Source organism: Diadema setosum, chromosome 16 (assembly GCF_964275005.1).
Source record: "Diadema setosum chromosome 16, eeDiaSeto1, whole genome shotgun sequence".
NCBI classification, from domain to species: domain Eukaryota; kingdom Metazoa; phylum Echinodermata; class Echinoidea; order Diadematoida; family Diadematidae; genus Diadema; species Diadema setosum.
In genome coordinates, this window is record NC_092700.1 from 18,145,846 (window position 1) to 18,212,618 (window position 66,773).

Consider the following 66,773-nt stretch of genomic DNA (forward strand, 5'->3'; position numbering starts at 1 on the left):
GTGGCATGCGGAAAGCAACTCTTCAGTTAGATGCTTTTAGAGCAAATGCAAATTAAACAAAAAGTCTTTCATGACACTATTCAAAACATGGATCATTCTTCAAAGTGATATCAAACAAAGTGTTTCTTAGCTTCATTCAAATCTACAGAAGATAGTTTTATCTTATGTTTTATTACATTCTGTTTTACGCTTTAAAAATGCACGTGTATCATCATTTCAATCTATTTTTTAATCTATTAAAATTGAATGTGATAATTTCAACTCTAGCCATTGTTTGATATTGATATATTTCTGATTTTGCATTTAGCACTATACAGTATATGTTTTTATGTATATTGTCTCTATGTATATTTCGTATGAAAAGAAAATTGCATTTTAAAAAAAAAAAAATCTATAATGCCAATTCAGGGATTAATCAAAAAGCAGTCTTCAAACTGAGTGAATGTGTTCACATAACAAATCGAAAAAATTGAAAATTTGATATACATTAATGGTGGAGGGCTTTGAATGAATGAAGGTCTTTAAAAAAATACACACAAAAAAGAATGTTAGATATTTGAATTAATCATTTATTTGTTTTAGCTGTCAGATTCAAATTATACTGTGCTCAATTAGGTCGTTCAAAAAATGAAAAAGATATTCAGAAATCAAATCAAATCAAATCAAAATATATGTGCTTCTATACACGAGGAAGGAAAAAAAAGTGCCTAGATACTACATACACGCAGTGTACAAACTTTGATAAGGCTAAGGGATATACTGAACATTAATATTTCGGGCGGGTCTTCGGGTTTCCTAATAGTTGAATCTTTCAAAATTGTATGCTCCCTTGAGGGCGAAGTATACATTACGGTTGCCATTCCGGACAATTTGTTTTATGGACTTTGATCTTGGAATGATTAAACACATGTTATTATTGTAGCTGATTCACACCTTTTCCTAACATGGTGACTTTAAGTAGTTAGGACATTTTTTAAGTCACTGCTCCCAAAGGTAAACAGGACCTTTAACCAGCACCTCCAAGTTTATGATAACGAATAGGGCTTACATACAGTGGCGTATCTAGGGAAAACGGCGCCCGGGGCAAGCGCGAAAATTGCGCCCTAATTTCTGAAAAAGATTTCAACCCCAACCCCATCCCGGTAGGGTCTTTTAAAAAAATCCACATCATATGCTTTTTCAAGCACTTAAAAAGGAGTCTTTTGAGGGTGATTTAAAAATAATAAATTTTGATAAATTTTGGCGAGCGAGAGCAGCTAGCGAGCCGAAAATTTTTGTATTTCAGCTTACAAAAAAAAATAGAATTCTTGTCATTCTTTGGTTATTAAATCTTACAAATCTAATCAAGATATATAGTGACGGCCTTATAGACAGCGATTTATACCAACAAACTGAGGACTTGAAAAAATACTCTAAATTAGTACGAGCAAGTGAGCCGAAATTTGTATATTTCCGCGTCATCATTACGTTTTGTTCTTATCTTGTTTGACTTGGGGTTTTTTTGCCCCCCCCCCCCCCGCACGTTTGAAACCGTTGGCGTCCTCTTTTGATCCATTCGGCGATCGCTTCAGAACGAAAGAAATTGCAGCCGCTGCTCTGTGTAACATTTTGCCTACTAAATATAAAACGACGTGTTTTATCATTTTGTCCGCGTCATCATCATGTTTTGTTCTTATCTTCTTTTTCTTTTATATAAATTTTGGCGAGCGAGCGCAGCGAGCGAGCCGAAAAGTTTTGTATTTTAGCCAACAAAACATGGAATTCTTGTCATTTTTTGGTTATTCAATCTTACAATTCTAATCAAGATAAAGTGACGGCCTTATAGATAACAGTTTATACCAACAAACTGAGGACTTAAAAAATACTCTAAATTAGTACGCGCGAGTGAGCCCAAATTTGTATATTTCCACGTCATCATCATGTTTTGTTCTTAACTTTTTTTGACAAATTTTGGCGAGCGAGCGCAGCGAGCGAGCCGAAAATTTTTGTATTTCACCTTACAAAAACATGGAATTCTTGTCATTTCTTCAAATCAAGACATAGTGAGGAACCTACTAAAAAGCAAAGCTTGTAGGATGTAGGTTCCAAAGATATAATATAGGCTTTTAGTACAGTATGTCAATGTCAAAAATAACGAAACATGCAAAAAGGCGACATGTCGAAAATATCATAACGTTTACAGAATGTACAAGGTATTGTATGATGTTCATGATTAAATTTAAGGTATCAACGCTAAGTTAAGTAACAAATTGATCAAACAAATGAAGTCATCCGAGCGAGGCACCATTTTGAGTATGCAGAAATATTTCAAGTGATCACGGCAAAATGATTAATAGAAGGATTCTAGAAAATTGGCTTTAAGATTTTGCTTAAAGGAACTTGCAAACGAACATAGTTCACCTTTTGACTCATGATTAATGGTATCTTCATTTTATCCAAAGAATCATTCATTACGCTAAATGAGAAATGATTTCACAGGATTATGTAAATGCAGAGTATGTATACTGTGGAAATATATACACTGTGGAAATTCATTAGCACTGTCATCCCTGAGGAAGGGGGAGGCCCCCGAAAATTCGGATTTTGTATTAAAATCAAGGCAATTGGCATTTAATGCATTCCTCTATTGTGACATTATTATTGCTGTATATATATATATATATATATATATATATATATATGTGTGTGTGTGTGTGTGTGTGTTGATTAGGTAGTCCACGTGTTGGCAAGATAAAAAGATAAGTAACAAAACTGGAACAAAGTTCATGCTGTATCACCAACGGTTTATTTCTGCACACAAATTTTCGAGCGTCTCGCCGCCCTTTCTCAAGTGTTGATATACATATATAATTATTAATTATATATATGTATATATATATATATATATATATATATATATACATATACATATATATTTTTTTAAAGTATATATATATATATATATATATACTTAAAAATGGTAAAATGACGTTAAATACTGACAAAAAACTTTTGAATCAAAACAAGGACAATTTGATATTGAGTGAAAACTCTGTTTTAATTTAACTTTGCAATGTGGACGAGGTGAAAGGTAAAAGACCCCAACGCTGCACGCCACCAGCCGACGCTCAGCCCACTTCGGCCGACAATTTCCACCCAGATCCGTATCCTCCATTTAACGTACATCACGTGTATATAGCTGGCCTCACTTCTGACGAAGGACAGTCAATCTGCCCTAAGCGTCAAGTTCTTCGAGTATCTTCGATATTCTGATAACTATCCAGCAACCATTGTAATGTCATGTATCCCTAATGTACGTTTTCAATTATTGTTTTCTTTGTACAAATTTACATGCAATATTTTTGTCACTGAACAAAGTGAGATTTATGTTTATATATTATTCTATTGTGGAAAAAAAAAACAAACTAATTTGAACTGAAATGAATTAGATCTCTTGCTCTTCTCCTAACTAAAGCTCTCTCTCAGTTGTTTTCACTCTGTTTCTTTCTTTCTCTTATACTATAGTCTGATTCTTCTCCACTCATCTCTTTCTTTCTTCTTTTATTCTTGCTTTCATTTTAACCCATCGGTCCTTTTCAGGACCCCCTCAGTATTTTATAGTTTCTTTACAGGGTTATTTCTCAGTGCCTTCTCCCCCAGGACTACACCACATGTGCATAACTTTATATTCTTTCCCATTCTTCCACAGGAACATTTTCCAACCTTCAACCTTCCTCTCCCTCGTCCTCTCTGTTTCATCTTTCTCCTCCCTAACGATTTCAGAACCTTTTACTCGATTGTAACTCTATTAACCCTCTCCGTCTCCTTCTATATATATATATATATATATATATATATATATATATATATATATATATGTATATATATATATATATATATATATATATATATATATATGTATGTATATATATATATATATGTATGTATATATATATATATATATATATATATATATATATATTTATATATGTGTATATATATGTATATATACATGTATATGTACTCATATAATAACACACAGAGAAAATAACACACGGCATCATATCGTTAGATATTGTGTGAATGTGAATATGTCGTGTGTTGCATGGATTTGGAGGTGAATTATTCTGTTTGAGCTTGTGTGTGTGTGTGTGGGGGGGGGGGGGTGGGTGCAAGACCTGACCACCTTGTCACCCTATTCTTCATTTTTTTTTTTTGGGGGGGGGGAGAGTAGGATCTTTTACGCTGCGCTATACTCGCATTGCTAAGTGTTTTCTGTTTGTTTGGCTTCTTTATGTAGTGCGCGATGCGCATGTGTCAGAATGCCAAAAAGAATGAATAGAAGCAAAGATATTATTCGTGAGTTTTTTTATAAGTATATTGATCTTTGGTACTGTATAACATAATGACAAATACTCTGAATTATTTGTCTTTGATATTTGTCAAATCTACAACCGCGTAATTAGAACTACCAAGTGTATATTATTTACACATAAAACAAGACTGACACTCCTAAATAAAAAAATCAGGATCGAACCTAATCATTTTTAAAGTTTAAGCCTGTATTGCTGCACATCGTAAGAACGATTAATTCAATCATAAACTTAAAAAAATATGAAGTTCGGGTTGCCTTTAAATCTACAAGTGAAATCATATTTCAAAATTGTAACTGAAAACATGGCAATAACTTATTCACGTACAGACAATATTCATAATAATGGTCTGCAGAAAACGACTATCCAAATTAAAAACACTAGCCTTTCATATAATATGAAAATATGGACTAGTTTACCAAAGAAAATGATAATTTGGCTGCGATAAAATGTGCAAAATATAATTTTGATACATGAATCTTATCTTTTGTTTTGCATTCAAATCATTCCAGTTTGTATTTTCATTTTATTATATATGTATATATATATATATATATATATATATATACACATATATATATATATACATTTTATTTACATTCAATATTTCTAAATTTGAATAATCAAAGTTTGTGCAACCATTTAAGCATAGAGTCTTGTATGTTGTTTTTTTGTTCATCAAAATTGAATTTGATGATTTCTATTCGTACCATAGTTTGCTACTGATGGACTAATAGATATTGTTGATTTTAAAATACACGATTATGATTTTTGTGTCTTTCCTCTTTTTGTTACGAATACTCTGAATGTTTGAAAATTTATTTTTCTTTTTACTTCATCTTATCTTTACGAGTTCAGGGATTCATTGAAGAACAGTCTTTAACTAAAGTGGGGGACCGTGTTAACATTAAATAATCTCAGTTATACATTGTTACCTTTGTTGCGATACCTATATATTTTCATACAATCCTAGGTCTATATATAATCAAATGAGTCTATCGGCCTTCCAGAATTACTTTAAATCACCATTTTGTTTTTGTGACTACCATTACCTCCAGTGATATAAAAAAATCCAATCGTCACGTAAATCGAAAACTTAAAACATTATGATATTGGAATAGTATCTTGTGCTTATACAAAATACACTGTAATGTCTTTCTAGAAAATAGTCAATACACCAGGGAGAACATCTCAAAATGCTCGGATATAAAGCAAACAAACTTTGATAAAGAAAGGGGTATAAAGGAGGTAAACAGAACACTAATATATCAGGCATGTCTTCGCGTTTCCTGAAATCTAAATTTTACAAAATCATAACATTGCAATATTCTCCTTCTAAGCTTTAAATTCGAAAGCTACTACGTTGGTTGCCATTCCGGACAATTTGTATGATATGAACTTGGATATTGGAATAATCAAAAACGCTTCATTATTGTAGCTGATCTAGAACATTTGCTGAGATGACGACTTACCAGTACTTTGCAGTCAGACAGATGCTGTTACTATAGATACATATAGGACGATGGCTAAAGAATCAAAACCTTTCTAAAAATAGCCATTCAAATACTAAATATAATTCTAATAGCGGATATACATCTCATCTGTTTCTACTCCGTCAGCAAAGCGGGGAAAAACCCGATTAATGAGCAATTAATGTGTAAGTCATTTGAAAAGACTACTGTCGTATGTGGACCTATTTCTACTTGGCGTAAATACTCAATTCTGAGTGATACACGCCATTAAAACCAAACAACAACAACAACAACAACAACAACCTATTCAAGTCAGCCTTGTCTTGTACATTTCATCGTAGTAGGGCATGCAGATGTCTACATTCTTTTGGACATCGGGTGGAAGGGAGTCTAGCGCGGGTGCCGGGGTTGGAGGTAGGAAGTAACTGGTATGAAAGGCATTGTGACAGAAGAGTCGTATAAACTCGAAATCTTTGACGGGCATGAAGGCACACTTCCAGGAATCGGTCACCGCTGGACTGGGCTCCCACTTGAGCAGCAAGTCCGAGTAAGGGATTCCTAAGGCGTTGCAGTACTTGGCCAGCATGCGGGGCGTGTCGGCGAGGATGTCGTCGCTTTCCACGACCACGGGGTTGGGGTCCAGGTTTTCCTTGACGTGCACCCAGAGAGCGTGCAGCTCCTTGTAGAGGAGCCCCGAGAGTTGGTACTTCGGAGGGGCATCCGTGTTCATGTCGAAGTTCTCTATCTTGGTCGAAGCCGGCAACTTTTTCCCGCTGCCGTCGCCGACTTCTTGCAAGACTTTGAAGATGATTTTCTTGAAGGAGAGGAAGACTTTGGCAGGGTGACGCAGCAGGAACGAGTAGCGGTAGTTACTGGACTTGTCCGGCAGGAACCGGAAGTGACTGGAGTCCATACACTGAGAAACGCCCTTGTATAAGATGACCTTCTTGTTCGGGTCTGGGTTGTCCAGCATCTTTTTTATGTAAGGATACCTATATCGACAGTACAAAATTGAGAAATTAGATAATGGAATGGGATTATGTAGGTACAAACAAGTACTATACAAAAATAAGACACGGACACAGGAATCGGCGAATCAACGAATTGGTGTATTCCATTCTATACCTCTGAAGGGCATGACTTTCATACACAATAACAATACATATGAAAACGTGTTAGATATAATCTTTATACGTATATATATATATATATATATATATATATAGTGTGAGTCGTGTGTCTTCAGCTAATGATGAACCCCTGGGTCGTCGCATCTTTTTGGAGTGTGTATGTAAACGAGAGTAAAGAGGCGGTAGACGTTGCTTAATCCTCACAACTTGTGAGGAAATTATAGTTCTGAGCAAATTTCTTACAAGTGAAGGATGGAGTGATGGTGATTGGGTGTTAACTTTTTACTCTTATTCGTCCTCTGTAAATTGACATTAAATCCAGTTTAACCTCATTTGCATGACAATAAAAATGATGAGATATAACACCCAATCACTGTCACTCCATCCCTTACTTGTAAGAAATCTGCTCAAAACTAAAAAATTTACCAGGGGTATGAATAATTTTGTTGGTAACTGTATATATATATATATATATATATATATATATATATATGAAATTATATATATATATATATATATATATATATATATATATAATATATATATAGATAATATATATATATATATATATATATATATATATATATGTATATTATATATGTACTATGTTATTTCAATAATCTCTTTTAAGTGCACCAGATTAAATTCAATCATATCAGGTATGACGATAATAACTGGAACGGGAGCTAAAGACACCGAGTGACAGTGCATCAATCATAATGCTGCTTTCATTTCCATCTTCAGAGTAAACTGCACACACACACAAATAATAGCATGAAATCTAATTAAATGGCAATAAACAAATCAATGATTACGGCAGTAATTGAGGTAATCAGAGGAAGAAAAAATAAAAGAAGGGCATTTAGCAAAACTCAAACAAATTCATTCAAACACACAGTGAAATTTAAGATGTTGCCAGATTTTGTAAAAAACAAAAATAAATGATAGTCCGTTACAAACAGCGAAAACATATGTTAAAAATAAAAGACGAAAATAGACAATATGAATCATATATTTTCCATAGTGAAATGCAGCATTTGAGTAAGACCATTCTTCACTTTTGAGAAGTAGAAAGATTGAGAGAACCACAGCATGAAAAATACTAGTAATCATTTCATGATATGGTATAGATATAGAAATATAAAAATCCAAAATCTGATCATCAATGACACGTTCATTCACGAATTCATTTGGATCACTTGAGGGAGGGGGGGGGGGGTTGTGTTCTGAATGTACGAGAATGTTGACCAAGATACCCTTAAGGCAAATTCAATTATTATGATTGTACGAAAAGTGGTTTAGCAGACCTGTTAGTTTTCCGGTGGTATGGCACGGAATGTTATATACATTGCATAGATACAGAACAATTCACATGGCTACACCATGTTGGTCATAATATGACGATGCACATATTTATCTGTGTGGTAAATGATGATTAACAGATAAGACATTTGTATCAATACGTTGTTAGCCGGCTTGCATTGTTCATAAATGTTTTATCTATCAGTCGTATTGACACTGTTTGCTGGGGAAACACGGACTCAAAGTTGAATACTGAAAATGAAGTGCACTAATTGCTAATTGAATTATTCCCGTGTTTAGCACTCGATGGTAGGTTTATGTCAATAATCATATCTGTGTCAGCACAAGTCTGTTCAGAGATAATGTTTCCTTTGTTACCAGCCTCTCCAAGACTATAGTAACGAATACATAAACTAGTCTAGGTCTACTAGGTCGTGACTTCACTATCAAGCTTGTTTCAGTATTATGACAATTTTTATATCGTCATGGCGTTTATTGTGACAACAGTGAGATGACAGCTAGTGTCTCATACAATACTAACTTTAATTCAATTAATGACTATTGTACAATCATCGATAAAGATAATTGTAAAAACAAATGCTGAGAAACAGGGAAAATAGACTAATGACATCAATACAACCCTGTATCAACTGATGATCGGCGTATGTGTTCCATGAAAATGAAATCATTGTCCAGCCTGTATCACGGCTGATTACTATGAACGACTGCAGTCGCGTCAGCGGCAGTCATATGCAACATGATGAACAGGGACAAATTCATCCAGTCCAAATAAGAATGACGTTTTGAGAGCGGTGACCATCTCCATTACATATGTATATATACAGGTATATACATGTACATGTTGGCCTATATATCAAATCAATCCCCTCTTGAACCTTACATCTGAATGTTTGGGGGCTTTTTTTTTTAACTTTTCTTTAAAGAAACCTACGCAAAACAAATAAACATGAGATGAAGAGTGAGATCGAAATTGATTCGAGATTATCGACCAAGAAAGCCATGCTAGAAAGCCCGAAAATTAACACATTCATGCTGCAAGAAAGGGAAGGTGATTTCGCTCCTCTGCTGAGAGAAGACCAAAAAGAGAGTCCGTGTGTGTGTGTGACAGAGAGCGAGAGAAATACGACTTTTATATAGAGAAAATAAGGGAGAGGAACAGAGAGGTTGGTAAGACAAAATACTATGCAGTCTTTTTTTCTGTGACCTCTCGACATTGATCCTCTACGAACTGTTTTTTTTTTTTTTTTTTTTTGGGGGGGGGGGGGCAAACAACGTGCATCTGGAGACTGTAGGTGACCTTGACGTGTGCAACTCATCGGCTTCCCAGTATATTCTACAACTTTGGGTATTTCATTATAGAAAATTGTTGTAGCAAGACAGATTGGCATTCCTATACAATGTACTTTGTAAGTTTGGTAATATTGATAACAGACGCAGGAATGCCTTCTCGTTGTTGGTTTGAAATGGGATTCGTCCACGCAGGCATTACAGCGGGGAGCTCGAGAAAAACTACGCACATCAGGGTGCTACAAACCCACTGTGTACAGATGGCTTGCTTGCTATAACGAGGGAGGTGGTCGGTGAATCGCGAAGTTGGCCCTTGCTCAAATTACTCATTCGGGCAGTGAGATGAAGACATGTATCAGTGAATTACAGTTTCCTGGATTTTCATGTGTACGTATGTAAAGAGGCCTAAGATACATACCCGTGCATCGTCGTATGGTGAATGTGTGTGTACGCGTGAATGCATGGAGCTTGTACGTACAATAGGTAGCGGGAAAATTAAATCATGACATTTCAAATGGCGGCATTTACCTACAGAATTTTCCGCAGTGCTGTGTCAGAACAGGTATAGGGCTTGCTGGATCTACCATAATATATCTGCTCTTCCATTAGGTCCGCCACTATCCTCTGGCAAGGTGTAGGGTCCTATACGCCCTCCAATGCAAAGGGATACAGTATGTGTTTTACAGTGATGCTCTATTTCTAAGGACTCCCGTTTGAAGAGCCTAGAATGTCATCCCTGGGATACCTGAAAGTGTGTGACGTGTGTTTGACGTGTGTGTGGGTGTGTGTGTGTGTGTGTGTGCGCGCATGCATGCATGAGTGAACAATTAGATATATAAAAAAGGAAATATATTTACTTTATAGAATAATACAGAAAGAAAGCGAGGGAAGGAGGGGGAGGGAGACTACAGAAGGGGAGGAGAGCTTAGCATCTCCCCCCCCCCCCCCCCGCGTATTAATGATAGAGCATTTGAAACATATACTAGTAGCCTATTTGTACACAGGATCGACTCACTTGAGCATGTCCAGTCGAACTCTGTCGCCACTGCAATCCTCCTCACATATCATCTCAGCCGCCTTTCGCCAGACGTCCTCCCCGAAATTATCGGCATCGTGATCGACCACCTTGCCAATGGTGGCCAGGTTGACTTCGGCCTCGTAGGCGAAGTAGAAGGTGTCGAAGAAGATGTCGATGTTGGGCACGAAGCTCAGACACTTGCAGAACACCGAGGAGGTCGAACGTGGCGTGCACCACGTCATAACACGCACCTGTTCCGAGTTGGAGTTGTTTCCCGCCATTTTTCTTACAGCCGATTCCAAAGGAGGGAAGGACTAGTCCGCGCGCAGAGGGCCACGGAAAGCTAAAGGAGGTCAACGCGAAACGCGCATGAGGAGATTGATTTCGCCGTGGCAGTGAATAGGGGCTCACGAATTCGCAATACATGTACATGTAGACTCCGTTATGTACAGTGTAATACCGCGAACATGTTCACCTTTGGACTCCTGTCCGTCATTCATCGCCCCTCTCTTACCGGGGCACGACCTTCGATGTACATTTGTATTTCCGTTGTGTCTCTTTAAACCATCTCCCTGCTTTGGGCAATTGAGGATCGTACCTCATACTCAGTATGAATGACTTTATGTTTCGAGGATGAGCCGTAAGAAGCTTAGTGAATGCAAGGCCGCAAGGCCGTACAGTGTAGCTCCTTGGCGAATACATTAAACCCCAATACAATAGTACTATTGACAATAATGTCTGTTCTCAGTTACTGAATCTGCCTCGTCATTCAGAATTGACAACTTTGCCGTACTATGCGCAGTCAATGACGGATGACAATGAAATTTATCTCACAGCGTCTGGTTACAGCGCGCAATACCAGCAGAGAGCTATGTATCATCTTTATGCTGAGTTTGATCAAAATTAATGCTATATTACGAGGAACATCGCAAGGTATAGATTAGGTTGCATTATTCCTATAACACCGCCATTCAGACATATTTCGGAAGAAGGATGCAATGATACAAAGATTCAAGGTAATTTATTGTCTGTCAGAATGAATACAAAAATTCTGCCTCCACTGGCATAACAACAAAAAGAAACAACATAAATTATGCAAATGATTATGATATTTTACATAAAACATACTGACAAAAACATCGCACAGATTAATTCGTATGAATAAAAACTACAATTTATATGAACATCTACACACACACACGCACAAGCCGGCTGTTCTGTTTAAAACCCTAACTTCACATATCCATTCAGTTCCAGAATTTCAGAATACATATTTTTTTTTTTACCTCTTGCCCCGCCCATCTCCCCTGTAAAGTTGAGATGAGAAGTTGATGAAAGGTAGAATAATTATGTGAAATTAAGAGAAAAAATACAAAGGAAACAATAAAACATCGCCTTTTGTAGAGACAGACAAAGTGGCATGCCATTCAGGGCAGGGTTACCGGCAATTGTGTACATTCTCCCCATTGTCTGTTCATTGTATTGTATTTATTTCCCGTCATTAAAAAGATATACAAACAAATATTATATCACATAAAATATACACTTCAACTTAGGGATGAGATATTCAGCGCTGCTATCGTAACAGCGCTGTTTTACGAAGGGGTCCCTTATATGAGAAATATGGGATAAACAAAGAATACAGTTACACTACATGAGAAGAAAATACAAACATTCAGAATATTTCAGATGATATTTATATCATTAAATCATAAGCTTCGATGATAAAAATATACATAAAATATCTTTTAAAAAACATATACGTATGCTCAAGAGAGAAAGAAAATGAGTTAGGAATATGCATCTGCATGTCACATAAACAGTAATCACACAAAATCAGAAATTCTATTTTCTAATCCCTTTAAAAACACATCTGGACTTGAGTACAATTTCAAAGGAGGCAGTACATTGTGTCGCATTGATCCCCTATAATGTGTTGTTCTTTCACAATAATCAGTACGAGGCTTCGGGAGAACAATGTTACCTGCGCTACGAAGAGAATATAGGTCACAGGAAGGCTGGAATATATCATTCATGGGTGAGGATGACATATTACGAGTTTATTTAGATATATACAAACACGTAGGCTCAATATGCTTCCTACGTACGTCTAGACTCACGAAAAAATCAATTTAAAACAGAATTAATTTGCAAGTTAGACACATGTTCGTAAGGCTTTATTTTCATCATAATCCGCCCAGCGCGATTTTGAAGAATTGTTCAATATTTTTTTAATGACTTGAATCAAATATGATACCAGCATTAGCAAAGAGTGGCAAAAGTGTTCATGAATTTGATCCGTTCCGGGGAAGCACCAAAATCTGTCTTGCAAATGTCTTATCATATGCAAATAGAATATTATCAAGCATATATGTTTCTGGAAAATATATCAATTTTCCGTTTGATTTGCTTGACAAACAGATCAGAAATGTGATGACTGCACCCATGAAAGATGAAAAGAAAATGAAAATGTACTTTATTTTTGTTCGGAAGATCACATTTCGTGTCAAAGGTTACATGTTTGCCATAGCAATAGTCATGATAATCATTTTGTAACATTGTAAAGAACTTTCCTTCTGGGTGAGGTTATATAATTTTTGGGTTCCAAAACCAGACCTACATCGGAATTTATATGATTGAATGTTTATGAGGTGGCGTGGGCGTGTGCATGGATTCGATGAAATTGTTGTGTTTATAGTAACCTTAAATTCAGTTGGAGGATATACAACAAAATGAGGGAGTCACACAGACTTAAAATTCTAAGGTTATTGTTAACCTTTTGAACGCATTGACACAACCAAAGTTACTGCCGTGCTCTCTTTAAAAAACTCTGGTTTAAAAATCCGGAAGTCTTTCTCCTGCGACTAATCTCCCGATCAGGACTACCCACACGACTCTCCAAAACAGTGATAACAACAGCATGGACTCCATGACAACAGTATGTATAGCAGAAATTCACTCGATCGAGAGTCCTTTGTCGTACGTAACTCAGGGTCGCATGTGACAGTATGACAACAACAATGTCTCGAGCGATGTATGACGTATGTTGTTCCTACAGTCGGGACAGCTCGACGACAGATTAAGTACATGATACAACCAGATCAGTGTGAGGTCGGAATGCAAGGATTGAGCGCGGACTATGATGAGGCCGTAAGCACGTGTATATAGCCAGGACGAAAGAAAGGACAGAGTAGCGAGATCGAAGGCAAGGATAGACCAAGGAGGTACTAGGCGAGCACCTAGTAGTATACCTCCTTGGATAGACTACAGACATGATAGAGCGAGGACGAAAGCGAGTACGTAGACGAGGTCGAAAGCAAGGATGAAGTATAGCTTGGAAGAGAAGTACATCTAATAATTCATGATTAGATATCAGAACACAGAGAGCACAGCAGTTTACATGGAAGCAATCAACAAATCATTTTGGATAAAAATAGATGAAAAGCACTATGCTCTTCAAGCACCACCTTGCTAAAAAATCTACCAATTCAAATTTCGTTAAAATATTAAGAGTTTTATCCCAAATCGAGCTAACTCCATTCTTGTTAAGTTGAGATATTTGTGATTAAAGCTGCTAAAAAAAAAAAAAAACAACGAAAATAATAACAAACTAAAGTACAGGATCATAGCGTCTAGAATATTTCTTGTTCTGTCACATGTAAGGTATTACTGGAAAGGTTTAATTTTGCTCTATCTGATGGTGGACTTACTTTGAAATGTTTAGAAATGACGCTTATACAGTAGTCCATTTTGCAATAAAACTCGTCATATCTTAGTCAGTGTGATCAGGGAGGTGGGAGTTTCTTCCAACCCCTCTGGTTTGATGAACGACTATAGGACTTTTCACAAACCGAGGCGGGAGCATGGTTATGAAAACCACGACCTCAATGGCAATGAGGAGCCAGAATGTCCCTTGATATGATCCACGTTCCTCTGCAATCATTCCTAGGGGAAAAAAAAAGATGTAAAGATAATATGGAATTATCAAACGATTGTATAAAGACAAGATAACATGCAAGGTATACCCCAAGGGATGTCTCGCCCACCCGCATATCACAATTTGTCACTATATTTTTTTCAGTGAAAGTTCATTGACCTTCGACCTTGTCCGACTCAGCTAATAGGGAGCTTTAGATTTGCGGCGCGGGCGTTTGAGACGACGCTTGAGCTAGACATTCTCCTCTTCCCTGCGTCGTGTTGAATACTCAATAGTAGAGTTAGATTACGCTGAGACGCAACCTATAAAAATTTAAAATGGCGCCCAAATATGATCAGTGCATGAAGTATTTTAGCTCTCTACGTCGTGTATTGAACGGACGTAAAAATACCACAGAACGCGTAGTGAAAACTCAGACGACGCGAGCTGCTAATAAATCGACTTATACGCGATTCTGGGCATGCTCAGAAAGGCTTTTTCCCCTTTGAACGTCCCCGTCGCGAAAATCTAAAACTCCCTTATATCCGAACTTGACAGGCATCTCCAGATGATGAACCTGCGGGGAGAGCTTTGTGGTCATAGCTCAAAGCTATTGAGAGTACACCACAATACTATGCAGCTAGTATAGTGTTATCTGGTAACGTTCATTGACCTTTGACCTTATCGGACTGCACCTACATTCGAACTTGACCAGCATTTTAGGTTACGTAAGCCTGTTTACGTACCTGAGGTGTAAGTTTGGTGGTCACAGCTCAAAGCTAGAAAGAGTAAACAACGAATTGTTGACGACGCCGACGGCGACGCCGACGTCGACGACGACGACGACGAGGACGACAACGGAATAGTGACGCCTATGTCTCGCTAAAAATCTCTCTACTATTGTGGACAAAATACGCTCCTTATTTGGCAATGTTAGATTTTGGTAGATTTTGGGGTTATTTATACCTATAAGGACATAGTTATACCTATAAAGGGCTTACTAATAACTCACAATTTGAAGAATGGGCACGGTACTGTACTCAAAAGCACATAAACTTTTAGCCATTGCACACACACACAGAAATTATGATATTGTGCCGCCATATTTGCAGAATAGCGCGTATCGCTATCCCCCCCCCCCCCCACAACCTGTGTAGGCCCTACACTGGACTCTGATTGTCACACATACCCACGAATAGTGCTCCGAGGCTCGTTCCAATACCAAAAGAGACCTCAGACAGAGCAAAAAGTAGGGGAAAATCATCATGAGAAGCCCGGTCTTTACTTATGATGAATGTAAGAATGCTTCTCGCCGCCAAAGTCAGGGAGGAGAAGAAGGTTGACGTGACCATCACTGCAAAATGATTATAAAGTGTGTCGGCAAGGAGAGACGCCATATTCAAGACCGTCATCATCAGAAAGATGTCGGTGGGCGTACTGATTATAGAGCTAACTGGCCCGCTGAAAGCACGCCCGAAGAACGCGCACACCGCCGTAGCGAGGCCGAGGTACATTGCTTGATCCGACGAAATCCCGCGATCCAGAGCTCGCGGAATGACGAATGCGTGCCAACCCCCTCTTACCATGCTGAACAAAGTTCCAGACAAGATGACTAAATTCTGACATGGATCGCGGTAAAACAACGAGATTTTCCACCAGTCAACTGAACATAAAGCGTTGTTTGTGACTTCATCATGCGTCTCACCATCTGCCATATTTCCTCCATGTGATCTTCGTAGACGCTTACGATTTGGCAGTGGCGATGTCGTCGGAGCCTTTTCGTCAGTAATCGTACCAGACGGTGTTCGTTGATTACCAGTATCACACAGCCGGTCCTCCCCATCTCGAGACCCCGGAGCGGGCACCTGATGACATGTACATGTTTTGTTGTTCTTACAACCCATCTGACCACTACAGACCTCCCCTGCACCACTTCCGGCGACTCGGTCTTGGGTCAAGTTTAGCCCATTGTGGGAATTCCCCACTGAGGGATTTCTATCCGACGATGTGATCATGGTGTGGTTGACTTGATCATCAGCAACATGTTTTGATGACTTCTGTAGTTGATGACTCTCCTCATTTGTGAGGGTGTGGGGCTTCGCTTCTTCCTGCAGGCAATGTTTCGCTGCTGTGCTATCACTGTCTGTTTCTGGCGTGGACCGAACGTCTAGTAGCAAGACAAGTGGTACGATGTGTCCATGAATAGCGCCAATAATTCCCAGGGCAGCTTGCCATCCGTAGATTTTGCGAAAGCACTCGCCAAGAAAGGGCACGAGCACCATACCGAATGCATAGCCGGATTTACCCAAGCCGTAGAGGAGATTAAAGCGCGTCGAGTCAACCTCATTCAAGGTGATAATAACACAGGTGGCCGTTATGCTATTGCCAATCCCTGAAAAGATAACATACATGAAAATGAATTCATTCGGGATATAAATGGTGAAACATGATTCACTTAAATTCTTATCTGTTAGTTTCATATTTACATTATCAGCTATTTTAGGCCTTTAGTATGTGTGCTTGTATTAGATTCATATACTGTAGCACAAACACGGAATACAAGTGAATATTTCCACCCAAGTTAACATATAAGTGTAATCAAGGATTGTAATTATTTATCACTGGTTTTATATGCAGAGAAGAAGGTGTTTAAAAATGTTTCGCAAGTTTTCGTGGGATCTATAGGGCAAAAGAACAGCTAAAGCTATAATATGGACTCCTGATAAATCGTACCCTCATTTTGCCCTGCCTCGAGGTGCACGTAAATTAACAAAGATGATGACAGAACAAGAAAAAAAAATCCAGAATCATTTCGAATTAGAGTTACAGTTTCGAATCTAATCAATGACGAGTAAGATATAAGCTGAAATGGTTTGGAAGGTAGTAAATTTTTATCAGAAGCTACTGAAGGACCACAGGCATAGATTTACTTCTGCTGGGCACTATAATAGGAACGGCCACGGAGGAGCAAGTCGAAGAGCATATCGTTCATATACAGTAACTGAGGCAAACTACATGCAGGAACATCATCAAAACCCTGGACCGCAGTTAAGTAATAAACATAATAATATTCGTACAAAATATTGCATATTGCAAAGATTTAAAAGTCAAACATCATAAACGACTCGCACAAATCTGAAAAACTCAGCGTTTAGTCGAACGGAGTTTTTTTTTTCCAAAAAAGAATCAAAAAGTAAATTCTAACCCACTTACTCACTAAACGTAAATTTGACATCCACCAAGTTGCTTTTAATTATATCGCAGTGCGTATACCTAAAGAATCCATAACATACAGTCATGATTTCTAATAATACCTCCCGTCCCCGTCGTATGAAAGTATGATAAATTTCACTTGAACAGTAGCCAATGGGATTTCTTGACTTAGATTGGCTATAGAATACTTCTGGTATGGTAGTTACCATTGAATGCAAAATATTGGAAGACAGTAAACGTGTATCGTAAGCTACTGAAGACTACCTGGTTCAACTCACTTCACAAGGGCAATGAAAGGAGGACAACCTGTCACGGCAATGACAATTTTAAAATGGGCTTTAGAATCTCTGCAATCTGATTGGTCAATTATCATGCACTGATTTTTACACACTGAGCCATACGTCCGGTAAAATCCGAATGCATGGCTCAAGCCTTGTATTGCATTGTCGGTGTATCGGACGCAGATGGGGGAAAAAGATTTAATTTCATGAATTCACCTGCCCATTTTTATAAAACATAATATGATGCACAGGCCTATTTCGCGGATCAGTGAGAATTGCATGATCTGGTTTAACTTTGGAAAGCCTAAAACCCACTATAGCTGCGCTCATGGGTTTTAATAGTTCCAAAGTTAAACTCGCGCATCCCGTTCTAACCGATCCACTCTGTCCTGTGTATCATTGAATTTTGTATAATTAAACGGGTAACGTCAGTGTAAAGAATTGAATTGTGACCTTAAATACATACTCTACTGTACTGAGCCACAACAGATGATGATCCACCATAAGTTTTACGTTTGCTTATCTATGGATAAACTAAAAACTATATAATAGCGAGACTCGTCTCATTATATCATTCGATTTTCCATGCTCTCCATATTAAACCCTATAACTGTCCCTGACATGATATTCGGAGCTGTATACCTGTTGTATAAAAGAATTGAAATTCCATCGCGGTATTGTCAGGATGACTTTACATAATCAGGTAAAAATCCGAAGAAATTGTTGTTTCAATATTACCAATCAAATCTAACAACATTACCAATCAAATCCAACCACGGAAAAAAAATCATGTAATCGACATCATTCAGTTTTCATACAGTGTTATACTTTGTACTCTGTACATTGTATGGTAAAAAGGATATAGACAGTATGATTATTATGTTATTAAGAGATTATGGGAGTCGTAAGGCATTCGTTGTAATGTGCCATTCATAACCTTCTTGCAAAATATGACACACCAGTGGTATCAACTAGTGTTGTTGATATTGCCCCACCTGAAAGAGTCATCATGGTCATTAGAAATCGAGCATTCATCGACAAAGAGGCCAGAACGAAGCACCCCGATGATGAAAACGCTCCCCATATCAGCAGGACTCGTCGAATATTCTTGCGACTATACAGATATGCAACTACTGGACCTGTTTTAGTAACAAGCAGAACATTCAAATTCATTAAATTCTTCCGTCGAGATGTTTTTCATTGCAACTGACTGACAAATTGCCCCACATCGACGTAAATAATAGCACTGAATTGATCAGTGTTTTAGTAGCAGCCACGATCAGGAGGTCGTAGGCTCGAATCCTGCTCGAGTATGTACGCCCATCATTTTTTATCATAGCTACTACTTCAGTGCTTATTTACGTCAATGTGGGGCAATTTGTCAATCAGTTGCAAAGCAGAACATTGTCATATATCATTTTCTTTTGTATAATTGTAAATGATATATACTCTCTAAAAAAATCGAATGAAAATATTCACCCTTGAAGGAGTGAATACAGGAAAAAAGAGTGAATCCAAAATCTTCGAGTGATCCCTGAGGTCACTCCAAAACGAGTGAAAATGAAAATTTTCACTCGAATTTCACTTCAATTTCACTCTAAATTCACTCTTTCAAGAGTGAATATTTTCACTCGATTTTTTTTATAGAGTATATATATATATATATATATATATATATATATATATATATGCCTGGGAGTGTGAGGAGAGAGAGTGTTGGGAGGGGATATCCCCTCCCACAAGAGGGAGATTTTGCATTTTTGACCTGAAATTCATGGAAATGGTGTACTTGAAAGTTAGTGACCAAATTATTGGTGATAATAAAAAAGTGCTTATATATATATATATATATATATATATATATATATATATATATATATATATACATATATATATATGTATATATATATATATACGTATATATATATATATATATATATATATATATATATATATACATATAATATACATGATAATATACCTTAAGCAATCATTATTTCAAAGTAAGATATCTCTCTACAAATCTCTTTTTCCTGTGGTTCACAGTGCCCGTCGACTCTTCGACAGACTGATGTAATATGAGAAATCCCTGCATGTTCCTGAGACACATCACTTTTTTATAGACATAGATACCTAGTTGGTAACATGAATATGCTTAGAATGTGAATGTTGTAAAACTTCTCTTTGACTCTTTGAGAAAAGAAAATTGGAAATGTCATAGGAACTCGATTCAAATGGATTTATTGCGAGACTTAAAAAGTGCTTAAACTATATCAAAATGATTGTTGTCACCTGTGTTCTTATGTTTGTGTCTTTACTAAATGTATAAAGACAAAGGAATTACCAATCCAGAGCTATGACCCTCACTGGTGCATGCGACCGTAATTTTCCATTTTGTGACAAACAAATAAGTAATAGATTACCACATAGGGTACAGTAATGAACCAGTTATTCATGAATGCAAACAAAGTGCTATAATCAAGCTTCCTAAAGGCCGTGTCACACCTTTCCGGGCAAGATACGCGGGCTTGTTGCGAGTAGGGATTTTCCAGCACGCAGGAGAATTTTCTGCGGGCGGACAAGAATGTTTGCGAGTTTCGCACTTGTGTCTTACCTGCTAGACGCGTGCTACTTCTTCTTCTTCTGATTAAGTCTGCCTCCTTCAATAGGCTGAAGATTCTTGCAGACTGTGTTATTTACATTATAATACAGTTTGTTCACAGATATTTAAAAGCACATAACAAATTTGAAGAAAATAACTAGCTACTGTGATCAACCGTTAGTCGGTTTCGGAATGATCCCACAGATGGCGCTGAAACAATTTCCGACGACAGGGAATTCCAGCTCCTAACAGTTCTTCGAAAGAACAAATGGCGATGTGATTCAGTTCTCGAGTATGGTACCTGATAGAAATGTGGTTGATTCTGTGCTGAAAGATGAGTAAGATTATTGTGTATTTTGTACATCATGATTAGCCTGTCATTTTCTCTGCGCTGTTACAAGGTGGTCCAATCAAGTTCTTGCAGCATTTTGGTGACACCTGAGGTGTTATGGTAACGATTCAAAGTGAATCTCGCAGATCTTTTCGCAGCAACTTACTTTCTTCTTGCGCGTATTCCGTGTGACCTGCGTGAGAGCTTTGAAACCAGTCCGTTTTCTGTTACGAGTACCTGCGTTGGAGTTGGCTGCGAGGTGCTGCCGGTGAGGGTCTCCTACTGGTGTTCTGCGTGTACCTCTGCCGGCGTGCCCAAGGCCTTGTCATACCGTATCTGGGGGAGTTTTGCGGGTTGACTTATGGGGAAACAAATTTGCTATCCGGAGCTCTCCGCAGTTGGCCCCCACGTAACTGACAGTACCTAGCACGTATCTCAACCGTAGTTGCCGGAGGCGCGCACGCAAGTTCGACTTATCCGCAGCAAAGTTTTGAGCATGAACTTTTCCGAGTGAGTCGCGGGGATTGCCCGCAGTAGTCCACGCAGAACACCAGTAGGATGCCCGTAACTGCCGCAAGTCACAAGCAGTTAACCCGCTTGAAGTACGTGGTGCCCGTGGATCTATGCCTATGCGCCGGAAGCGCGTGTCATCTGCGGGCAATCTACAAGCATGATACGGGTGTTTTACTGGCAAAGAACGGTGTCGAAACTGCCAATATCTGTGTAGCTGGTAAGTTCTGCGTGCATGCTGAAGGTCAGTTACCGCCTTTCTGCTGGTTAGCTGAGAGTCGGCTGCGGCCAAAATACATTGTAATGGCATTCTGTGGGAGTTCTGCCATATCTAATTCCTTCAGAGAGATTCCTTCACCAAGTTGTCAGCCCTCACTCGCCACCCATGCGCCTGACACGTATATGTCACATGGAATGCACGTAAGTGACAAGGTCTTTTTTTTTTTTTTTTTTTTTTTTTTTTTTTGCTGCGGGTAAATAGGACCTGCGTGCGCAACTCCGGGTAACTACGGGTGAGAAACGTGCTAGGTACTGTCATGTGCGGGTCATCTGCGGGGACCTCCGGGTAGTAAAAATTGTTCTGTGCAAGTCACACACAAGGCAAAGCTAGCAAAACCCTTGGGCTGATAAGGAGAACCCTGTCATCATGTTCCAAAGCTGTAAAATCCAAAGCATACATGAGCCTTGTCCGACCACAGCTGGAGTACGCTTGCCTGGAATCTCTACTCTTCTAGTACTGCCGAAGGCTTAGAAAGAGTCCAGAAAGCAGCTGCTCGCTTTGTCACCTGCGACTACAAAAGATCCACCTCAGCTTCAGGGCTTGTTTCCAGTCTGGGATGGGATCAACTGCACACACGACGTCTCCATGCACAGAGCACCATGTTCTATAGAATACATCACCAGCTAGTCAACATCCATCTTCCTCACTTCATAACCCAAGCTCCATATGTCAACAGAAGAGATCATGTGCTCAAGCTCACCGTCCCCGTAGCATCAATTGATTCATATAAATTCTCATTTTATCCCCGAACCACTCGCATCTGGAACCAGTTACCAACCATGGCAGTTACTGCCCCAACAGTAGCTGCCTTCCAGGAGGCTGCCCTTCCTGCCATCAGAGGGCTGAAACCTCCTGTGGGTTCCTTGTTGCTGTAAATCTTACAGAATTTTTAGTGTGCACATCACTATTTTTATTGTAAATATACTACGACTGCACCATCACCCACTGTCACAGCACATCCCATCCCAGTTTAGTTCGGAAAGAGCTGCTTCAGGGATGATCTCATCAAGGTCAAGGTCAAGGCTTGACCGGAAAGGTGTGACACGGCCTTTACCGTTATACAATGATCACTGTTGGCACCGTCATCTTCGCGAGTGAGGGCGAAATAGAGTGATGCAGTACAGCTTGCAGTCGACGAAGATGTCTTCAGAACAAATCGCATAATGGAGCACAGGAAAATAATATGGTGTGAAAGGATCCTGAGGCTTTCTCTTCTCAAGCAACGAAATTTTGGTGGAAAATTATCTTATTCCATTTAAAGAGATTCAAATCTTCACTACTTTGATTTTTTTTTAGTTCGCAAGAGGAATCTGAGGCGAGCATCACATAGCAAGTGGAAGTTGTCTCCCTGTTACCTGCACGATATGTTCGGCCTTGCATAACATATTTATTATCCGAGATACGAGAAAAAAAAAGCAACAACATAAGATGTTAGCCTTTTCCCTTGATCCCATGACCTACAACTTTCTTTAGCAAATCTTTACCTGGTAATACATACATACATACACAAAGTTTCAAGAAAATATCATTAGTAATGGTAGCGATATGGGGGGTGAAATTTTACAACTTGACCTTGATTTAATGACCTTTGACCTTGAGCGAGTGTGCCCAAAAGTGTATGACCGCAGCTTTATCATCTCATACATACATAATTTATGCCATGTTTCATTTGCATTGGCTACCTCCAATGGTGCTACAGTTACGCTGTCCATGAAATTGATTAGAGACGAACGGACGGACAACCCGAAAACATATTGCCACCGGCTACACTTCGTGGCGGAGGCATTAAAAAAAAAACAAAAAAAAAACAATTTGACCACAAAAACTAAGAAGAACTATATACAAACCTGGACAGAACATGGCAGCAGTGTAAAGTCCAAACATGACTCCGTTGTCGATGGCGGTCATTCCAAGTGTGTTGTTGATGTCGGGCAGAAAGATCCCGACGCATTTCAGCATCCCGAGCACGAAACACATCTGCCAGAAGAGAGCGAGAACAAACTTCAGACTCCGAATGTTGGCTGAAGTAACACCAACTCCCATCTTGTTAAATCTCACTGCCTCGGTTATAGCTATAAGCTTTGTCGAGAAAGTCGTCAATGTGTCAAATTGCTCTCAGTAGCACATCATAGACAATGTACGTATTTTGCTAACCGTTTAGGCACATCAATAACACATTGACGAGAAAGCCGTCAATGTGTCAAATTGCTCTCAGTAGCACGTCATAGACAATGTACGTATTTTGCTAACCGTTTATGCACATCAATAAAGTGTAACTCAAACCAGCATAGTATCAACGGCAACCCATGCAATCAGGTCGAAAGTCAAATACTAGTAATACTAGTAATACTAGTACATCCAAAGTGAATCATTCGCATGATTGGTGTATCGTCACAGTACATACACAGTTCGCAGTTACAACGTTGGCACAGCCGAAGAGTAATACAATAAAAGGTACACACCGAGGGCCGTTAGGTATTGGAAGGCCTGTTAAGTACTATTTCTTTGTCCCGAAATTCACAATCCACTTATGCGTTGCACGTTTACACATACCAAGGAGGCTCACTAATACCTCCTTGCACATACATCATGACATAGCACAGGATCGTCTGCACAATACCAGAGATAAAAACAAATAATAAACGTGGAGCGTATGCAAGATGTACAGGCGACTCCCGTTATAACGAAGTCCTCCGGACCAGCAATTTTCTTTCATTAATGATAGAAATTTTGCTATATCCGAATTAAATGATGTGTATAAATACATTGTATAATTATTAAGATGATAATCTGGGCCCTGAATCTTCCTTCGTTAATGTATCCGGAATTTTGTTATAACTGTGTTTGTTATAGTAACGGGAGTGCACTGTAACTCATTTTGTTTGTGAGCCGCGAGCTCCTTTCGGTGACCTGTGGAAAAATTTTCCGTGCTCTGTAGGAGGCCCTATATTTGCCTATACGCATACCGGTAGGCATAATTTTTGCTCCACAAGGACCATGCCTGACACTTCACAAAATTGTTTGAATTGACTCACATACGTTTCTGGTTTTAATTCATAAAACGGTGTTATTGTTTTTTTTTTCTTTTAGGCAGATTTTGAAGCAAGACGAAGGGTTTTCTAAACAGCGTTAATTCCGTGACTCCCTATGTGAAAAATTTAGTTTGACCCCGTGACGCCATTGGGCGTACTCAGCTCACTAATTGTCAGAGGCCCCAATTCTCGAAGGTGGAATAACTTTATTACACCGCTTGGCCGCCGATTTATTACGCCTCTTATGCAAATCAGGCCCTCGTGACGTAAAATGACGCGATTTATTCCCCCGAATCTATTCTCAAAGGTGGAATAACTTATTCCCCGGAATAACTATTCCGCGGAATAGTTATTCCAGCTTTGAGAATTCGGGTCATACTGTGCACTGTGACTAGATACGCGAGCGCCGGTAGACCCATTTGGTATCTGCACCAATACGATTGTAACTCAATACATGCAGTATGACATTATAGACTTAAAGAGATGGTACAGTTTCGGTTTGGATGGGCCACTCTGCCGGTTTCCAACTTTTTTGTTTGTGTGTTTGTGTTTATGAGATAATAAGAAACCTCTTATGAAATATGAAAGAACATGTACTTCTTAGAGGAATTCACAATTTATTTGATGAAAATTGGTTTTCAAATCGCTGAGATATAAAAAAGCGATCTTAATAAAATGCGACAGGCCACGACTTTATTAGGATCTCTTTGTTTTACCTTGTTTTGTTTGTTTGTTTTTTTCTTAATATCTCAGTAATTTCACAACCGCTTTTCATCAACACTTAAACTTTCAATTCCCCTTGGAATTTTAAGCTCTTTAACATTTCATAGAGTGGCTTCTAAAATATCTGGCAAAAAAGGGTAATTCCAGGCAATTTTCATAATTTCGAATCATGTAGTACATAGAGAAACAGCTCCATGTATAAATTTGTGAAATCTATTGTGGTACTTGAGCAGAAAAAAAACCCGATAATCTGCCAATCTTAAACGAATTACACCGTACAGTGTTGTTGACATGGGAGCCTCACGTATTTTAGAAATGCAGCGGTGCAGTTCAATTACAATACCGCTTGCTTAACAAGTTCACCTGTGTAGAATCTATGCATGCCTTCTTCGTTTGTTCTGGTTCTTTGAGCCCCAACTCATGCATTCTTATGATGAGGCTGCCATGTTATCATCCTTGTTCATTGCAATTTGTTATGAATTTTTGAAAACATTATTATTCCTCATCCCCGGCAGTCACTATAAATCCTGAAACTCTGTACTCAGTATAAATATAACTTATTCATAGTTGTTCAAATGTAAAAGTCTGAAAATCTTCCGGAGGTCCCCTTTAAAAGCTGAATCCTCATCTCAACCAATACTATACTATCCCTTTAATAGAATTGGCATAGAAGTAAGAATGGCGGTATTTTACTCCTAGAATGTGTAGTTCAGGGGATATTATTTTGATTTGTTTGTGTTTGTAACCCCTATGCTGGTAATGTTTCTTCAAAAAAGGTATAGTATCAGCTGATACTTGAAATACATGAGCAATGCAGGAGAGAAAACAGTAGTAGAAGCAAAATCCGAACACATTGAGGATTAGCAGTGTTTAAATTTGGCCTATACAAACAGATTTTATAACAATGAAGATCCGAGCACACCCAGGTCTGGTACGTCTCATTTTTTTCCTCATCATGCGCATGCTTAAGTGGGTAAGTATATACAAAATCTTCCTTTTTGTTATGTCTTTCTAGAAACCTGCTACTTGGAGATTCAAGAAACTTTCGAGCATTAGATTTTACGGTTTTTAAAAAGGAAATTCTTCCTTTCTTTGAGAATAATAAGAAGAGGGGTTATTAGCTCCCCCAGTCCCCCCCCCAAAAAAAAAGCAGCTTGATTATCCAACTTTATTGCTTTGCATTAATCTCCATCGAATCAATCAACTTTGTATATATATATATATATATTTTTTTTTTTTTTTTTTTTTTTTTTTTTTTTACTCAGCTCTTTGATGAAAGTGTTGGGACATAGACACTGGGGATTAAGGAATCGATTAAGAAAATTTGGACATGTCTTGATTTTAAGGTAAAAGACTCGATCCAGGTTTTTAGGTCTTCTGCTAGGATGTTTTATCAGGCGGCCTTCGTGTAAAATCACCTTGTATTCCACTTTGCACAAACACCACAGAAAATGAGGGAGCTCGAGTTGGTGATGTAGCATTAGAAGTGGATTTGTCCCGTGAGGGCAGGAGGGGTAAGGGTCAAAGGGTAGAAGAAGAAGAAGAAGAAGAAGAAGAAGAAGAAGAAGAAGAGGGAGAAGAAGGACAACAACAACAACAGACAAACAAACAAATAAACCAAAAGTAATGACCACCTTTACTGCAGAATATATGCGTTTTCAAAGAACGACTAAAAAATCGACTTGTCCAGCTTTTTGTGATAATATATTGTATCATGAAACAGTACGTTATGAATGCTGTAAACGCCTATAAACCGTGCGGATATGATAGTACACGGACCATTTATGTATTATCATGTCGCTTTTGCCCTCGCAGCTAGACAGAGTATGTAAACCCAGACATGCATATGAATGGCCTGTATCAATATAGATATTACCTACCTTTTGTTTACGGATGGGAGAAGTCACATTTCAACCGACTTATCATGTATAGTATTACTCGTGCCGTGTGAGATTTCGCTCATCAAATACTAGTACTACAATCATGTACTACATCTTCAAACAAGAGTAGCCCGTATCAACGGCGTATATGATGTACAGTGTATATTGAACATCATTACTACTGTGACGCATGTGCTTTTGACGGAAATCGTTTTGCTATAATGAAAACTTTATAGAACAAGTCTACGCTTATGTTTTGTTTCGTCTTTTTTTTTTCTACCTGATTGAAGAGCTTTCAAATTCTTTGGAACGGTGCTTGTTTCTGAATGGGACTCGAACGTTATAGAATGTGAGTTCCTTTTGGACACGCATAACTGGTCTGTATCAACATAATAATATTACCTGCCTTATACGCATGGGAGAAGTCATCTTGGGCTTAAAGGGATTGTACAGTTTCGGTTGAGACCTAGCTTCAGATTTCTAAAACTTTTTGGTGAGTTAATGAGAAACTTTTTTTATGAAATATGAAAGAGCATGTAATTTCAAGAGTAATTCAGCGTTAGTTTGATGAAAATTGGTTTTGAAATGTCTGAGATATAAAAAAGAGCGATCCTAATAAAAGGATGGACTGGTGGGACCCAGCTTTTATTACGATCGCTTTGTTTTACTTTGTTTTTGGGTGCCTCAGCCATACCAAACCGATTATCATCAAAGAAAATTTTAATTCCTCCTATAATGGTATATCCTCTGTGCTCTTTCACAAGTGGTTTCCTGGTTTCTCGAAAAAAAGTTAAAGGCCAAATTCTCATCTCCACCAATACTAAACTATCCCTTTAAAGTAAAGCACTGCTATTCAACCAATTTATCATGAATAGTACACTCGCGCCGTGAGATTTATCTCAATAAATAATACTAGTAGTAATTTTCAAACAAGAGTATATAACCCATATGCCGTATGATGTATATTGAATATCATTCGTAATGTAAAATACGCACATTTTTATGCATTCGCTTTTGACGGAAATTTTGCTATGAATGAACAAATTTAGGACAACTTGTCTTTATGTTTTGTTTTGTCTTTTTTATTTTTCTACCAGATTGAAGAGCTTTCAAATTCTTTGGAATGGTGGTTATTTCTGACTGGAACTCGTATACGTTATAAAATGTGAGTTCCTTTTGGCAACGTGCATCTTCTTGTTCTTTTGTTTGTTTGTTTGTTTGTTTGTTTGTTTGTTTGTTTGCTTGCTTTGTTTGTTTGTTTGCGTAATAGAGTGAAGCTATAATGTCCGCCAATACCATGGTTGAATGGAATTGACTAGCAAAAGTGGTGAAGACCTTCGCATTTATCACCAATATGCTATGAAATCAATGCTATAAGTACAACAGAGTCGTGACAGTGAAAATGTTTTAAAGAAGTGATACATTAATCTTACATATTGCTGTTCGTGGATGCACCACAGTCAAAACAACTGTCGATCTAGTGTATTGATGTTTTTTTTTTAATCAAGTCATTTACTTTTAAGTCATTCTTCATGCTAATATTCAAAACATTCGGCACAATATCTAAATAATTATAGTTTAGTATTTTCTGTTATCGTTACAACTGACAGGGATAAGACAATACGGAAGGATCGTGTGAGGAATATGCCTATTCGGGACAATTTTTCTTCTTAAATAAGTACCAATACTGGTGTGATGTTAGAATGCTGTAACGGACATTCTTTTGCAAGGAGAGAATCGACACCTTGCTGGCACGTAAGGCCCATAAGGTCCGACACTGCTTAGTGTCGGTCGATCTCGTGGGCCTTCATGTTTGCCTAGTATCGGACTCAGGGACCTTATGTGCCTAATGTCGTGCTCATGGGCTGTATGACTCGTAGGCTGTATATGACTCGTATGATCTATGACTAGTGGGCTGTATGACTCGTGATGGGTGTCAAACTCGTGGCACGCACCCAGGACGACGTAAGGGTTTCAAAGATGCCATTGTACGAATAATCGAAACAGGGGAGCCTCGGTCAGGGGTCAGTGAAGACCCCTGAAGAGGTACAAAGACACTCTGAAGGCAAACCATACAGAGCTGCAATTTCAATGTGAACTCTTGGAAAACAACTATACTCAAGACAGAGCTCTTTGGAGGCACCAATTCTCTGCATTTTAGCAGCGCAGTTATCATCATTATTATTGCCACACTTTGGTGAAGTTATTGAATTGCCATTGCCGGGTCATCCGTGAAAGTCTGACAATGGCTTACCTCGTTGTAATTCAGATTCATGCCATTTAAAATGCTCTGTCGCACCACCCCCATATAGTGAAGACTGTGAGAGTTCCATTTAGCAGCTCACAAGTCTGCACTGCTGGATAAAACGCAACGAAATCATCATGGCCGATTCGCCGTCTCAGCCAAAGGGTGATATCCCACAGCAATCACGCGTCATGTTGTGGTGTCTCCCGCGATCGACCTCCTCGGTTTTCACCAAGTGCTTGAGCTTCGTGCCGGACTCGCAGGTCTTCTTCGAGCCGTACTACTTCTGCTACGAAGCCCTGGCCCAACTTCGATCTCTGGGAATCAGTGTCGATCTCTCATCGTCGTCGACGGATTACTACGATCACGTTGACCAGGAGACGTGGTCCAAGGTAGCGGAGCTAATCAGTGGAGAGAAATGTCCCGACACCAGAGTTGATTTTGATATGTTTAAGTGAGATTATTTTTCTCGATATTTTCTTTCGCACTTTGCCTTAGAAGACTATAAAATACATGTGCATTTGTTACACTTTTTAGTGTGTATGTGTAAGGGCGGGTGCAGGTCGATGGGTGTTTAAGCAGGGGTGGATCTAGGAATTCCTTAAAGGGGAGGCGCCCTTGCAAATTAAAGGGGAGCGCACGCGCCCCCATTTTTCTTTTTATTTCTTTTGTTTTAACCGAAAATGAAGAGGGGGCACGCACCCGGTGCGCCCCCCCCCCCCCCGGATCCGCCACTGGTTTAAGAGTCAATGGTTGCCCCTCCCTCTCACTTCCCTATCCCTGTTGGTTCCGACCCTCTACAGTTTTCATCGTCTACTTTACACCAAGTCGTTGAATTTCCTTGAGGGGATTAGTACCTCCTGCAACACTCCAAGCCCCTCGCAGGCCTACTCTAGCTCTTTGGACACCTACACACCCGCTTGATGGCGACCTCCTGTAGGCCTAATGTTTTCTCTCTCGTTCAAGTGTGAATGTAGAATTCAATGCCGTTACTTTCTAACATGCTATGTTGTTACGGACATGTAGGCCCTATTGTTGTTAAGGATTCATCCATTCCTATGCTAATTTGAATCTTTTTTTATTATTTTTTTTTGCAGGTCTATTTACTTATTACTGTAACTAGGAAAATAAAGAGAAACATAAACAAAACAAACCAAACAACGACTTTGTGGAGGAGTGGCGGATCAGTCTGAAATAAATATCTCCATGATTGCGTACCAAATAAATTGCGTACCGTGATGTATAGTGACGAAGGTCCTAAGTTCTAAACAGAGGGTCTTAAGTTCGGAACCTGCCAGTTGCGTTCACACTTGGACAAGGTGTTTTACCCACAACGTCCCCTTTAACACGTGTGTTTGGTACATGAAAAGGCACTGGTAGGCCTAATAATAGCAGGTCTCACTTGGAGAGAAGTGTAGCCACTGAAGGTAGTGGATTTCAACTGATGGTACAGGTGCAAGTTTGGTCCGTGATTGATAATTGTTGGCCTTATTAATTAGCCACCACCACCACCACCACCAACAACAACAACAACAAAAAACTCTTCAAAACGTTTATCAGTATTGATAGTATATTTTGATGCTACCAAAACTGTTATTGTAAAAGAGACTGTAAATGCTGGTTGAGGTGAGGATTCAGCATGTAACGTTTTGCGAGATATTTAGAGACCACTCTATGAAATGTTATAGAGCATACAATAGGGGAATTAAAAGTTAATTTGATGAAAATCGGTTTTGAAGATATCTAAAAACAAGGTAAAACAAGGAGATCCTAATAAAAGTCGTGGCCTGTCAATTTTATCAGGATCGCTTTTTTTTATATCTCAGCCATTTCAAGGCCAATTTTTATCAAATAAATGTTGAATTCTTCGTGAAATTACATTTTCTTTCATATTCTAAAGAGGTTTCTCATTCACTAAAAGAAAAATGTTAAAAACCTGAACCCTCACCTCAACCAGTACTGTACAGTCCCGTTAAGGCCATTCCTACAACTAACTACCTTATTGCAATTCTCTTACAGTTTTGATATTCGATAATCAACAGTTCTATAAACTGTGCCGCTCTGTTATTACTTTAATGCTCACTTATATGTCCAACACTATACGAAATATTACGAAGGGGTCACGGTACAATATCCAAGTGATTGTATTGGCAACACTGTCTAGTAACATGAAGCCGATAATACAGTGGTTCAGGCATTATCATTATATTACATCAGGCCTACATGAAAACTAAAGCACAAGCATGACAAGTGCAAATCATTTTCTCCCAGGTATTCGCACATTCGAAGACTCCTACAAAATCCTGATCCAAAGAACCAATTGGTATTGCTGAAGGACGTTGCCCATTCCATCGACGGGCGCTACGAGTTCCTTCCCGACAAGACTTCCAAGTTCCGTTTCGCCTTCCTTCTGCGACACCCAGCTAAAGTTTTCTCGTCCTGGAGAAAGGTGATGTACGGGCTGCGTCAGTCGCTAGAGGGCACTGCGCAAGACGGTAACACAGAAATCGCGGATAATTTCCACATGATTAAAGATATACCAGCTGTGTACAATCCTCCGGGGCTCTTCTACAAGGAGTTGTACGACCTATGGATTCACGTCAGGGAGAACTATGAGCCGAATCCCGTTGTCATAGACAGCGACGATCTGCTCGCCGACGCGGCCGTTATCTTGCCAAAATTCTGCCGGTGCTTGGATATTCCTTTCACCGACGACCGTCTTCACTGGGACGCCAGCCCTGCTACGACTGACCGCTGGATGTCGGCATTCACCCCTCCGAATGATTTCGAGTTTATCCGTATTTATTGCCACACGGCATTCCATACGTCGTATTTCAGGGCACCTACCCCGTGTCCTTCTTATGACGAGCTGACGCTAGACGTCAGAGAGTGTGTGGATGTCTCTATGCCTTACTACCAAAAAATGTATGAGCACAGAATCAGAGCTGACGTATTATAGCAACTGTCTGTCTTTAAAGGGCTGATATGATTTTAGATGAGATGGGGATTCAGGTTTCGACTTTTTACAAGATTATTAGAAGCCACTTATATGAAATATGAAAGAGCATACACTTCCAGGAGAAATCCAAACTTTATTTGACGAAATTTGATTTTAAAGTGGCTGAGATATCAAAAACAAACAAAATATAACAAAGTGACCCTGATAATAGGTGGGACCCACCATAGGCCTATGCGTATTGTGTAAATTTTGTGAGAGTGTGAAGCCAGTGGCCTAACAACGATCCTTGAATTGGATAGAGGCGTTGGAAAATGATGCATGAAATACATGTATATACCAGATAGTTTCCAATCGTCACAAAGAACAAAAGAAAAATGTGCATGGGGATTGTCTGCAAGAATGTATATAGGCCTAGTTTGAATTGATTGGATATGGGAATTGTCTGTAAGAGTGCATATCGTTTGAATTGATCCGATATTATCTGAATTTGTGTTCATGTTTGTACAGAGTTTATACAGTGTATATATGAGGTTGAAGGTTTTTTTTTTTTTTTTGGGGGGGGGGGGAGTGGCGAACGCGGGTGGGTAGTTAAGTAATCACATGGGAGCATGGAGTGTAGATGATCACTATGAAGGGATTGAAAGAGAGTAGAATTCAATTCTTTTTTGGACGGACATGACGTCGCCATCTTATAGGAAGCTTTAGATTTTTGCTACGCGGACGTTCAGAGAAAAAAGTGTTCTGCGCATGCGTAAAACTGCTTATAAAAATCGATCTACAGTGTATTCATAGCTAGCTCGCGTCGTCTGAGTTTTCACCACGCGTTCTGGGCCATTTTTACGTCTGCTCGACATTCACGACGCTGAGAACTACTTCATGCAGTGATCATAATATATGGGGCGCTATTTTCCTTTTTATAGAGTTGCGTCCTCGCGTAATCTAAAGCTACTTTGCAACGTACACGACGCAGGGAGAGAGGAGAACTGCCAATCACGTCCGCATCGCAGTTCTAAAGCTCCCTTTATTAGGGAACTTTAGATTTTCGAGACGGGGACATTCGGGGGGGGGGGGGGAACTGGTCTGAGCATGCGCAGAATCAGCTATCAGTTTTCACTACGCGTTCTGGGCTATTTTTACGTCCGCTCAGTTCACGACGTTTAGAGAGCAACTTGCATGACTTGATGGACGATCATATTATGGGGGCGCCATTTTATTTTTTATACGTTGCGGAGAGGAGAACGTCCAACCCACTTGTCGCCTCAAGCGTCCGCGCAGCAAATCTAAAGCTCCCTAATAATGGAAACTACGCCGGGATTAACGGCTTTACATCCCCTTAAAGGTCAAGGTAATGGGAAATAAAAGTGCTTCGTGAGACAATGGTCTCGCAGTAGAGAATTGATCCACAGTTTGATTCACTGAGCCACAAAACGCGGCTCCAATAACCATCTCAAGCACACGTTGGTATACACTTTGCCTACGATATTTGCAGTAAATGAGAAAGAGAGAAAAATAAAACAGTAATGTATCACGATTGATCAAAATCATTCATCTATTTATTTCTATTTTATTTATTTATTTTTTTTTTTTTTGGGGGGGGGGGTAATGTGAAAAAGCATGATGATTAACATTGCAATATATACATATATGTATGTATTTATATGTATATATATATATATATATGTTGTATATATGCATTTATATTATATATACTATATATATATATATAATCACTATATATACATGAGCTTTTTCGCAAAACTAGTGAAAATATATTTTTGTTGAGATATTTGTGATTAAAGCTGCTAAAAACAAAGAAAATGATTAAGAACATACAGGATTTAATCATGACTTCTAGAATATTCCTTGTTCCGCACAAGTGGTGTATTACCGGAAACGTTGAATTTTACTCCCACTATCTGATGATGGACTTACTCTGAAATGTTTAATGTTTAACGTTAAATGGCGCTTACCTCATTTTGCAATAACACTTCATATAATATATACGTATATATACATACATATTATATATATATATATATATATATATATATATATTTATATATTATATATATATATTTATATATTATATATATATATATATATATATATATATATATATATATATATATATATATATATATATATATATATATATTATATATATATATATATATATATATATATATATATATTCATATATTATATACATATATATATATATATATATATATATATATATATACACACACATTACATTATATTAGTATACATTATATAGGTATATAGGCCCCGTTCATTCCCCATTGTCCTCCCTTCTTTCCTCATAAAACCATATTGATTACTTGTATCATATGTGTTATGAAGCAACATTACATAGATGATGACTGGCGGGGGAGGAAACATACCGAATGTTTCACCCGAAGGGTTTGAAATGCTGTTTAGGGAGGATATAAGTCCCGAGACGAGACGAAGTCGAGGGACTTAGAGCCCCCCGAAATAGCATTTCAAACCCTGAGGGTGGAACGTTTGGTACATGTTCTCGACAACAAAAGTCATCATCTGTTATATTATATGGGTTAGTCAAATACCAAGCCATGTTCGCAACGTCAACTACCAGCACAATGCACTCGATCGCTCGCGCAGAGCCAAATTCACTGTGCGCGGGTCCTTCAAATCACTCTTTCGTATGCATTACAATAATCGGTCATCTGCTTTTTCACATTGCATGGAATAGGCAAATTCAGCCTACCAATTGCGTGAAAAATATGATCGTTCAATCGTTGGTATCGTTTGTCATTTGTTACGTGAAAATGTTTTCCCATGGGAGAACATTACAAAAATGTTCTGCCCATGGGCGAACATAACCAATGTGCTTCCATCACGTGACTGTGTTTAGCCAATCACTAACCGGTATTTGAATATCCCATTTAATATAATCATTCAATTTACAGCTGTAGATATGCATCCATACAACTACACACACACACACTCATAAAGAACATCATGATTTATGAATGTATATGCAGTGTGTAAATATGTATGATACACAGGGATACCACGAACATGAAATTCATGATCTCAATTTCATCTATACTGTAAGCACGCCACTGCTTGACTACAAGCGAAAACAGAGCACGAAATAAACTGTTTTTCAACGAAGTACACATAATATATACTCCTTTAATTGCCATTAGTAGTGTTGCATTTCCTTGTTGCATGCAAATCGTAGTTATCAGTCTACTTTCCCTTCTTACAATAAAAGGATATTTCACATGAAGGAACTGATAATTCACTAATAGCCGATACATTTTTTTTCATGCTTCCAAGTACCCCACATCTCAAGACATAGTCCAATACATATCTCCACAAAGAACTTAACATACACCTGAGGTTCATGAAAATTTACAATAGAGGGGAGGGCTGATCAATACGTGCGACCTTTTTTTTCTTTCTTTTTTTAATAACGGCGCAACCTCTTCCGCGCCACATCAAACGCTTATAGTTTTTCAATTCAACTCTAATCACTGAATATGCATCACTGCTGCTGGTTTCATATCAACATGTCAGTAGTTCATTTCTTATGCGTTTTTTTTTCTCTCTCTCTGAAGATAAAGTTGCAAAGCCAACAATCATTTCAATAACACCGACAACACTTCCTTTCTTAGTACCTTGATATGCTCTCCGTGAAAGTTTGAAAGTGTTGCTGAATGATGGCTGGATGCTTTTCTATACACAGTAGTGCCACTTTAAACTTATAATATAGCTAAATGTTCTTTACGGCATTGCATTCATTCGCAGGATTAAAGAGAAAAAGGTGGAGGAGGAGGAGAAAAAGACTGGCGTAATTTCTTTCCTTTTGGTGATCACTTTCATGGTGGTTGATGCTGATTAAGTGCGATTTCAGTGACACCAACATTAAGAGCAGATTTATAAAACATTTTGTTTCTATGTGTAAAAGAAAAAAAATAATAATGCGAGAAGTTTCTGTATTGTCACAATTGCACTAAACCCGAAATAATGCAAAGAGTTGTACTTTTCGTTGCTGGGAATATCAAACAATATCCTTACGTAAGTATATGACATGTTTGTGAGTACATGCATATTGTAAGGTGAATGATTCTTTTACACACGTATGACTCTCCCTCGAGCACATATAAATCTTTAACAATAATAAAAAAGACACCCACACACGCAACAAAACTCCTATACATTTTGACGCATGCATGCCGCAATCCCTAAAAAAACAATAGCCCGCCAGCATGTTGATCAGCAAGTTGATTCACATTGACATTGTGCGTATATGAATATATACATAATAATATTCAGCTGTCTATTGTGGGAAACTCGAAGCAGCATATGGGTAGTCAACAGAAGTAATGATGAACCTGGGATGAACTATGAATATAATGACCCAATCAACCAACCATGTGGTACCGCAAGGGGGGTATACAGGGGAGACAAATATGTAAGCAGGCGGGGCGAATCCAGGAATTCTGTAAAGGGAGGCGCCTTTACAAAATTAAAGGGGGGCACATGTGCCCCCCCTTTTTTTCATTTCTTTTGTTTTAACAAGAAATAAAGAGGGGGCGCGCGCCCGGTGCGCCCCCCTCTGGATCCACCACTGAGCAGGCATCTGGTACTCTGCGAGACTCGCATCTTTATCCCTATATACATATGCCTCAAACAACTTTCGTAGCAACAAAAATGTGCTTGCTCGATCTACTTCAGCAACAGAGGCAAAAAGCCCTTTATAATTCCTTTCAGCTCCTTTTCTATCTAGCTTTCTATCATTACAGAAAACTGAAATATCATATGGTATATTATTCACAATTGGTTCATGACAGTATCTTCAAGTTGACATTTCATAAATAGAATATACTTGCACCTGTCTTCACACTGTAAAAAGTACGTAAAGACATTCATCAAAGCTCACGGGCAGACTTTTGCTCAAAATAAAAATATATATATTTGAGGTGGGTGACCACGTAATAAGTAAGCATGCACAAGATCAATAAAAATTGTCCCTAAACTAATAAGAAACAAATGTAGAAAAAACAACAACCTCCAAACAACCAACCAAATAACTCCAAAGGCAAAACTTCTTTCAGGCTGACGTACCGGTAAGTGTGATACAGTAACCTGTATTACGTAATTTTCCTACCCGTGAAGACATTCTAATTACGGAAGATAGTCTTCTTATATGCCTCATCCCAAAAGTGACTCTCTCATCACAAATATTGCAGTCTGGGGGAATATCTACACAATGCATTAATATAAAGTTCACACATGTAAATGTGTATTAAAGGCAGTAACTTTTAAAAGTGTGTCTGTACCAATTAGCCATTCTTCTTTTGTTTTTCTCTTCATTTGTAGACTGACTATGGCATAAGAAAGGTGCCAAATTTTATTCAAAATTGGACCATTTTGCCACATATTTATGTTTAACAGCTTCTCTGAAATTTGTCCATTTTCTATATTTTGTTCGTGGCTCCCAGGTGGAAAATAAGGAACACTGAGAATACTGTATGTAATAGGCATAATCATAATTACAATTTTCATTTTCATGGCAGATTATAACTAATCATTCCCAATATCCAATGCAATACGAATACTGAATGCAGAAATGGACACTAACAAAAGAAATTTAAAGATCATAAACACACTGTGATGCTCCCGCCTATACTGGACTAACATCCAATGACAAGTGACTGGATAAGATGTCGATGGAGGTCATAACCACAAGAAAATGAGTCAATCACTGTACATGGAAACCAATGACATAAACGTCTTGTCTTACTGGCAAAGGGGTGCATGCACATGCATAAGGTGTAGAAGAATGAAAACCATTAACAGGTAATCTTGGTGACCTCTTTTATAGGCTCAAACACAGATTTCTATACTATATCATAGCGCATAGATCAATGGCTCTAAATGCAGTCAGAGCCGTGGGGTCAGAGGTCGTAGTGTATGAAAAGCTGTGTGAGAGAATTGTGGTACAGTATTGTGGATATGTAGCTGGACTAAAAAACTGGATATTCAGTTTTTAAATACTTCCCGGGGATGTTTCTCGAAGAATTATGGTCAAGATCAGCTTTGATATAAAATGGTAAAGTTTATCAGCATTTAAGATCGACTTCAATTCTTGTCAATCAACCCCTGGAAATATGCATTTGATATTTTCTTCTTTCATTTTTTTCAACAACAATGTCTCATTTCTGATGTCTACTGGCTATCTGGGTGCAACTGCTTCTTGCAATTGGACAGCATTGGTAAGGTTTACTTTCAAATTGTCTGGTAAAAAATCTATACACATGTACATAATCATTGTGACAGTAACACCGTTTTACAACTCCTCAAGTATTCTACCAACATATTATAGGCGATTCCCATTATAATGAAGTCTTCGGGACCAGCAGTTCTCTTGCATTATATCAAAATGTTTTTTTAAATAATTATATAGTATCTGAGCAAATAAAGTGTATAAAAATATCTACAAGATAATTTTGGGCCCTGAATTTTGACCTCATCGTATCCAAAATTTTGTTATAACTGCGGTCTTTATAACAGGAGTGCACTGTATCTGATGGAGATCATGTTATCAAATGCGCATATGCCAACTTTGGCTCTAAACTACTTCTTCAGAGATAAAAGCTATGTTTTGCTTTGTTTGTTTGTTTGTTTTTTTGATTCATTCATTTTTTGTTTACTCTTTACTCTCTGCAGTCAGGTTGCTCTTTGAATGCATAAGGCACTTCCTAGTTACTCAAAGGAAAGAGATACCCTATTTGATAAATACCAAAACATTAGTTTTAAATCATGAAAATGAAATGATACTGCATTACCAATCAAACAGCAGAAGATCATTTTAGTTTGATGCCCCTGTTATATATGGCAAGTAATGGTTACTCAAATACTTTATAGATCACAAAAAAAAAAAGCTTTCACACTGGCTCTTAACAACTGAAGTCCCACTGATCAATTTGCATGTTGACAGACCATGACAATTTCTAGGACAGAAATGAAGAATAATGTCATGCTACTGTATGTACACCCTACTGTTCGAAAAATACACTCCATAATCATGCATGGGTTAGCCAGTTTTTACGGCAAGTAAAAATCAATGTGAAGTAACACCCACGAGTCATACAACTAACAAGTTATGCAGCTCACGAGTTTGACACTAAGCAAAAAAGGGCCCACGAGACTGACACATTAAGCCTTGTGTTGTAATGTCAACCTTTTGGGCTGTTTTTACCTAGTGTCAACTCATGGGCCATACCAGTATCTTCCAAGTGTCAAAACTCCTGGGCTGCATGACTCGTGAACCTTTTGTTTTTTAATGTCGAACTTGTGGGCTGTATGACTCGTGGTTGTCGGTCTCAATGGATGACCCCATATCTTCATGAGCTACAGGAATACAGATGGCAAGTTATCTTTCAAGTAACATTTCATGTCTCAGCAGACCATCAAGCATAAGGCTACACAAATGTGACGCTCTGAGATGATTAGAGATACCACTCCCCCAAAAATAAAAAACAACAAACTTTGATACTTCATGTCAAGAATGGGCATCAAACATCAAGATGAATGGTTCAGATTTTCACAAATTTACATTTCTATGGTGAGAAGATTACTTCTCTAAATATCATGAAGTCAGAAAAGTACTGATATATGATACTCACTATAAGACCTTGCTCCTGAGCTAGCAGTATTCACTTATTCCATGTACTCATACTGAGTTCCTGGCCTTTATAGACCACATGGTCACAACAATTTTTCTTGTTGCTGCCTTTGTTGTGCCCTGCCATTACTGAAAACATTAGCTTTCAAATATAAATGATATTTAAATGGAAGAAGTCCTTAACGGGATTGGAACAGTTTTGGCAGAGATGGGGGTTTCGGATTTTAACTTTTTGTGAGATAATTAGACAACCCTTTTGAAATTATGAAAGAGCATACAACTCAGGAATTCAAAAGGATATTCAAAAAGGAATTCAAAGTTTATCTGATGAAATGTGGTTTTGAATGGCTGATATCCAAAAAGAAAGTAAAACAAAGTAGTCCTAATAAAAATGTAGCTCCAACTTTTCACTAGAATCTCATTGTTTAGGTTCTTTATGCATCCATATTCAACTTATTGTACACTACAGGCAGTGGGACTTACAAAAGTACATGCTGGTGATATACAACGTACATTTAATACACGATACCAATGATATTGATATCCACAATAACATGAATGAAAAAACTGTCATTGTAAGCCAATAAACAAACAAACCGTTACAAAAATCCATTAAGATTGATGAATATTACACTTCAAATTCAATCTCTAATACCCTTTAAACCCAGTATGCCCCTCTTTCTCATACATGTACCTTACTATAAAGAATATATTATATTCATTAAGATATACCCGGTAATACGTACTTTGTCATCAATTTGACTTGGTATCAAACAAATGCATACTTGAAAATCTCTCCAAGGCCTTACACTTTAATTCTCGGTATTGCTCTACTTTTGATTTTCTTTCCTGTTTTTTTTTCCCCCTTCTTTTGTAGAATGCAGACTGCATACATATATGTATGCAAGTATTCTGGAAATTTTTCTCTGGAGTAAGGCATAACCTTTGTGATTTTTAATTTTTTTTTTTTTTTGGTGGGGGGGTCACAATGCACCAAACTCTTTCTTGGAGTGAGGCGTGGCCCTGACAAGGACCAACTCAATCTTCAGGGCTGCCTTTCACTCCAAGAAAGAATTTGATGCATTGTGAGCTGAAAAATGACCAGTGTTAAGTATACAGTTCGACCTCCATTATCCGGCCATGTCGGGACTGGCGCTCATCCGGATTAGCGATATGGGAGACACAATGTTAATGTATATAGCTGCCGTCCAAGCTGCCGTCCCAGTGCACTGGCAGCTTGGCAGGTAGCTTACCCCGCAACGGTGGTGTAATCTATGCTAGCCTGCGCAAAATTGTAGTCCCTTCTTCACAAAAATAAAGTATAATCTTTATGTGAAAATCATACATGTTTTACCTCATTAGATATTGAGAAACCTATCATGCACATCTTATGAAATTAGATATTGAGAAACCTATCATGCACATCTTATGAAATTAGTGAAATAGATCCATGAAAAGATGTTAAAGTCACTGTTTTTTCTCAATTTTTGGATGAAAAAAAAAAAGTCCTTCACTGCGTGAACGCGTCCTGATAATAGAGATTTCCGGATAAAAGGAGGCCGGATAATCGAGGTCGAACTGTCCATGCAGCAATGATACAGTGGCACTGTTTACCAGACACAGGACCAAGACAAGAAAGTACACCAACAATGCTTTAAAGGGGAAGGCTAGTAACTGATCAGTGGGAATCAGTAGAAATACTGGGAGATGATTGTTCCAATCCTTATGGGATTCATTCAAGAGTTCATTGTATATCTATTGTTGTGTGAAAATGATTTGCTTCAGAATGGTCTCATATTCAAGTAATGTGCAGTTTAATGCTTCCAGGTTAGCGTCCCTGGTCAGTGACGGAGCATTAATATGCACATTACTTGAATATGAGACCGTTCTGAAGCAAATCATTTTCACACAACAATAGATATATAATGAACTCTTGAATGAATCCCATAAGGATTGGAACAATCATCTCCCAGCATTTCCACTGATTCCCACTGATCAGTTACTAGCCTTCCCCTTTAAATATGATGTGTCCACCTATTGGAATACACAATATACTGCATGCATCTGCGGTACGTCTCAGCAAGCTTGAGTGCGGGAAGAGCACAGTGATCCTAGAAAACTCAATTAAAATTTGGACACACTCTGTGTATCCCATTGTTCATCATCAAATGCTCTAATGCCCACAATCCTCCGCAACACAACAGTCACATGATGGTCAAAAGAGACCGATTGTCTAATTTCGTATGCATGAACGCACTTCTTGGAGCTCTTCTGGTTTTGGCACGAGGATGATGTTCTGCTGAAATACAATGCCATTATTCAGAAAGCATGTGGGTATACTATTCATGCAGCCAAAATAGCATTACATAATAACTCTTTTCTGAAATAGATTTACTCCTCTAAAGTATGGTAATTCATGACATACCTCATGACAATCTTTGTTATTGTTTGGCATGCAGTGAGTTTACCCTGGTATAAGTCATATGTAAGACCAAATGTAACAAATCGAAAATTGCAGCTTGTTCATCAAAATAATTATCATAGATATTTGTACTCTTCACAACACCACTGGAAAAAGGTCATTTGCAAAGATCATTACCAGTGTAAACCATCAAAGAAATTAAGTTAAAAATAACAGCTTCCTAATGGTACTAAAACCATAGACAGAGTTTTCTATGTATTCCTCTAGTACCTAAAAGTCAAAATGAAATGTGACACAAACACATTATCACATCAAGGAAGAAAAATTAAATTAAGATTTCACAATTTCATGCTTATGCAAAACGATTTCAGCATTTCATACGATGCATTGATGATGCCCCATGATATCAGGGCTCGGGTGAAGTTGAGGTGGACGCCATAGAACATGGCACGCCAGCGACAGCCGCGCTCAACGTATATTTCCCGGAAGGTGTGGACAAAGGAGTAGAACTTCCCACCGACCCTGGACTGCATGCGGGTCTTGACGACGTTGACGGGAAACCACACGGTGCTCAGCATGGCCCCCAGGATGGCCCCGCTGATGAAGTCGTTCATGACCGCTCCGGCGTCGTTGGTGGGCTCCGGGAGCGCTTCCCGGAGCCTCCCGCGGAGGCTGAAGAACACAACATTGCTGGGCCCGTTGCGGAGGAGGATGGCCGTCAGACCACGGTAGCACTCTCTGATACTGTAAGAGTAGACAGTTCGCAGAGCGTGAGGTGTGTTCTTAAATGTTCCAGAGTGTCTGTGGTCCTGCAGCAGAGTCTGAACGCGCTCAAAAGGAGCAAGAAGAGCTTCGCAAGATCCTGTGAAACACAAGATGGATGAACATTTCTCATTTGACCATTCACAAAGACACTTACAAAAATACACCATAAGTATTTATTTTCTCTTTGTAAGAAAAATCAGACAAACTAGCCTGTTATCAGAGTCCTGTGGTGCTTTCTGACATTCTTTGGTGATGATGAAGCACACTGAAGAATATGTGCATTAAGGATGTCACTAAAAAAACAGTATCAATTCTTTTCCGAGATTGGCATTTCCACTAACTAGGGGGTAGAGCTGATTTTATACTTTACTACTAGTAGTAAATAGTAAAGTGGCAAGATTTGCGTATTGTAGCTCATTATGAAATTCTGTTTTCTCTAACCAGCAGCACAACCTCATTTCAACTGTGAAAAATGTGTGACTTTCAAAAGGAACGCCCAATTTGCCTAAAAAACTCACTGATGCGTTCAAGTTATATTGTGCTGTTCACTCACTCCATGTAATATTAGGGTATCATTCCCATTTAACTGCGACAATGGGTCTGCAAAAAATTTGTAAAGTGGCAAGATATCAATGGCCCAGTGTACAAGTCATAAATATTTCCTGACAAGAGAGGGCAACACAAGCAGCTAACACTGGCCGGTGCGAGAAAAGCTGGGAAATAATTAACTTAACCCGTTGAGGACGAGTCCCGAGCATACTCGGGCAAGCGTCTATGGGAAATGCGTGTTGTAGCAAAATCAAACCGTCCTCAAGGGTTAAAGGACAAGTTCATCTTCATTAACATAAGGATTAAGAGAATGCAGCAATATTACTAGAACACATCAGTGAAAGTTTGAGGAAAATTGGACAATTGATGCAAAAGTTATGAACTTTTAAAACTTTTGTGTTGGAACCGTTGGATGAGGAGACTACTAAGGCTCGTGATGTCATATGAGTACAACAGTATAAAGAAAATGTAACGAAAATTCAACATATTATCACTTTTTTCGCATAATAAAAGAGCACTTGACTTGCCTCTCTCTAAAGGCAATGGGAATAATATTACCCATAACATATGTCAGTAACGAGTCAAGGGAATGTGTACTTTTTTCAAAAGATGAAATTTTGTGAAATTCTCTTTATATTTTCCTTATATTGTTGTACGCATGTGACATCATACACTGCAGTAGTCTTCTCATCCAGCGGTTACTGCACAAAAACTTCAAAAATTCATAACTTTTGAAAGAATTGTCCGATTTTCCTCATACTTTCAATGATGTGTTCTACTAATATTGCTACATTCTCTCCATCCTTATGTTAATGAAGGTGAACTTGTCTTTTAATTTCCCAGGCTGCAAGAGCCCTCCCCCCCCCCCCCCACACACACACAAACACTCCATTAATCTGTACACATACAATATTGTACATCACACATTTTTGAGTTGCTGAAAGTGTGTCTTGAGGAGAACTTGATAGAAACTCTTATTTACAGTGAAATGATATTGGGAATCAAGTAGTTGCTGCTTGTGTTTAAATAATATCAATACAGAACAATTGACAGATCCACATTTTTCAACTATTATGCATCCTGATGGAACATCCCAGGCATCATTGCATTATACACTTGCATGGGAGACCTCCCGCTGAAAGCCCATTTTTGCAAAATCTCCCGTTTCTCCTGCTTGGGATTTCATTTCTCCCGTCCTGGCTCTGTGTCTCCCGCTTTTAGAATGCACTTTCTCCCACTTGAAATGGTTCCCTACTTAGTGCCATTATAATGTTGAAAAATAAGCCTGAGATAGCACAAGAGAGCATCTAGAACCCTGGAACCCTAGGGACTTTGTGCTCATGATGTGTGCTCTGTGCACATCAAGTTAGAGTCTCCAGTTTGCTACAAGTTTCAGGTGGGAGAACCTCCAGATCAGAAGCTGCTTGGGGTTGGAGTCTGCGGATTTCGTTCTTCGACATTTTCATACCTGACAGCAGTGCAGCAGTGCACAGGACGGCGGTGGGGCTGAGCGATGGGAACTCGCTGCGGAAGATGCGTGAGAAGTGCTCATAGGCACCAAACATGACCGCCACAGAGCAGGTCTTCTGCAGCAGCGGGGGCAAGACGCCGCGGTAGATGTTCCTCAGCCCCTCCCTGTTGATTTGGCGCAGTGCTTTCTTGGCACGGATGCCATGAAGTTGTTGACGGAAGAGCACCTGTATTTTACACAGGTGAGGAATACATTAATTTTTGTGGTGCATAAATATAAATTGTATATCATAACAAATTTCCATTTCATCAACAATTTCTCCTTGTCATACTCACTGCAAGTTCACATTTAATACTAACTAGGAATATAACAACAAGCATAATGCCCTTGCATCTAAAAATATGGTGATGTGAAATTCTTGGTATACAGAAAAAAGATATTCAGGACTTTTGGACTTTTCAGGCACTAAATGATTAATGACTAAGACTGAATGGCAATCCCCGTTCAACGAAAAGAAGTCAAAATCTACATACACATGTATCTATTAAAAAGCTCTTCCTTAAAATACCAATGAACCCCCCATTCTACTTAGTGAAGGCACAACTATACAACTGGTAACATTGAGGTGATGTGTTTAGGCCATAAAAAGCTTCTTAGAGTCTTGTGCTCAACAAAACTGTGTTTTACTTGTCTTGAAATGAACTTTGATGAAGTTGATCTGAATACCTACCGATTTAAATAAGAGAACTTGGCAATCAACAGTCATGCCACTTTCCATTCCTAAAAGTAACAATTATTACGATGAATTCTTTATTGAACGTTAAATGTTCATGGCAACTAAGGAAGAAATATTTTGCGAATTATTTTGGTGCCAGTACAAGCACATGTTTTGTACATCCATAACACGCACAGCCTGCAAGTAGCCATTACCATTGTGGCAGACTTACTGATCTTTTGGGGATAAACAGTAAGTAAGAAAAAACAACAAAATAAGCTCACAAGCCTTTATTTATTTATTTTTTTTTTTTTCCTGACCTGTAGTTTTAGGTATGGACCAGTAAAAAATGGAGAAAGTGGATATCTACTGGTCCGACGCAGACAGGTCGGACCAGAAGAAAAAATAGGTGAGTGTCGAGCCCTGCGTTTATATTTGTACCTTCGCTTTATGTACATGAAACTACAAGTGTATACATAGTGTTCATGTTTGACTAGCAAAACATCGTGAAATCCATATACCTTATTGAGGGGGAAGGTAATTGTAATGTTCATAAGGGCAGCTCCTCCCCCTGACATGTACTCAACCCAGTCAGGCTTGTGGACGAGAGATGATGTCACCTGTCCCGATTCATGGGACAGCTCTGCTGCCATGGAAACTGAAGCTGAGGTAGAAGTGGAAGCAGCAGCAAAGGTTGAGATGTTGTACAGGCGCAGGCATGATGGAGTGGGTAAGTTTTGCTGCTCCCAAGCACTAGAGTCCAAGCCTTTTCTCTCTGCCTCAGAAGGCATTGTGGTCGGTCACATTTGTCAGGAGCAGCAAACAATGACATCTGGAAGATGTCCACAGGCGCAGTCAGCGAACAGGTAGGATGATATACTGGCACAGGCAAGGCTGTGAAACTGGCTGGTGTCCACAGGAAGAAATAATCCAACCATGAAATGTGTATGCCCTGTAAAACAAAACAAAACAAAACAAACAAAACAAATTATGGATGTACCCAATCACAAGCAGCACATACATGTAACAGTATTTATTATTAGCCGTAAAAGAAATGACAGGAAATTGAAGCTGAATTGTACAATGTATGGACAACAAATGTTTACCATAATCTCATGTAGAATTAATTGAGTGTACAATGTATACTCACATATATACAATTTTGCAAATTGGCTTAATTGTGCTTCGAAACAGAATGCACATTTTCCATTAGCCCAACTAGATGCCGTACTTCCTTGTGTACTGTGACAGGGCTGCGTAGACCTTGAGAGTCAATTTTCTATAGACAAATTAAAATTTTCACTCTGTTATTTATTTAATTTCAGTTTTTTTTTTTCTTGGTAGATTATATAAATTATGCTAGGCTCAATAGTAATATGCCATGATGAAATGCTAAGTGTGTAAGATGCCAATTCATATAGAAACTAGAATAGATAGAGTCTACATGTCGCCACGGCTCCGTGTAGAAAATAATTTGCATCGCATCGCCACAGCTATGTTACACACACTACAAGACAACTGATGTTCAATGTTACGTTTACATGTAAACTTTAAATATTTACATGTAACAATGACATGTTAACGATAAATTTTAGCATTTGATATTAGAACCCTAAACTAAAATTTTAGAAATTTAGAGCTATGTCATAGGCATAGAATCTAGTCCAGGTTCCGAACAGTGCGAGCGATCAACATGGGCATGGCCTTGGCTTCAACATGTCCTTGGGCCATGAGTGAACTAATGTAAATAACGAAATAGTTCTAACAATAAAAAATTTTTGACCTAATCAATGAAGACATATAGACTAACCACACACAAATATCTATATGTGGGGCTTAACAACAACTCATGTGTACTTTTTAAACGTACACTGCACTGGAGTAAGTAATTTCTTTTTGAATTATCCACATTTTATTGCGATTTGTAATCTGTAGTTACCTAGTTCGGCAAAGGCGTTTAATTCAACTTAAAATTGTGGTGAATACACAACATGAACTAAGTAAGATAACGTTCTTTGGTGACGACTTACAGTACGACTCGTTCCAATTTTCACCGGAGCTAGCTTAGTAACTTGTGAGACAGTCTTGTACTTTTGGTAAATACCGTACCGAAGAGCTGCCGAAGAGCGTTTAAGTGCGCCAATCTACTCTCGTAAACAGGTGTATTACTCAAGTCATGGAGCCCAACAGCGGCCATTTTAGGAAGCAAACCGCTGGATTATCGCGAGCATACGTGAATTCTGCCTCCATTTTTTTTTATTTATTTATTTTTTTTTGTAGCTCTATCAACAGTTTTCTATTACATTCTCTCTTTATTGCAATTCAATTTTCTTGCTTAGGCTTGTAATCTTATGAAGTTTCTCGTATTATTTTCATATTTTGATAATTTGGTTGTGCATTACAGTTTATTCCTCATGACATTAATTTGTATGATTTTGCAACCTTAAAAGGACTGCTCACGTGATCTGTCAGCGTAATTTTCTTTTATGTTTTCATTTCATAATGATGTTGGTCATTTTTTTTTTTAGCTTTATTAACAGTTTTCTATTCAATTCTCTTTTCCAATTCAATTTTCTTGCTTAGGCTTGTAATCTTATGAAGTTTCTCGTATTATTTTCATATTTTGATAATTTGGTTATGTATTACAGTTTATTCCTCGTGACATTAAAATTATTTTTGCAGCCTTAAAGGGACTGCTCACGTGATCTGTCAGCGTCATTTTCTTTTCTTTCTTTTTTTTCGTTTCATAGATGTTGGTCATTATGAGTGGTACCTTTTCATGTTTTTCAATATGATTTGTAAGAGGACAAGTAACTTTCATTTCATATTCTGTACGGTACTAAACATGGTGTAGTTGAATGAGATTTTATCTTTCCGACTGATTCATTTCCTATTCTGTTATGGTACACTACATGGTTCATTAGATTTCATTCATCTTTCTGACTGATTGATTTACTCATGGAATATCTGTGAATGTTTGTGTACTGGATTTCAGTTGGTGATTGTTGATATTTTTCATCATGGTGGTGCGCTGGTGTTGTTGGGGGAGGGTGAGAGGAATAACGGGAATAGGCCTACTTGGGATTTTACAGTGTCGTCCTTTGGTCTCGGTTAGTTTAATCTATTATGTGTATAATGTAAGAAAGTTATCATTTAGCTAAACAAGATGGGGAAAAGAGTGAGAAGAACTTAAATAATGACAACCAGCTGCCCCTAAATTTTTCCGAGAAAATGAAGGTAATATTCTATACATAATGAAGATGATTGATCTGATACAATTCGAAGTAAGCATACTAGTAAAAGAGCAGTAACAGTAGCTCTTTTCCATACCTTGCACTATAGACAAAATATTTCACGATATAGTATAGGAATTCCACTGCAACTGCGATAAAGCAGAACGTCTTGCGGGCCTTTCCCTCGGGGTATACACACACACTCCGCAAAAATGATTGTCTGACCTGGCGAAGATTCCTTTTCCCCAGTCTGTAGGACCTATAACTTCTTGATGTTGCAGCCATTCAGTGACTACAGCTCGTTAGTATAGGTATGTTGCTGCCATCAGGAGTAATCCCATTCCTGGCAACAATGGATACTAACCCAGCCAACTTACCGAACTTTGCCTTCCTTTGTCCCATTAGTAACCGAATCGTATCCCGCTGAATCCTCTTTGTTGATGTGACGATTCATTTGCATATCAAAGATTGTCGTAATGAGGATTCCAGCCAACACGCATATATACCAGTCAGCTAAATTAAATGGCGTCCACTGCTCTAGAAATTTATACCCTATCCCTGCAGTTAGCCCTAACCCTTCTTGATATACAGAAAAAACAAACAAACAAACAAACAAACAAACAAACAAACAAACAATAAATAAATAAATAAATAAATAAATAAATAAATAAATAAAATAAATAAATAAATAAATCAAACAAAACAAATAGGAGGGAAAAATCTAGGTTTTTTTTTTTTCTCTATATATAATCATGTTTGGGCTTCATTACCGGCATACAGCTCCGGAGGAATCCTTTCTTCATTTCCTAATTTCCGAGTAATAAGATGAACACTGGTTCTTGTGATATGAAGATGAACAATTGACGACACTCGCCTATCTCGGTTTGTTTAGCTCTTTCAACCTTATTTAATTCCGTTACAATCACTTGGGAGAAAAAAAAAAAAAAAAAAAAAGGGGGGGGGGGAATTGTGCAAGGCATCATTTCACACCCATGTCTTTTTAATTTGAGGACAAATGAAAAAAAAAAAACAACTTCTAGACCCAGATCTAGATCTTCTAGTTTTTCTTTCGAGTTTTGTTTTGTCTTGTATTTTCTTTTTTGAACCAAATTTCATCTCTAATCAAGGGTGACTAAGACAGTTCTAACGTTGGAGATGAAGCAGGATCGATGAGATGTGGTTTTCTTTTCTCCCTGTTCCGTCTTTATTATTTCACACCAGTATGGCCTGCCGGTTACTTCATTAGGCGGTATAGGTCTAAATTTAGCGAGTTCAACGCGCAATATCACTAGAGTGAATCCGATCAATTGGTATAAAGTCTGATCGACTGAGATAGACGTGCTAATCAGTCACTTGTATTGAAAACTTCGATAATCACGCAACATTATCGACTTGATGATTACTATAAAGAATTTTTGCTTTTAAATCAGCTGTACTACATTAGTCTGTCTCTATATATAGTTATTAAATCGTAAACAACAACTACTAAGACAACGTCTGAACAACAACTGATCAAAAAAAGACCTCGTGTAACCTGTCTCGTAAAGACCCCCTCCCCCCCCCCCCCGGAAAAAAAAAGGGGGGGGCACTATAGGCCCTGGGGGTGTTTCAAAAAGCTGTTCGTAAAGTTACGAACAACTTACGAGAGACTGGTGATCAGTTCTTGTGCTGAATTATGGAAATTCTGATAAGTATAGCACATCAGAACTGATCACCAGTCGCTCGCAAGTTGTTCGTAACTTTACGAACAGCTTTATGAAACAGGGCCCTGTTCTTTCCGCTTTTACAAAGAGCGTAAAAGTGCGCCAAGATAGTCTACTCATAGCAGGCGATGTTGTAGTACGCCATGGAGCACAGGTTAACAGCTGCCATTTCAGGAAGCAAACCGCTGGATTATCGCAAGCGTATAATACGTGACCTCCCTTTAATTTTTCTTCATTTAAGGGAGCAAACAGCGGTGTAGCATTGTTTAAGACCTCAAAATTCCATTTATAAGTATCATTGTTGCCTAAAAATGGAAAAAAAAGTGAAGAAATGTCTTCTTTTTTTTTTCGAATCTGTAGTCCCTGAAAGTTCGAGATATTGGCACCACCTGAAGCGGCCTTCTCGATCTCTCCATTCCTCCCTTCCTATAGATCTCTTTCTCTCTTTTTCTCCTGCTCTGTTGGCCTTATATCACACCTTTGGGAGAGGGAAGGGGGACGTGTCCCCCTGGATTTTTCCGGGGATCATCCCCTCTACCCCCACTATTCTCAAACTTATAGTATTCCTTTTTATTATTTTTAGCACTATTAATAGAGCTTGTATCTGCAGTGCTGGATGACATGTTCAAAAGATTTCAAATCTTTTATCAAATTCTGAAATATTCCACCAAAGGCATGCATTACATCGTTGAATTCTACTTCTGAAAATACATAGGCTTTCTCCCCGGCCCCTTCGATCCACCTCTCATAAACTTACACATTGAGGACGTGCATAAGGGCCCCATGCCGATCCCGGATATGAAGAGGTTACGAACAATAACCAATTTAGCCATTCATATTTTCCCTTCATTTCCTCTATTTATTAAAGATCGCACATATTCCACCAAAGTGTGCACCAACTCGTATAATATCAATTCTGAGAATATAAAAGCTCCCTCGTGTGGGAGGAAGACATCTTACTCCCCCCCCCCCCTCGAGCCCCACTCGCGACTTCAAATACTAGAGCGCACCGTGAAGACCGACAACGTGGATCAAGAGGTGACTGCAGATACCACGATTCAGCCAATCACATTGTCCCAGAATATTTTCTCTTTGATTATAAGCATTTTAAATTCCACCAAAGTGGGTGCTGAGATTGTTGAATTTCTACATGAAAAATCAAAAAGCTCCTACGGGGTGGAGGGGGAGGGGCAGAATGGTGTAGACAAGTACTCAAATAAGACCTGGAGGTATTAAAATTTAGGGACAAAAGAGACGATCTGACATGACATGTGTATTGCGGCCAAGAAAGGCGATTAATGTACGTTCAACCCCTCCCCCCATACATTATACACACACATCACTACACATGGCCACTTTACTCACGAATATTTTTCTATTAGGACAATGATATATAATACATTTGTTATCATTATAGCAAGAGACGTTGTTTTTAGGCGGGGATCAGAAATTTGAAAATTTAAGGGGACGGCGACGAAGATCACGATTATGATAAAGAAGATCTACTAAGAAGAAGAATGTTGATAACTTCAGGACGGTTACAGTGATTCAGCGACTGAAGGGATGTTCTGCCCATGTCCGTGCAGCATATTAAACAATACATAATAAAAGTAATACCACTCGTCAGTGTGTTAATTCAATATGTTAATTCAAATTCAAATCTTATTTCACTCTTTTTTTCAACAGAATGTACAAAAAATATGTGAAATTTGACATGCGTGTCGTTGAAAATTTACACAGCGACCCAAGAATAAGAACATAATCAGCACAAAAAAAAAGAGCCATACAATAAACAATAAATGTTAAAAGTGGCAACACACTGTGAAAATTTCACAAATATCAAGAGGTCTACATTACCCCATCCACGGTACCCCACCAAAAAATAAATAGGGGGCCTAAATGAAAAATAATCAAAGAATATCATAACCCCCAAAAGAAGAAATGAGTGTTCAGCTTTTCTGTACAAGACTGTATAGAAAGGATAATTTTATTGACCACCTATGGTTTCTATCGGTTGTACTGGGGAAATCACGGCATATTAGCCTACATTGTTAACCAGGAGAAGAGTTGAGAGAGAGGGAGAGAGAGAGGGCTCTGAAGCTGTGGTCACTCTCATGCATATCAAACACCATGGTTTATTAGATTGATTAGTTAGCTCGAATTTTGAGGGACTGCAGATTTGATAACAAATTGCATTTCTTTATTTATATTTCGTTCTTAGGAGGAAATGATACTTCTTAATATTGCATTGAGGTCCGAAGTACTTCTTTTAGCCTGTATGCCTCCCCATGTGAGGGAGAAAATGAAAGGAAGGTATAGATACCTCTCCATTAGGTCACGTAAAAATACGCCCGCTATCGCTCGCTTTGCTTCCTAAAATGGCGCCAGAATCTGGCCAGAATCTGCCCATGAACGTACTACGCAAAACCAAGAGAGTAGACCCTCATAGACCCCGTTTACAGTGCGAGGCTCGGCCGCGGCTCGGCCGCGGCCGAGTCCAGCCTCGCTTCAGTGTAAACGCGCAAAAGGCCAAATGCGAGGCCAAAATTGGCCTCGCATTTGGCCTCGCTCTGGAGGCTCGGCCGCGGCCGAGCCCGGCCTTTTCTCAGTGTAAACGCAAACTGGGCCAAATGCGCGGCAAATTGCGCGGCCAATTTTAGTCTGGCTTCCAAACCCTCTGCCTGTATCTTTCGCCATTCAGGATATTAACCCCCTCAACGTCGAAAACAAGTATAGTTTAAGGTGGTTTTGTCCTGAAAAGGATTCTTTCCTTCGGCAAAGGCCTTTGCCCGAACGGCGACTTCGTCGCCACGGAATTCATTTGGCAAAGGGTCTGAAAACCAGACAATACCAAATTGCATTTGTTTACAAGCAGAGCGCCACTACGACAAAATATTGAAAGGTTTGAATCAAAAGCGCGGCCGAGCCCAGCAGTGTAAACGGACAAAATTGCGAGGCTCGGCCGCGCAATTGAGGCCGGACTCGGCCCCGCACTGTAAACGGGGTCTTGGACCCCGTTTACAGTGCGGGGCTGGGCCGAGCCGCGGCCGAGCCGCGGCCGAGCCCAGCCTCAATTGCGAGGCCGGGCCTCGCAATTTTGTCCGTTTACACTGCCGGGCTCGGCCGCGCTTTTGATTCAAACCTTTCAATATTTTGTCGTAGTGGCGCTCTGCTTGTAAACAAATGCAATTTGGTATTGTCTGGTTTTCAGATCCTTTGCCAAATGAATTCCGTGGCGACGAAGTCGCCGTTCGGGCAAAGGCCTTTGCCGAAGGAAAGAATCCTTTGCAGGACAAAACCACCTTACGCTATACTAGTTTTCGACGTTGAGGGGGTAAATATTCTGAATAGCAAAATATACATGCAGAGGGTTTGGAAGCCAGACTAAAATTGGCCGCGCAATTGGCCGCGCATTTGGCCCAGTTTGCGTTTACACCAAGAAAAGGCCGGGCTCGGCCGCGGCTCGGCCGCGGCCGAGACCACCTCCAGAGCGAGGCCAAATGCGAGGCCAATTTTGGCCTCGCATTTGGCCTTTTGTGCGTTTACACGGAATTCGGGGCTGGGCACGGCCGCGGCCGAGCCGCGGCCGAGCCTCGCACTGTAAACGGGGTCCTAGCTAGCGCACTGCGTGCGCTTCTATTTTTAGTTTTAGTTTACTGTAGTTCATTAACTCAGTCACCCTCCTGGGGTATGTGAGTAAAAATGAATACATGAAATACAAACTGGCAAGAATAACAATCTACATGACATACTAAAACATGCATAATGAAGATATATACATGTACATGGAATAGAGATGAATATACGAATACATCAGACTATCTACTTTCTATAACAGGGACTGTGCCTGCAACACATGTAAGCTAGATAATCATCACCCTCTAACAGGGTTGATCAATGCTCTTTGGTAAATACGATGTGTGTGGTGGGTATACATTGTAGGCCCTTCTAATGTCATAAGCTAGCTCGCTAACTACAATGGGAGCTGCACGCAGTGCGAGTGCTAGTTCTTGTTGAAAGTTATTTTACTCAGCAACCCATATTCTGGGTATCGGAGTCCAATCTAATGTAAGACACATATCATACCGTTAATTCAATAATGCAGAGTTGCAAATAACTTAAAACAAAACAACGTGAAATATAGGGCCTATGGTGAACAACACTAACGGCGTAAATCCGTACGGGGGGGGGGGGGATGATCGGCGAATGTCACCATCGATCACACACAATCACGATTAAAACAAAAGAAAAAAAAAAGAAGAAAATGTTTCTGTATAGGGGGCTGCATGACCCCCCTTTTTTTTTCAGGGATCGAATGTTTGCATCCCCAACTTTTTTTTTTTTTTTTTTTTTTTGCATGAAATATAAGGTGGGAGCACGGAAGTGGCAGCAAAAATGGGAAAACGTTTTGTTCTTCTATTTTGCTTGTCAGCCGACTTTCGGGGGAAAATCACACCTTAATAATACGACGATTTTTTTTTTTTTGCTGTTCTTTCTCTTTTATTTTGATTTTCTTTTTGTTTGACAGACGATTTTAACGGCCATTTTAACACCTCCCACTTTCAAAAACGTAGCGTCGCCCTGCATAATGCGCAAATGATCAATAAAATGGTAATATTATGGTTATCCGTTTCTTTGTATGTAATAATTAAATGTAGTAGATATTTCCTTATAGCTATTGTGTTTCTCAATTTCCTTGATTGAAGTCAATTAAAGCAATCATCACCAGGGGCATCGTTCCGTTTTCATGATGGGGTGGGGGGGGTGGGGGTGGGGGGTTGGCAAAACGTGGAAAACACGTGAGAGAGAGCGGAGCGACCGAGGGAGAGAAGGGACTGGGGAGGGGCAGGTGTGTCGATCCTTTTTCGTGATGGGAAGGGGGGGGGGGCTGGCTTGGAGTTGGAATATCTGTGCGAGGGAGCGGAGCGACCGAGCGGGGGGGGGGGGGGGGGGGTGGGAGGGGGTATCCCCCCCTCCCAGACGAGGAAGATTTTGCATTTTCAGACCTGAAATTCAGCAATCTGGTGCACACTTTTGGTGAAATTTATTTTTTTTCCTATAAAAAAAAAGTAAAAAAAAAAAGAAGAACTATTCACAGATCATCAGCTCTTGCTCCGCGCGTGCGACATCACCATGCGGGCCTATTAATGACACATGGAAGTTGTCAGGGGAAGGGGGAGGGTATGGGAGGGGCTAGACACGACGGAGCTTTTGCATTTTTAGGATTGGCATAGAACGATCTAATGCGCACTCTTGTGGAATATTCGGAAAATTGTCAATCTCCAAAGTGTACAGAGTCTAAATCAATGGATGGGAACCGAGCGGGGGAAAGGTAAATTACATACAAGAGGACGAGGGAACTTTTAAATTTGAAAGAATTGAAGAATTTAAGAGATATTTTGCATTTTCAGAATCAAAACTCAGTAATTTAGTGCACACTTTGGGTGAAAATTTTTGAGAGAGATATTATTGTATTTTCGTAATTGGAATTCCGCAATCTGGTGCACACTTTGGATGACAATTTTCTATCAAAAAAGCGAGAAAATTTCCTCATTTCGGGAATTATTGGGGGACAAAATGGCATGTTTCCCGGCCACTCCTCCCCCCCCCCCCCATCCTCAAGGATCAATGCACCTGCTTTCGAGGGGGCTTTTGCATTCTTATAATGCAAATATAAGTGAAAATATCTCGTAAACACATTTTTGACGGAATTCGGAAAGCTGTCAATCCCCAAAGTGTACTAAAGTTTTTAAAGGGAAACCAAGCGGGGAAAGGGTTAATTGAAAGAAGATATCCCCTCCCATCCGACGGATTTTTTTTTTTTTTTTAACTGAAGTGATAGACCTGGTGCACACTTAAGAAGAACATTTGGAAATCTGTCAATGTATGTAGAAATCATAAAGGAGTATATGCAATAAAAAGTGAGACAATAATGGAATCGCATAATTTGAATGTATATAAAAATGCTCCATTAAAACACCACCCTGAAAATCACATGAATTTGTCCATGTTGTTCCAAAATGATCACACGTGTATAGAACCCCTGTATATAACTGCATGCCCCACATATGAGTTATTTCTCGTCATAATTGCATTTAAAAGAGGATTTAGGGCAATAAAGTTCAGTGATTAGTTTTTTTTTTTTTTTTAAACAAGTGATTATATAATTTGCCCTGACACGTCGATGTAAATAAGCACTGATTGATCAGTGTTTAATATAGTCGCAATATGATGATGATGATAATAATACTAATAATAATAATGATAATAATAATAATAATAACAATGATAATGATAATAATAATAATAATAATGATAAAATAATGGGGATATATTGATATGCCGATATAGCAGTGGTGAAGTAGTACATGGTAACAGCTGCTTAAATGCAGTGATACGTATTTTTTTCCATAGTCTTTTTTTTTTTTCATTCAATCAAAATGTGCAAAATTTAGACAAAATGAATTGAACAGAATTGAAAGGGATTGTATATTTCTGGTTGAGATGAGATAATTCAGATTTTCATCTTTTTTATGATGGATATTAGAGAGCAATTATAAAGAGTATCCAATCCTATGAGGAATTCAAAATTTATTTGATGAAAACTGGTTTTGAAATGGCTGAGCTTATACCCAGAAATAACGTTGTCCTGTATCATAAAAGGTGGGTACCTATTAGCATTGCTTTGTTTTGGGATATCTCAGCCATTTCAAAACCAATTGTCTTCAAATCAACTCTGAATTCCTCTTTAATAGAATTTTATGCTCTGTCAAATTTCATAAGAGGCTTCTCATTATATTAAAGAAAAAACAAACAAACAAAGAACCCCCCCCCCGCACACCCCCCCCCCCCCCCAAAAAAAAAAAAAAAAAAAAAAAAATACATTTCCGCGTGTGCGCAATGCGAACGTGATGAACAGTGATAAATGGTGAGTCAAGCTCTGTGGTCAAGCCGTGCGTGTGCGGTGTTGTGTGTGCAGTGGTAGTATGCATGCATCATACCCACGTACGCCAGTGGGTATGTGTAATGTGTGTGATGATGTGTGTGGAATACACGTCATAAGTTACAACGTTTTCCTCCCCACTATTGCACTGGAGGCCAAATACGGTTACTATTTTCCGTATTTTGCGTGCATATTCCGGACATTTTCACTTCCAGTGAAGTGACCATAAACACCTCGGATATTCTCATCAATTTACTTTGTAAGTATATAAAGATAATTGTGAACGAAATGCCCTTTCATGAGCCGGAAATTGTGATCATATCTATCAAAATTTTATAGAGCCTAGTCTCACTAAACTGTTTCATGCATGGTGTACAGTATGGGGAAAGCTGTGTAACTGTGTAAGTTTAAATAAACTAGACTCTATTGACTATAACATATCGAACCAGCACCAACTCAGATCACCTGCAAATTAATTTGGCTGATAGTTTAGAAGATTATGCCTTTGTATTTCAGAAAGTTCGGGTATTATAGTGTTCATCTTGCATGCAATTGGTTCACTAGCCTGTGGTGTGAGTGTTGTTCCCTTGTGGCTGGAGTGTTAGCTGTTTTGACTGATATAATCTTTTGACTGATATAATCTTTCATTCATTTTCAAGCAAGTAATTTAAGTTGATGCGGACCGGAGCTGCTAAGAAGAAGAAGAAGAAGAAGATGATGATGAAGAAGGCGGCCCTACACACACATGTGTACAAATGCAATGAATGTGTGTTTAATAACTGTGTGCAATTTGAAATAAGTCGGTTGAGAGGTGTATGTGTGTGTGTATCTGCCTCTGTCTGCATGGTCTGTCTATGGACATGGTTGTATGCACTGCTAAACGTTACAGTCATTAGGAATTGCATTTCTCAACTAACGTTACACCTTCTTGCAACATGACACCTGGTATATTTTTTTGTGTGTGTGTTTCTACTTTGATTTTTACCTCGGTTGGATCCTAACCGTATTGGCGACCCCAACAGCAACATGTTCATGTCGGGGCCGCAGCGCTGCAGGGCAACCCTATCGCCTTTGTCGTCTATGAATATTGTACTTTGTAGTGTATTCCTAATATGGCTTAATAATATCAGCTGCAATATTGTAACTGCGACCAGCCTGCACGTACACGAAGTACAGATGTACTGTTACGTTGACCGAAAGATCGGTCTGTATCTGGTCTTCAGGGATATGTTCTGCGGAGACTGCGTCTGGCTTTCAAAAAAATAAAAGACTCCTCTGGACAGATGGATCTTTTACTGTTACGTAACCCTGTTTAACCAGAGGTTACTGTCGGCAAGACCAGAGACCAAAATACAGGGTTTTGTACTAAAATTTGTAGCCAACCTTTTTTTTTTTTTTACTAGATGAAATACTGTGCTTACAGTGTACAATTATTTTAACCTGGACATACAATCTGTATTGAGGAATTGTCAGTATATAATCTGATATCTCCTATAAGAGTCCAGTCAGAGATTTTGTCTGAGCTTGAAAGTTTCAGCCCTTGTGCACTTCGTATTGTCATACAGTTTATAAGTCGATGCAAGTCGTCGGGGCGCTGTAACTGGTTACAGTGCCTCGGGGGTTTGAGGTTATAGAGGGCAGGACTTCCACAGCACTGGATACGTTAGACCGATAAATCTGCCTCTTCTCTTGTGTATGGCCTCTTGTTAACCCAGTGAGGACGGTTTGATTTTGCTGCAACACGCATTTCCCATAGACACCTGCCCGAGTATACTCGGGACTCGTCCTCAACGTCAGTAACGAGTCAACTCATTACTGTACGGTTAACAAAAACAATGGTTGGTGTGGTCTTCTTCATTCAAACATGAAGATTCTTGCAGACCTTGGGTAGTGTATGTCACAGCATTAGGATGATTGATGTGCTGCATGTACAATTGTACATGTATACCATATAATTTGTTCAAACTTTTTACAAGGATGCAAGTAAAAAACCCACAATGGATCTACAATGTACATGTAGCTGCTTGCAGCCTTTCGTCAAATGAGGATGAAAGGCTTCGACTGGGGGAGCTGATACTACATTAATAGCTAAATACCATACTGTAGATGGGATAGCACTTCATGCCCTCACACTGTACAAGAAGGAGTTTTGTTGTTGCTGGGTCCTGGACTGTGGTAGGAGGTACTGTATCCTTGTGTGTGCCCTGCTCTTGATGATCTGGCAGATTATTTGGTTAATGGGTGTCTCACAGTCAAATGGGACAAGCTGGCTATGTATGGATCTTGTAGAAAACCACATGCCAAAGGTGTTCATATTGCTGTTGGAGTGACGACAATGTCCATCCCATCTCGTGGAGCATTGTTGATTCACCTGAAGCATTGCAGTACCAATTCAAGGTGTATCTGGCTGCCCTCCATGGCGTTGTATCCTGTTTGTTGATGAGATGATGGTTCCCATGTATACACAGAGAAGGCATTATTTCCTCCGCCAAGGAAGGAGGTTTTGTTTCAACTGGGTGTTGGTCTTACAGTAAAAATAGGTTGTACCAGTGATCTGTATACAGTACCTACAGCTGTGGCTTTAATTACAGTATTGAGCTTTTGGTGAACTTACTCTCAGATTCCTTTGTGGGAAGGCTTGGGTGTTGGTAGCCTTTTGGCAGGCATTGTTGACATGTTTGTTCCAGCTTATTTGTGATGCCATGGTAACACCAAGGTACAGTTGTACTTGGGTTGGTTGCTTCTACAGGAGTCAGGATGGAGTTGGTGAGCTTGTACTGATATACACAATCTGGTTTTACTTCCTGGTGACTGCTGTATGATGACTTCACACTTCTTGGTGTTCAGGTCCATCATCCCCTTGCTAGTCCTTTCACAGAGCTTGTTTAGATCTTGTGTATTTTGTTCAGCATCAGTATCTGACTAGATATGTAGTCAGGTACATGTACAGTACATTGTAGGCAGTGACATCATCAGCAAACGGTCACGACCCTGAACTTGAGGTGGCAATCCAGAGGTGGCAATCCACGTGAGGATTCAGGTTTCTAAAATTTTTTGGTGAGATAATGAGAAACATCTTTTGAAATATGAAAGAGCATAAGAAATTCAAGAAGGATGTTTATTTGATGAAAATTGGCCTTGAAATGGCTGAGATATCCAAAACAGTGATCCTAATAAGATTGACAGGCCACGACTTTTATTAAAGGATCTCTTTGTTTTCTCTTGTTTTTAGATATATCTCAGTCATTTCAGAACTGATTTTCATCAAATAAAGTTTTGATTCCCCTTAGAATTATATGCATGCTCTTTAACATCTCATCATGTGGTCTCTAAATATCTCATAAAATGTTGCAAGCTAAATCCTCACCTCATCCAGTACTGTACAGTCCCTTTAAAATGACTCATTGATATTTGGGGTTATCAGGATTTTCCACATGTTCGAGCTTCTCCACAATGCCATTTTGATGCAGTGTTGGCTGTCAGTAAGGACATTATTGCAATAAACATTGCAGAGTGCACACAGAAATTATGAATACCAGTTCAAAATGCTCAATGCTCATCGTACATGTGTATGCACAAATACCTGGCAGAGGTGCACTTTCTGCTGAAAAGTGAAATTAGCCAGCAAATAGAATGAATTGTTACCATCTGGGTATTTTTAACGCTTAGTGTTGGGTGGGTGGCATGCAGCGGTCCCATTGCTGGAAACTCAACTTGCGACAGAACACCAAACGAAACTTGCATTTAGTCAGTATTGGTCAGAATCAAATACAAAGTTACATAATTTCATCAAAGTAAGTTGCTTTTGATTTTTGAGCATTTCCACAGTAAAAGGGTACATTTCAGGGATGTTGCTTTAATTTTTTTCTGTTTCCAGAAATGTGCATTACCCCCAGTACAATACCATCTTTTTGAACACTTTAATGAGAGATGTTTAAATTTGCCCTGAAATTGCTTCAAAGCAGTGCTGCAATCTGTTGGGATTTTGCTGAAATATTATTTGTCTTTTTATTATTTTTAATGTACATGTACATGTATGCAATGCTGGACAAACATGTATCACTACAGTATGTGCTAGAAGGTCAAATAATGAATGCTCATTGGAACTTTGTTGTTTTTCAACTGAATGGCCCTCAGTGTAACATTGATCAGAAAAGATAATATCAGCTCTAAAATTCTATTGAACATTGTGTTTTATAGCAATTGTAGATTAAGTGCGTAACGAATGCTACATGACAAAAATGCAATCAGTTTTGTCTTTCCATTTTGCATACTATTGGGAAGAATAATGCGTTATACACATTGTACACATGTGTAGAGGCATGCCAGATTTCTAGTTGTCGAGCCCACCGGAGGTGAGGAAAGGGATCGCCTGCTCGCCTGCGGTGTCTGTCCGTCCATCGTCCGTCCGTTGTCCGTCCGTCGTCTGTCCGTAACGCTACAAAAACTTCAATAACTCTTTGCTCTGGGCTTCAATTGCAATCAAACTTCAAGGGAAGAGGGGTCATACAAAGTTTCACATTTAACCATATATGAAGGTCACCTCAAGGTCAAAACTCACAGGCAGGGGTCAATGAACTTTAGGGCCCAATGTTAAGTTTTTATGGCGCATTTCTATCATGGGTCATAACTTTTGATCCATGTAAACTCCATTTGTGACCAGACTTGGATGGTAGATGTCCCTTGGGGTGTGGATGGTCACCACAAGGTCAATGGTCACAAGCATGGGTCAACAAACGTTTAGAGCCCAATGTTAAGTTTTTATGGCGCGTTTCTATTATGGGTCATAACTTTTGATCCATAGGTTCGTTTGTGACCAAACTTGGATGGTACACTGTAGATGTCCCTTGGGGAGTGGATGGTCACCACAAGGTCAAAGGTCACAGGCAGGGGTCAACGAACTTTAAGGGCCCAATGTTAAGTTTTTATGGCACGTTTCTTTTTTGCCATACATTTTTACCCTTGTATATCTCTTTTTATCTGTTATATCTCTCTTTTTTTTTTTTATCTGTATATCCTATTCGCGTACAATTTCTTGTATGCGAATGGGCGAGACACAGTATGGCACTTGCCTTGTTTGTTGAATAGCACACTTCTACTCAAATGCTTTTTACTCTATGTTTCTCCAATACAGATATCACATACGCAGCGGTCCAACAGCAGAAACATGGGTGCAATTCTTAGTGCGATTAAAGGGATGGTTGGTAAGAAGGAGGTCAGAATATTGATGGTCGGGCTGGATGCTGCAGGCAAGACCACCATTCTCTACAAGCTCAAGCTTGGAGAAATTGTTACAACCATTCCAACAATTGGTGAGTCCACTTTTGTTTGAAAGACATACCGTAAATGTATATTCTAAAACCAGAAACTTTAGCAACATGAAACTTTTGCAATTTTCCTCTGACATTCAATGCATTGTGTAGGAAAAAAGCAGACTTTTGTATTTCATAATGCATCACATAACTTTCAAGAATCTTGGCTCCTCTCAAAATTAGCAAAAGTTTATGGCGCACAAAGATTTCTAGTTTTACATATCTAACTTTTCTCAGAAATGTTTGAAAAAACAATCGTGTTCATGAAGAGAGCTGTATGTCCATGTATACGTTACACTGGTATACGTTACACTGGATTTTTGTTCTTTTTCATGTAGTGTATAGCTGTATACATACATGTACATCCACTTACAGTGTACCGGTAATTGTGGACACTGTACATACAGACATGTACATACAATGTACACATTTTATGTGTCATTTGTGCACATGATGACGATGCAACAAGTTTTGCTGGACTGCAAGAATGTGGGGAATTCATACTATGAATTGTTCATTCCCACTTCATTTTCAAGTTGACTGATTAAACAGAGTATAGACCTTATGCATTGACGTCATCACTCGCTTGACAACCTCTCGCGACGCCATCTTAGAGGGCAAGCGAAGTCCTTGACATCGCAGAGGCGTGCAGCTAGTTATGTGCTTTTCCTATGCGCGCTAGCGGCGATCGCCTCACTCGCCGCCAGTCCCCAGGCTAGTGGCAGGTTTTTTTTTACCATCAAACAAGTTTGACATGACATGACACATTATGCAGCAATATTTGGGTAATTTTCTAGCATTGTGCAATCGAAATACTCACAGTAACTACAGAATTCCTAGGTTATAACGCAGAAGTTTGTATCCATAGCGCAACATCGCCGTTCGCTTAATGTATGTCGCCATTTTGAATTTCATTAGCCAATCACATGCGAGGTACGTGTTTTAGTAAAAAACATGTAGAAATCTACCTCACATGTGATTGGCTAACGGATTCGTAGGTTGATGAGCTGTTACGACCGCTGGTAGTTGCATCTTTTTTCATGAAAATTGTGCCAAAATGTTGGATATATCATTAACCTGGTGAGTGCAATGCATACCTCAAATGTCGATTTTGCTATACAAGCTTGAATTTCCCGATCTAGGGCTGTAGATTACATGCAATAGAAAAGACAGTAAAAGAAACACCGATGTTGTGTGTAAATGGTGGTAAATGCCCATTGCCTCGCGTGTAAAAGCACGCTCTAGCAACGCATCGCTTGCCCTCTGAGGGAGGGCGCCCTTCAGTTAGTAAGACCGTGTGACGTCATATGCATAAGGTCTATTAAAAATCAAGCAGTGCTTGAAGTTTCAACAAATTTTGACCGAAGATAATCATTGTGGCCCTAACTCACAAGGATGGTTAAATTTAGACCATGGTCTAAATTATGTGTGAAATAGGTACCATTGACTTTTGTACTGTATCAATGCGCTTGTTACTGGATGTATGTAGGCATACGCTATTTGTCAGTCGTATTTTACACAGATGAAATTTGCATAAACCACCTTCGTGAATACTGTACATCTCTACAATGAAATAATTTTGTTCTTGAAACTTGCAGTATATACCGTACACGGTATTGTAGGCCCTTCTGTAGGTACAATGTACAACATACGGATAATATTAATCTAGATCTTAAAATTTGTAAATGGGTGATACCGTGGATCCAAAAATAGATTTTTTGAGCCTTGACTCAATTCACATGGCCAAGATCGAATCAGGTGATGAAGTTGGTATATTTTCAAGAAATGATTCCTGTAACATGGTCACATGGTCTAAATGTGCAATGTACACTACGCATAATCAATGACCCTACAGGTACAATTTTATACCACTTTCTACACTGTAGGAAATGCACATTCTGATTGCACTCTCTATGTCTTTATGATGGTACCAGTGGTAATGACTTTTCACTGTTGCTTCTTATAAAAGATGAGCAGTACATACATGTAGTTACTGGTACAGACATGGGGATGTGCAAATACATATTGCCCCCAAATCAATGAAATAAAAATCAAAAGTACTGCACTCCACTTTTACATAGTCTTTACATTCATATACACTATCAATCTGATAAAGAACTACGATTATCCTTGAAGATTGTACACGAACCTTTAATTATTACCTCCATTTGTCAGAAATGGTTGGAATTTCTAAAGTTGGCTTTGCAATTAGGGTGCCGTTTCAAATACATACATTCACAATATACAGTTCATGTGTGTACATGTTTGCACATTGTACACACTGTGCATTTCTGGATGGGATTTACTTTTGTTTTACAATCATTAGGTACAATTTCATTTCATTAACCCTATTCCCACCGGGGGGGGGGGGGGGCATTTTGGCCCCCCCCCCCTCGACGTTTCGTGTGATTATTCTGCAACGCGTGATGCCCTCGCTGCGGCATTTTATGACTTTTTTCTGTCAAGTATCGCGCAACTTTTGAGACCAAATTTGTTGCTCCCGGGCATACCGTTTTGAAGCCACGCCCCTTTGAAAAAAATTTGTTGACCCAAAAATTGCTCAACAACATGATTTTGTGTACAAATCCAATGTAAATTGTGTTTTTGCAATTGATTCAAATATAAAAACAAATATTTTTACTTTCAATGGCTGATAATGATTTATTTTAGCCTGATTATGCTTTAAAAAAGTTCTGCGTCAAATACTGACGAAAAAACCAACAAAAACAAAAAGTAAAAAAACAACGAAATACATAAGAAATTCAATAAACGATAAAATACATAATAAATAATTATGAAGCCGAATTTTTGCTTCAATATTATTGTTGAGGATATTGAAAAGAATATGTTCACCAAAAATTAGAAGTCTTGGAGCTTTATTTTTTGATTTATAGGCAAAAAAATTATTTTGCATAAATTAGCATAAATTAATTAAAATGAAATACATAAATTAAAATTTGAAAAATCTAACTATACAGTCTTGCAGATTACATTGGCCTCTACCTCAGTGCAAATTTTCGCGTAGGATCGCGCGATCCACGACCGAGATCTGAAGGGGGGTCCAAAACCACCTTAAACTATACTAGTTTTCGACGTTGAGGGCGTTAAAAGCTTGGCCAAAATACGTGGCCGATTTTGGTACCGCATTTGGCCTTTTGCGCGTTTACATTGAAATGAAGGCTTGGCTCGGCCGCGGCTGAGCCCGGCCTTTTCACTCATTGTAAACGGGGTCAAAGAGGTACAGGTTGTACTTGCGTGGATGTCAGGCAGTTTTTAATTTGAATTTTTTTTTTTTTTCCCCGACAGGTTTCAACGTGGAGACGGTGGAATACAAAAACATCAGCTTCACAGTGTGGGATGTTGGAGGGCAGGACAAGATTCGTCCGCTTTGGCGCCACTACTACCAGAACACACAAGGTGCATGA

General features: G+C 38.9%; 4 protein-coding genes across 4 annotated transcripts in view; 2 read left to right on the top strand and 2 right to left on the bottom strand.

The window, feature by feature from the left end:
- Positions 1-5,715: 5,715 nt before the first annotated feature.
- Positions 5,716-10,889, bottom strand: LOC140240052 (uncharacterized). Its single transcript, XM_072319862.1, has 2 exons — positions 10,580-10,889; positions 5,716-6,816 (listed from the first exon to the last, which is right to left on the bottom strand). Exons 1-2 carry the CDS (start codon positions 10,861-10,863, stop codon positions 6,132-6,134), a joined length of 969 nt encoding a protein of 322 aa, XP_072175963.1. The 5' UTR covers positions 10,864-10,889; the 3' UTR covers positions 5,716-6,131.
- Positions 10,890-29,732: 18,843 nt separating this feature from the next.
- LOC140239648 (uncharacterized) lies at positions 29,733-32,554 on the top strand. The gene is made up of 2 exons (XM_072319478.1): positions 29,733-30,049; positions 31,867-32,554. Exons 1-2 carry the CDS (start codon positions 29,733-29,735, stop codon positions 32,552-32,554), a joined length of 1,005 nt encoding a protein of 334 aa, XP_072175579.1.
- A 10,323-nt stretch (positions 32,555-42,877) lies between these two features.
- Positions 42,878-46,989, bottom strand: LOC140240101 (mitochondrial nicotinamide adenine dinucleotide transporter SLC25A51-like). The gene is made up of 3 exons (XM_072319912.1): positions 46,679-46,989; positions 45,440-45,668; positions 42,878-43,519 (listed from the first exon to the last, which is right to left on the bottom strand). Exons 1-3 carry the CDS (start codon positions 46,946-46,948, stop codon positions 42,996-42,998), a joined length of 1,023 nt encoding a protein of 340 aa, XP_072176013.1. The 5' UTR covers positions 46,949-46,989; the 3' UTR covers positions 42,878-42,995.
- An 11,144-nt stretch (positions 46,990-58,133) lies between these two features.
- The window catches only part of LOC140239978 (ADP-ribosylation factor 3-like), a 16,245-nt gene continuing 7,605 nt past the window's right edge, over positions 58,134-66,773 (top strand). Inside the window, exons 1-3 of the mRNA XM_072319789.1 lie at positions 58,134-58,295; positions 63,171-63,348; positions 66,655-66,765. Of these exons, the coding sequence (XP_072175890.1) occupies positions 63,204-63,348; positions 66,655-66,765 (256 nt within the window). The 5' untranslated portion in view covers positions 58,134-58,295; positions 63,171-63,203. The remainder of the gene's footprint in view (positions 58,296-63,170; positions 63,349-66,654; positions 66,766-66,773) is intronic.

What these genes read in the sequence shown, in the direction of transcription:
- LOC140240052 (XM_072319862.1), bottom strand. Translation starts at nt 10,863, where the DNA reads ATGGCGGGAAACAACTCCAACTCGGAACAGGTGCGTGTTATGACGTGG. An exon ending in GTTCGACTGGACATGCTCAA is followed by an intron (nt 6,817 to 10,579) that starts GTGAGTCGATCC and finishes CTGTCGATATAG; the next exon opens with GTATCCTTACATAAAAAAGA.
- LOC140239648 (XM_072319478.1), top strand. Translation starts at nt 29,733, where the DNA reads ATGGCCGATTCGCCGTCTCAGCCAAAGGGTGATATCCCACAGCAATCA. An exon ending in GTTGATTTTGATATGTTTAA is followed by an intron (nt 30,050 to 31,866) that starts GTGAGATTATTT and finishes ATTTTCTCCCAG; the next exon opens with GTATTCGCACATTCGAAGAC.
- LOC140240101 (XM_072319912.1), bottom strand. Translation starts at nt 46,948, where the DNA reads ATGCCTTCTGAGGCAGAGAGAAAAGGCTTGGACTCTAGTGCTTGGGAG. An exon ending in TTACCTTCCCCCTCAATAAG is followed by an intron (nt 45,669 to 46,678) that starts GTATATGGATTT and finishes TGTAAAATACAG; the next exon opens with GTGCTCTTCCGTCAACAACT. An exon ending in CACTGCTGCACTGCTGTCAG is followed by an intron (nt 43,520 to 45,439) that starts GTATGAAAATGT and finishes TGTGTTTCACAG; the next exon opens with GATCTTGCGAAGCTCTTCTT.